Source organism: Impatiens glandulifera, chromosome 4 (assembly GCF_907164915.1).
Source record: "Impatiens glandulifera chromosome 4, dImpGla2.1, whole genome shotgun sequence".
Lineage (NCBI taxonomy): Eukaryota > Viridiplantae > Streptophyta > Magnoliopsida > Ericales > Balsaminaceae > Impatiens > Impatiens glandulifera.
The window spans coordinates 55,701,152-55,773,240 of record NC_061865.1 but is presented as its reverse complement, the minus strand read 5'-3'; the positions used below and the strand labels follow the sequence as shown (position 1 = coordinate 55,773,240).

Sequence of the window (72,089 nt, the reverse complement as noted above, 5' to 3'; positions counted from 1 at the left end):
TAGCCAACTCCACAACTTTATATATAACATATATAACACTTTCTCACGTATCAATTCTTCATGCATCTATCATCCGTAGAAATTATTTTATTAATCATACTCTAACCAAAAATGATTCCTTAATTAAAATGTTGAATTATATAGACTTGGTAGATAATAATTTTACTTTTTTGGGCTGAGCTTCAGCCTGGTACAGTCCTAGATCGTCTCTGCCACAACTTAATGATTTGTAAATCAACCCAACCATTAAAAAAATATATAAATAAAAAAAATGTGGCCACAAGGGGTTAAGCATATAATCCGCATCCTAACCCAACCGCTAACCCAACTATTAGTCTCTTACATATGATTAATGAACCCATATGCATTCCTTCTCAATTATATAATTTTGACACCATTCAATAAGGAGAAATTTATTGGATAATACCAAATCGTTGATACATTTCCTAAGAAAAAATAATTACAGTATTAAGTATGTACATTTTCAGGAAAACAATCAATGTACAACTCACAACAATAATTACATAATTTTGACCTTTCTGATTTTTGTTATAATAAATTTGAGTATAATTAAGGGGAAAACTTAAAATTTTTAAAAATCCATAAGGTATTGTCCTCTTTTACAACGTGAAAAAGACTAGACTTGTTAGTAGTGAATCTTGTTTTCCTTCTTGACCCTAAATAGACATATTTGTACAGATCATGAGGAGATAAAGAATCTCCCAAACAAGAATTTTATGAGAAAATGGGAAGAATTATAAGAGATATTTAGAATTAGTTTGCTTCTCTTAATGGATGATAGTTGGTCTCCCATGCATCCTTGCATCATGATTCATGTCCTAGATAGGTTACGTATTAAAATGTATAGTCAAATCCTTTTAATTTGTATTTAGTTTGGAAACAAATAAACAATAATTGATGTCATCTTAAAATGTTACCATTATTTATTTTATTTTTATGTTATTATAATATCTCAACTAAATCATTTTAATAACCACATTTTTATATCAAATGAAAAGTTTTTTAAATTGAAGAGTATAGTCTTGACCTTTTGATTTTTATGTGTTTTTTCACTTTATTTTAACCTTTAACATTTAATTTCTTAAACACCGATTCTTGTCATTTGAACTAACTAGTGAGTTATGAATTACATTATATTAAAATTGACATTTTCTTATAGGATTTTATATATTTCCTTAAAAAATATAAAGTTTTCTCTTCATGATTAACGATGATTAACTCTAAGACAATCTATATTGTTCAGCCTCAAAGTATACTCCAACAAATGGGTGAATTTGTAACAACTAATTATGGCATTTCTACAATTTGTTCGCTAATATGATTCCATATTATTTTTGTTGGGATAAACTTTGGGAATCAAAGATCACCGAAGATCTCATTTTTTAATAAATTAAAACATTATTCACGGTGGAATTCTTACGAATGATATATGAATGAAAAATGTTGGATTATGCTAAGTTGTTATCGTATGTGTCACAAGTGAGTTGAATTGGTAATTCACTTACTTTTGTATTATCGGTGGGTGACTATTATCTAAAGTTTTTTGTGCAGTATTAATGAGATTCAATAGGTGATGTCCGAGTTATTTTTTATAGTTGTTATGAAATTTGGATTGATACGATTAATATGATAAATATATATTTAGGTTATCATCATACTTATTTTCTAGTAAACTATCTGGTTGTAGAGAAATCATCGAACCTTCGATGATCGTATTGCCCGATACGTATCTTTTATAATGATATTATTATGACGTTTTCTGATAATCATTTCAGTAAAAGGGTAAAGTCGGTGAGGGAGTAATAATTTTTCACGAGTACCTACAAGCTTAATAACATATTGGGTAACGTGGTTGTATTCTAATTATTTAAACGATTTATTTTAATATACATATACAATTTTCAACCAAAAAAACATTAGATTTTTTAATTGTCAAATTCATTATCATAAGTCTTGAATTGATAAGATCAACATGTTAATGAGACTTTTGACAGCTAAGCCCACACTACAAACTTGATGATATTTTTTTCTTACACAAATAGCTTAGATTTAGTATTAATTCAATCCCTAATTGATATTATTAATAATATCCATTCAATTATTGATCAATTGTTAAGTTCCCATTGGGTAAAATTACTAACAAAGGTCAACTCATTTTCTTATTGTTTCTGGTTTATATGTTAATTAATATAAATACTCTTTAGTCAATTAAAGCAAATGGACGGTTGTATTATTTATACCTAACCCTTCTATACATTCATAAAACGTTGATTTGGTATATGTTGGCTCATGAGTATACAATTGAAGGGACACTTTTAAGGGACATTGTTATTTGCAAAGGTATAGATAAATGTACCTGAGATCCTCTGCTATCGAATCTCCCTGCTCCCCTTTACAGTAGAGGGGTAAAATCGTAAAAAGATTTTACCCCTTCCCTGTGAGAGAACATAGGAAACAGAGAGAAAACAGAAAACAGTAGTAGAAAACAGTAGTAGACGGTCTGCTCTCAGATAAACGAGATGTTTGATCATACTTGTGGGAGTTCCGGTCCAAGATTGGTAAATTAATAGTGAGTCATTGTTGCTTAATCATCTATAACACTGACTTGACGACAAGACCGTGACGACTGACGACCAATATTAACGACTCGATGATATAGAATAATCATGCTAGGTTTTAGTGTCGAATAGTGTTATAAGACATTAAAAACATAGTTGTGAAACCCGGTCCGGTCATTAACTTGGTGAAGGGACTGGTTCATTAGATCAGTTTGTTCAATCAGTGTGTTTCATATAATAATAAAATAATATAAAAATAACAAAAATTTATCAAATTGTTTATACAATAATAGTTAAAGTAGATATCAAAATTCAAAATATTGTTTCGCAATTACAATTTGTTCATTGTCTCTTTTAGGGACAACACAATTAAAATAAACACAAACTCTTAAACCATAGATTAACACAATTAAAATAAATATCAACTACTAATTATTCAAATCAAACTACAACCTCCGATTTTTTGATAACTATGTTTTTATCGGGAGAAGAAACTAGGTTTAAGTTATGACTTACAATGTCATCTTAAATCATTTTTTAGTATGAAGAAAGCGGAATCAGATGGTTTAGGTAGGAGGTGGAGATTGAGGTGAATAAAAAAGTATGTCATTCTTAGTGTCTAGAACTAGAAATTGGTAATCTACCCACATGGAACTATAAATATGTAAGCTTAATGGCAACCAAAAAACGGGGAAAGGAAAACTAAGAGAGTGATAAGTGAAAAAGAAAATAAGTGATTTTTTTAATAAAAAATAGGATAAACTCGCTTGGTTAATCCAGGCTGTCGGATTTCCGGTCCAACCGAGGGTTGGCCGGATTTAACTAGGTTGATTGCACTTCTAATTTTTTCATCAACCCAACACGGTTTGACGACCGGTTCACTGGCTTTGCCGGGGCCGGACCGAGTTTCAAAACTATGATTGAAAATAAAAACTTAGCTGTAGCAAAAAGAATTTGAAAAATAAATCATTATACTATAACAGATTACTAAATGCATACTACTAACATATTTGATATTGGACAAGATAAATGTTGTATTATGATTAGTTGAATGTGTTTTATGTATGTTAAATTAGCGTCTCACCTTATTTTGTCGTGGAGTAATATGTATCTGGAGTCTTTTTTGAAGCATGATTATAATTTAGTTGGTGATGACTGAGTCTCTTGGAGTTGTTGGGAGGTTTGAATCGTGTTAGCATATATGATGAGATTGAATAGTTGAGTTACTTCTAATCTGATTATTATTTTTGGTGAACTATTAAACTTTTGGTAAAGTATTTAACTGAAAATGAATCATCGAATTTTCAATATTCGACTAATGCATATAATTTATAACATCATTGTTATGGCACTAACTCATATTCGTTATGGAGAGCTTGTGGAGTCGGTTGAAGAACTCATTATCATTTTTTGAACCTTAATTATTTTTCATTAATTTTAATTTTTCTAATGTCATATTTTATTTCTCTGGGTTTAAATGATTATCATTTTTTAATATATTATTTAACTTTTATAAATGTGTTAGATAAATTTAATTTGAGTTGAAAGTTTTAACCATTGACTCATCCTAAATGCCATGATCTTGAATGTCTTTTTTATTGGTTTCTGAAAAACTTGGTTTGATTTGTATGAAATCTATGTGCTTGACAATATTATATAAATGAATCCCAATATTGATCGCCAATTGTAGGATTGTTTGACTCGAAAAAAATCGATGATATATTTGGTAACAAAAGACATCCAGAGGAAGATACTTCATATATGTTTTCATGATTATAGGTTTGTAATTGCACATTGCAGTCCTCTGTTGTTTACAAAGTAAATCTCTTTGATGATCTTTTAGAAAGACTATATCCTTCCCATTTTTTTATTGCCAAGTGATGAGTTGTTAAGGGAAATGATTTCAGATTGTCATTGCTCATTGGAAATCTTGAGTATCAATTTCTTAATGTTGTATTGGTTTTCTTTTACTTTTATTTTTAGTATTTAATATTTATTAATGAGACTAATCATTATTTTGAGGAGATAATTTTTAAAAAAAAAATTTGTTTTTTTTAAATATTTTATTTTATGTTATCATAATATCATTATTGTTTCTCAAATTTGGTTGTGTTTTGAGTTTGTTTGGTGACACTTTAAATTACACAGTTTTGTTATGTTTTTATCGATAAATTTAAACGACTCTCATTTATATTATATTACATTAATAATAAAATTATTATTATTATTTTGAACTATATTCTATAAAATTTAGATAGAAATGAGAAGGGGTTTGGGGAGATATTAACCCTTATATAAATAAAATCTTATCACAAATAATACCTTGAAAATAGATTTGAAGAGTCAAGTTTATGTTCTACGCGTGGGTCTGATCCGGATTGATAGGCTGCCTTTAATTCCATATAAATAAATGTTAAAAAATTGGTTTTTCAAACTCTCAACTATTTTAGTCATGAGAAGATAAAGTTTCAATATAAAACTCTAAACACTACATATAAAATAATGGGACTTAACTCTTATCGTTTTTTAATTGTTCTTCGTTTAGTTTGTTTTACTCCGATTTTCCTTTGAACTCAGGTAACTCTTTTGTCTTTTCGTGGCTTTTTATTTAATTGACACTACGCGTCTTTCACAAAAAAAAATGGTACTAAACTAATGAACATTTAATATAAACAAAAATAAATCAATTACATGAGAAGATAAAAAATAAAAATAAACAAACATTACTAAGAGATAACAAGTATTCAACTAGCTAAAACAAATAACTCAAATGAAATTATAAGTAATTTCATGTTTTTAATTAGAGATCGAGGTGTAGGCAATTTCTTTATGCATTTTTTTTAAATACTATATAAGAAAATTATAAGAATCGTTTATTTAAACGATAAAATAATAACACAAAACATTAAAAATAATATAAAATATGCATTTGTTCAATAAGTTATTGAGCTTGTAAATCCTCCAGAATAACGATTAACATAATTACGAAGAAATGACACAAGCAACATAATAATAGTCGTCCAAAATAAAATATGCAAAAATAACAAAATTGGGGCTCCTTATTGGGTCAATCGTAATTTGGAAACTCTTCTTTAGAACCTTACAATTTAGGGCTACTTATTGGTGCCAATTATAATTTTAGACATCTTCTTTCGAACCTCACAATTTAGAATTTTTTATTGGGTCAGTTGCAATTTAGAACTTTTTCTTTTGAACCTCGCAATTTAGGGTATGTGTTGTTAAGTTTGTACAAAATAGGGTTTTACCCTAACGGACATGAACTTCGTCAAAAAATGTATTACGTGTCATTTATAATCAAAAATATTAAGAGTGACACGTAATTTTAAATGCCGCGTATTTTTAATTTTGTTAATAAATTTCAATTCATTAAAAAAAACCTACATCCATTCCAACCCAAATTAAACTTCATCCCCGACTCCCTCCCTTTCACCCTAGTTTGACTCCCTACCCTTCACCTCGCGACGCTCAATTACCCTCACCCTAGTCTGACTCTCCTCCTCTTCACCTCGCGATAAAATGAAGTTGAGTCGGGTTTAGGACATTTAGAATTGCGTGTCAATATTAATTTTTTTTAATTATAAAGGTCACGTAATACATTTTATTTACGGTCGTCGATATCCATTAGGGTAAAACTTCATTTTATACGAACCTGACATTGTAAAACTTCAAATTTTGAGGTTAAAAAAAATAAGTACCAAATTGCAATTGCCCCGATAAAGAGTACTAAATTGTAAAAGTTCGAAACAAGAGATCCCAAATTACTATTGACACGTTGTTATTTCGGCTAAATAAAATAGGTAACTAACATTAACTTATTAATAGTCATCCAAAATAAAATATGTAACACCCATTAACTATCCTAAATGGTTGAGATCTAATTAATTGACTACACCAAATATATATATAAAGAGAGAGGAAGGCAGAATGCCCCCATCTCGGTCTAGACTCTAAACAAAAACAGGAGATCTTTCAAGTTTCAATCATGCCCAGCAATAACAGAGTCGCCGACAGCGGTGGAGGGTTGTTTAATGTATCAATGTGTGGTACGGCGGAGGAGATGGAACGAATGTCAAGAGATGGAAGTCATTTCTCATTCTCCACCGGAATCTTACCTTCTCTTGGTGCAAGAAGCAACCGCACCGTCAAGCTTCGACCTTTCATCATCTCTCCTTATGACCATCGTTACAGGTTCTCGATTCTCTTTTCCTGGATTTTTTTCATCATTGTTTTCATCATAAATTGGTCGTTTTGACAGGGTATGGAGGACATTCTTAGTAATTTTAGTACTTTACTCTGCTTGGGTCTCGCCTTTTGAATTCGGTTTCATGGAAAAAACTCATGGGCCTTTGACGATTGCTGACAACGTTGTAAATGGGTTCTTCGCAATTGATATTGTTCTTACTTTCTTTGTGGCCTATCTGGATCGAACATCGTATCTATTCGTTGATGATCGTGGGAGAATCGCTTGGAGATACACTAGATCATGGCTTGCACTTGATATCATCTCCACCATTCCTGCTGAACTCATGAGGAAGATAACCCCTCGATCTGTTCAATCTTACGGTGTCTTTAATATGCTCCGTTTATGGCGTCTTCGAAGAGTCAGCGCCATGTTTGCCAGGTTAACTCTTCTCTAAAAAAACACTAAATATTTACCTTTTAAACATTACCGACGGTTTACATCAACCGTCGTATGTTTAGCGGCAGTGTGTCCGTCGCTATTGTTATAATGTAAGATAAAGGCGATAATAAAATCGTCGTTAATTTTCATCGTTATTGGCTTCTTTAAACAAAAATTAAGTGTTTTATTGGAATTATTATAATCTTTTCATTCATTTCTAATCAGTTGGGAGAAAAACCGGCATTTCAACTATTATTGGGTTAGGTGCACAAAGCTTTGTTTTGTAAGTATTTACACAAATATTAGTCGTCTTTACGTGTTCTTGAATTTGGTTTGAACTATAATAATTATTGCATCGATCATTTCAAATAGGTTACCATTTTCGCGGTTCATTGTGCGGCCTGTTTTAATTATTTACTCGCGGCTCGGTATCCTGATCCGTTAAAAACTTGGATTGGTGCGGCCATGGGTGATTTTAAACATCAGAGCATATGGATTCGCTATGTGACGTCCATTTATTGGTCCATCACCACCCTTACAACTGTAGGATACGGTGACTTACATGCTGTGAACATTGGAGAAATGATTTTCAACATTTTCTACATGCTCTTCAACCTTGGTTTGATATCGTACTTGATCGGAAACATGACCAATTTAGTTGTCCACGGGACTAGCAAGACAAGGGAATTTAGGAACACAATTCGTGCAGCCTCAAACTTTGCAAAGAGGAACCGACTTCCAGATCGGCTTCAAGATCAAATGCTCGCGCACTTGTCGCTAAAGTTTATGACCAACTCGAAAGGGTTAGAACAAAGGGATACGATTGATTCCCTCCCTAAAGCTATTAGGTCGGGAATCTCAAATTTTCTCTTTTACTCCCTTATAGACAATGTCTACTTGTTTAGTGGGGTCTCCAACGACTTGCTATTTCAAATGGTAATCAAAATCTATATTGTCTTAGTTTTCCTGCCCTGTATAATTTTTACTCTAACTCTTATGCGAATATTTTGAAGGTATCTCATATGAAACCAGAGTATTTTCCACCGGAAGAAGACGTAATCTTACAGAACGAAGCTTCTACTGATTTTTACATACTCATCAAGGGTTCGGTGGTAATTATCTATTAAACTTTATTCTCAACGCTACTTATAGTTTTTTTTTCTAAAACAACTTGATTTGGTTAATTAATTTGCAGGATATTGTATTCACAAAAGACCACGAGGAGAAGGCAAGTATTTTCTTTTATCCTCCTTTCCTCTTATTATTATTTTTATATAATATATACTCTATCTAATACAAAATGATGTAATGTTTGTATTAGCGACGGGAAAGCGTCGCTATTTGTATTGATTCCGTCGCCATATGTAAACCGTAGCTAATTTCCAAACTATTGACCTGGTGGTTGTTTCATAAAAGGCTTTTTGAATGAAATGAACTTAATTTGTTAAGGTGGTTGGGGAGGCAAATGCGGGCGAAATCTGCGGTGAGATCGGTGTTCTATGTGAAAGACCACAAGTCTACACTATTCGAACCAAACGACTAAGTCAGCTTCTGCGAATGAACCGAACCGATTACAAGACCCTAATACAAGCCAACAGTTCAGATGAAACCGTAATCATGGACAACCTTCGACAATACCTTGAAGGACGTAAGGACATGCCAATGATGAACGAGGTTTTGTTGGAAATTGAGGCGAAGATGGCTGGGGGCCAGATGAAACTTCCTTACACCCTTTGCTTTGCAGCCCAAAAAAATGATTCTGACCTACTAGAACAGATGCTAAAAAGAGGGCATGATCCTAATGAAGCTGACAATAATGGAAGAACAGCTTTGGTTTGCATTTCTTATTCAAAACTTTGGTTTATTTCAATTTACTTAAGAAATTTACTAATTATTTTCTTCTTTCTTTACATTAAATCAGCACATTGCAGCATCAAATGGGTATGAAAATTGTGTGCTTCATTTGCTAGACTTTCAAGCTGATCCCAACAGTAGAGGTATCATCTTTTATTATACTCCTCACATACTTAATTATGTAAAAGAAAATTCAAATAGTACATTAAAACATCACCCATATTCATAATTAAGAATTTATTGAGAAATTAACATAAATTATGTGCATACATGTTAGTAGGAATAAAAAAATGTGCAAACATGTTTAGTGATTATGCAATTAATAATTTAGTGTTTAATATTCATACATAATATACTATATTTATATACAATAAAGTCAGGGGTTAATAAACTAATGAAGATTGTGTGACCTTTGTCTGCTAATGGCGTGTTTGGATGTCCACTTATCACACCCATTTGCATTGACTTGGTAAAGTCAACGCAATAAATTTATATTTTATAGCTCAATTATTGGAGTTTTTTTATTTGTGTTGAAGTTTTGTTAGTCATGCTCCATACTCTCAGCAACACATCACCCCAAATATTTCTTGAAATTTGACTTTTTTATTCTTAGAACATTTATTAATAATTTGATAATATTGTATAAACATTGCCATGTTTAGGGTTATCTTAAATAATTATTGTTCACATCCTTGTCCATGAGTCAAAGAATTGCAAAAATATAAAATAATAATAATAATTGAGTAAAAAATATATATTTTATTATGTGTATACCCTAATCCTAATCCTAATCTTAATTCTAATTCTAATGTCTTCTTACTCAAATAATTCATTTATTTTATAACTTTAAGCAAATAAAGTTATTAAGAAATAAATGTAAAATATTAATCATAAAAACAAGCCCTTAGTAAGCATATGACCAATCGATCACAATAATATTAGCACAACAGATAGATCCCTTTTACGGATTCTCTCGGCGATGGGCAAAACGGTTATGTATAATAAAATTATTAACCGTTTTGTCCCTCTCGAAAAAATCTCTTAATAGGGATCCTTTCGTACAATTATAAGGGTGAGAGTCATGTTGACTCTTCTATCCCTTAACTACATTAGTTAAAACAATATTGTTTAGGATCATCATATATAACTTTTAAATTAAGTTATTTTTTTAACAAATATGATTGATTTTGATTTTTGACATGATAAATTTTTATTTTGTGCAACAAAAAAGCTCAATTGTTTGATATGACTTTAATTATGAGATATAAAAGTATAAAATGAAATGGTACATGCATGTATATTTGTTTATGTTTATATTAAGAATAATATGATCAATGATTCAATAGTAACATGACTTAATAAATGAATATTTGTTTAAACTGTGCTTAATTTGTTCAGATTTAGAAGGTAACGTTCCATTATGGGATGCAATATTAGCCAACAAAGAGGCCATGGTTGAACTCCTATTGAAAAAAGGAGCAAACTTGACAAACGGAGACGTAGGACAGTATGCATGCTTTGCTGCCGAACAAAAGGACCTAGGATTACTCGAAAAAATCGTCCGACTTGGAGGAAACATCAAGCTTGCCAACAAGAATGGCACGACCGCTCTCCATGTTGCGGTTTCCGAAGATAATCTTGAAATGGTTAAATTCCTTTTGGACAAAGGAGCCGACATGGAAATCCCAGATAACCACGGATGGACTCCAAGGGGACTAGCCGACCAACAAGGACACGAAGAGATTAAACTTCAATTCCAATCAATTCGAGATTTAAAGAATAATATCAAGTCGGACTCTCTCGGGTCACGATCAAGGCGAAGTGCGCACTTCCAGATTGGAAGGTATAACAGCGAGTCAAACATGATCATACCCGTACCTATGGAGAATGTGCCAGCGATTATGGATGGAAAGCCTAGGCCGAAGAGGAAGCCAAACAACTTCTACGGTTCTTTGTTTAGGTTTATGTCGGATGACCAAGTAGGAGACAACGAGTTTCTTAAGCCGCAGCCTTCAAGACAAGAGACAAACGTGAATTATGGAAGCCAAGTGTATCCGTCTAGAGTAACCATTAGTTGCCCGGAGTTAGGGAATGTAGACGGGGGGAAGAAGGTGGTGTTACTCCCGAAAAGCTTACCCGAGCTACTCGAGCTCGGGTTGAAGACTTATGGGTTGTTGGCTGGTAGTGTTTTGGACAAGAATGGAGGTGAAATTGACGAGGTTGAGCTAATCAGAGATGGTGATGTTCTTGTTATTGTAAGCGAGGGTTATGAACTAAAAGAGCTTGATCATGATCACCAAAAGCATGTGTCTTTCAAATGATGAAATTTGTGATGTACTACTTTTTATTTGTTATAATCCTAATTGTGTAAGATTCAATGTTTTGGTTATTGTTTAATCCATTTGCAGATTTCTCAAAATGGTTAACTATAACTCAGTTAACTTCACATTTTAGCTCTTGATGTTGTAAATAAAAAGTACTAGTTAATTAGTATGGATTATATAAAATGTAGTAATGAGAAAACAAAGGTTAAGATATTGTGCTTAAAGGTCATTCTTCATTTATTACATGGACCATTTTAAATGAGAAAAGATTTTTTTCTTACAAATAACCAATTATAGTTTAGGATCTCTAAGAATGAGATTAATTAGTTTAAGATCCAAATTTGAATCTTGTTTTACACACTTATATTCGGTTGGTCTAAATCGCAAACTGTCAGTTTCGGTTTATGAATCGGTTCGATTTGATCGATTTGATAATCGGTTCGATTTGATCGATTTGATAATCGGTTTGGTAGGTTTATTCGATTCGGTAGATTTTAAAAAATAAAAACTTAGAATAGTAAAAGAGCTCATCTTTGGTCAAAAACTGTTTATCAACCATTGTGACTAAATTCTACTATTCAGGAACCATACTAAATTATTGATTACCAACTTCAACCAGTCAACAAAAAAATCATACCAAGTTACAAACTTCAAGTTTTCAACAATTTGAACAAAGATCTAGCTAAATAAACAACATTAAACTAAAAAAATGAAATATTAAATGTAGAAAATATCATATCATATTTCATTATCAGAAAATATTTGCATAAAAATAAAGAAATTAAATATGTTAACTTTAATTATACAAAATGAAATATGATAAACTTGTTAAAACTAGAAGATATCAAAGAAATCAAACTATGTAAACTTCAAACAAGATAAACAACTTTGAAGACTTTCTATTGCATTTGCATTTTCCGAAAGCAACATGAAGATATTGATTCGAAGTCTCTGTCGAAATCGATTTCGTGGATCTCTACCTATCTATTAAATAGTCACATTCATGAAATTGATTGAATATGACTATTTAATAGATTGGTAGTAGTTGCACACGATGTACGAAAGGAGTCGAAGAGCCTATGCACTAATTCTCACTCATTCACCAGACAAAAAATCAACTCAAAACTCAGAAAATAACATGTCGGACAGGCTTCGATTCAAACTATTTCACACCGTCAGTTGACTTGTTCGGCTAGTTTTCGGTCCTGTTCCAGGCGGTTTGCTTACAGGCCTACACGAAACCACCATTTCCCTATAAAGTACTCCTTTTTTCAGTTAGCTTAAGAATTTGTTGGATAGTAATCAATAGTTTAAAATTTGATTTTTTTGCATCATTAATTTGATATACAAATTTTATTTTAGCATAATCTATTTTAGTTTCTAAACCAATTCATATATTGTTTTGGGTTGTGAGGATGGAAAGATGCAAAAACAGAGCTAGATGATTAGCTTTAACATGTTCTTAGTACAAAGGTTTAATATAAATAATCCCTTATCCCATTCTAATCAAATCAATTAAAATAGAAATGATATATTAATCATTTAACTGAAATAGCTATAAATATTTCATCAAACAAGACTATTTTCAAATAATCCAAATTATTTTCAAATAACCTTATATATATCAAACAATCTCTTAATATACCCATGTTCCATTGAAGATTTGACAAGTATATTGCAATACAACAAATATTTGTATAATAACAATGTGAAACAACATCAGCTTCTTCAACCTTACCTTCCGATTTGATCCCTCTTCTCTTCTCCTCGCTACAATAGCTTCAGCTTCTTCAATCGTTCTTCATTAGCCGTGTCTAGCTTCGGTAGCATGTAAGAGCCATGCAAATCCTCTACTACATACTCCTAAAAACATCAATTTCAAAGAAAAAATGAATGTGTAGTTTGTGTCACAGAAGAATTGGGATTATAATCTAACATTACATGAATATTTTAGAAAATGGTAAAATTTGACAGTGATTTTGCCAGATTTTGGATTTTGCTTACCTTAGTGAGTTCCCTCTTGGCAAGAATATGGTAGTGCCTTTGCCAAACCCTTTGAATGGCCATAGATGCTGCAAAGAAACTATAAGCAATGCCTAAAATAGCAAAGACCACACCGAAAATGATAACCAACCCAATGCAAGCTTCCATAGAAACCGGAGAGCAATCCATTAAAGCCCATCCAAAGTAACAGTCTTGGCAGCCACCCATTCGTCCTTCATTAGTTAGCGCAGAGCAGTGTATTATGAGTCCAATGAAGCCAAGAAGGGCCAGAAAGAGCAGAAATCCTGTAAGACAGAGGAAAAGAATTTCGAGAGATATTCATCTACTCTGATTTTCAGTTATTCTTTAAAATAGAAAAATGAATGACAAAATACAGCTGAAAACAAGTTTGAATAAACATACCCATACAGTAGTAAAATGGTATGGGATGCTTCGATAGTATTCTATCCCAACTATCATTGAATGAATCTCTGAAGCCACCATCTTTGTCTAAAAGATACACAAATCCACCTATTGCAGCAATGACCTAACATATAAAGAAGGCGCACTAGACAGATCAAAATTAAAGTACAGAACTTGTCATGCAAAATGAAATATGTTTAATAAGTAGGGGTGAGATGCCCAACTGCCTAACCCCACCCAAAAAGTATATGATTTGTCAGATATAGAGTCTTGATAAAGTGAAAACCGGCATATTATGATACAGTCTAGAGTATAAATTGAACAAACCTAGTTTGTGCTCACACTACTCAGATTAATTGAGTTCAAAATATATTAAGGATGGATGAATGGATAATTTTTTGCAGATAAATAAACCAACTTGAAACTATTGAAGCATGTAACATCTGTTCAATTATGTTCTAGCTAATATTTATTCAGATTTAACATGTTAAATATTGACTTACTATTTCTATCTTTCAGATATGAAAATAAGCATGCCGATGAATAAAAAGATCATTAGGCTTGCTATTCTTCCCTACTTATTGAGGGTTGCTTCAATTGTTCATCACTTGGACTGTCTTTGTTCAATTATTAGATTTATCTATCTTCAGTTATTGTTTATCTATTACTACATTTATTCAATTAAAAAACATTATCTATTATATTTGAAGTATATTTGTACTTTATTTCGTATAAATAATTGCTTTGATATTAGTTTTTTCTTTTTAAACCAGAGTATAGCCAGCACGACCCACAAGTCATAGCTGACACCATACCTAACCTAAGACCAAAGGTGCCAAGAATCTTTCCACTTGAGCTACACTGTGAGTTCTTAGATTATAAAGTCGGATATCCTACAAATTGTCCAATCAACCCTATGTCGAATAAAGAGTCTTGATAGAGTATAAACGGATCTATTATAGCCAAACTAATTAGCCAAATAACTGAACCAACTCAATCAAAGATCACCCATTAAACAAAAATGAAAATATGAAAAGCTTTAATGACTGACCGTTTGCACAGCCAGAAAGATGAGGAAAACATCCCTGGTGACAAAAAGTCTGAACTTCAATTTACGCCAGGAGCTGTCTTCCAATATTGTCACTCTAAGATGAAATTGAGCTTTACATGTTGTACAATGTGAAAAGGCAAACCCTTCCTGCAATTTGAAAGATAATCAATTGATGAAGAAAAAGAAAACATTTTTCATACAGCAACAAGTACTACAACTACATGCCTTAACAGATCTCCAGTGATCAAGGCATGAACGATGAACAAACTGTTGAGTGCCTTTACACATACATGGAGAAATCAATCCATCATCTACAATCAGTGAATAAAATATGAAACTTCAAGCAGAAAAACAAAAGGGTATTGAAAATAATCAGAAACATTGACAAAACTATTTCAGAACAAAACGTTTACCGTCTTCACCATCACATTCGAGACAAATCCTACAATAAACTAAGGAACCAGCTTCAAGGTCGTCTTCAACGTCGCCGTCTTTTACCTCGATTGAACTCGGAGATGAATGATCACCGAGAAGAGGATCGGAATCGTTAGGGTTTTCTTCAATCGTTGGTTGAAGCTGCAATTCACCCGTCATTGGATTTGACTTTGACTTTGACGAAATTGATTATAAACTGGGATTGGAAGTCTGAAAATATTGAGTATTAATCCTTCAATTGCATCTTGAAATCGTGAAATATTCAGATCTCTCTGCCAACAATTTGTACAAGTAAAGATGATAATGGGACCTCAAAGATGATCATCATCATTGCTTTTTCTAATTTTGGAATTTGTTGATATGTAATAGGAAATAAGTTTATTGTTGCCCTTCAAATTTATCTATTAATGCAAAATTTTATCTTTATTTATTGGTGTGGATTATATGGACCTTATTTATCAACATCAAGACAAATTGAGAAAATTACCCCAAACTAATTGGAACTATTATTATTCCTATAGCTAGAAGCTATATTTTAAACAAATATTATTTTTTTTTTAAAAATTATATTTAAAAACTTAACACGACCTTAAAAGTCTTCTCATATACACTACTTTCAAAATAGTTGATTCCCTATACAATTTGTTTTTCATTTGAATTATTTTAAATGGTCAAATAGAGACTTTTGAATCCGAGCCAAATAGAATTTAAGATTTTTATCGTTAAAGTTATACAAAATTGAAGTTTTATCGTAATAATTTTAAATGTTGTTAATATATTATTTGTGTGACATTTATAAGTAATAATCAATCGATAACTAATATTTGATAAAATTCATTAGTGACATAAATATTTTATTTATATATAAATGTTACGTAGATAATAAGTTAACCACATAAATATTTTATTTATATATAAATGTTAAGTATATAATAAGTTAAATGCGTTTAAAAATATTAGGACAGAAACTCGTTTTATATAACTTTAACGCTAAGGGTACCTAATTCCTAAAAGGATATACTAAGAGTCCCTAAACTAGGAGTTTTGGAAAAAAGATATCCCAAATTTCAATCTATCTCAATAAAAAAAACTCCAAATTTCACAATTCAATTGTATAACACTTCAATTTTTCAGTACTTCAAAAAAAAACACAATAGCATTAATATTTGTGCCCAATAATAATTTTGTTCATCCATCACAATCTCCAATTCATATATGTTTGCTTCATCCTTTCAATCACAATTAGTATTACATTAGAAACAAAAACAAAATTAATAAATATAATGTGTAATAATAGTTCATATAGGGTTTCCCTAAAGAAAGTAAAAATAGACTTTTTCATCAAAGTTAGGTAAGTAGTACATAGGTTTATACCAAAATTTCATCAATAATTCCAAATGCAAGGAAGTAGGGTTGGGAGTATCCTTATTTGGTTATCATTATGGGTTATTATTAAATAATTTACTCAGTATGATGAGTTATTTAAAATTGTTTGAATAACCCTTAATTGGGAGAGAAAGTATTTTAAAAAAACTTAGAATTAATAATTTAATAGGAAATTAATCCCAAATTACTAAAATTTATCAAGGCCTAACATCACAAAGGTATAAGGTGCAACAAAATAGGATAAATTTATTTTAAACTTAATGTAAGGAATATTTTTATAAAAAAAAAAAGTTGAAGAAGAATATTATCATATAAAATGAATAATAATTTTTGGTTTGGACTGATCTTAAATTTGGGTATAGTATCTATAAAAATCCGTCCTGATTAGGATTTATAGAATAAAATTTTAATTTGTATGGTAGGTATATATATATATATATAATATATTTCCTATGGAATGGATATATGTCACATGTGAAATGTGTAAATGTTTCATAAGTAACTCTAATAGGTATAAATATATAAATTTAAACTATCAAATTTAGATTCCTTATTAGATTTAATTTAGATTTCGGACCTTTTATTTTAAATTTTATTATAGGCAGGTGGTTAAAGTTATACAAAAACAATGTTTTATCTTAACGGTTTCAAACGTAATAAATTTATTATTTACGTATTAGTGAATTGACGGTTTTGACTATCGAATTTTAGAAAATCGGTAGTCAAAATATATAATTCGTTAAAATTCAAAGTTAGCGACATTAATATTTTATTTATAAATTCCACATAAATAATAAAATTAACGTAATTTACAAAATCTATTTTATATAATTTTAATAATAAGATTAACAAATTTTTAGAGTTGAAAAAGTATATAGAACCCAAATTTGACTGCCAAAGTTTATTTGCATTTGTAAAGTTGAGTTTCTATTTATTTATTTATTTTATATTTTGTTTTTTTACCAACCAATTGTGATTTATAATGAATTGTTTGTAAATACTAAATAGTAACAAACTAAGCACAAAAAAAAAAGTTTTACTAGAGATAAGGAGTAACTTAAGATGAAACAAAAGGGCAATTTCGTCATTAGACTTACCAAGGAAACCTCTTTCTTTCGTATATTTCACGATCCCTTCCCCGTCTCGTTTTCCTTCCTTTATATATTATATATATATATATATCTTAGCTAGATTAGATAGCTGCATTCCCAAGATTGCTTCTCTTCAATTTCGATAGAAACGATTCCCAAATCCATTACCGAGAAAGGGAAAATGTCGGGAAAAGGAGCAAAGGGTCTCATCACCGGCAAGACCACCGCCAACAAGGACAAAGATAAAGACAAGAAGAAACCCACTTCTCGTTCCTCGCGCGCTGGTCTCCAGGTTCTCTTTCTCAACTTTATTTGACTTCTTTTGCTTCCGATTTGATTGTGAGCTCATGATTCGAGATTCTCCGCTCAATCTACTAGTACAATTATGAGAATTGACTGTAAAGATAAGTCTTTTGGGGTTTTAAATTATCTCTTTGTTCAAATTGAGAGTGTATTCATCTGATTTTATTGCATTGCCAACTGGGTTACGAATTATAAAGGAATGGGTTGTTTGTTACCAATGTTTTCAGTGTCTGATTGATCTTTTGCTTGAGGCCTGAGAACTAGTATGATTAAGTAAGGCAACAAGCAATCGAGAGTTTTGAATCAAAAGTTTAGTATGACAGTCTAGGAAACTTTTGATATACACAAATGATATGGTTAAGGTTCGAAGAAGAAGCTTGAGAATGCTGATTTAGTATCATTATGCCTTAGTTACACTTCTCTTTTCCTTGTTTGTTTATTATGGGTATACTTGTATGTATTTTCTTGTTGGTAGACTTTAATGGTCTTGATTGGATTCCAGTTATGGTTAGAATCTTATGGATTTTGGTTGAGAAAATGTTTTTTTTTGTTGTTGTTGTTGGAATCGATCTCAAAACCAAACAAGCATATGTTGTTGTGGAAGTTGTTTCAACAGCAGCCTTTCTTTGAAAATTAACTTCTAGTCTAAAATCTGTTTTGTAAGGACAATTTTCTTTTAAGAAGCTTTTGATTAGAAAAACATTTTTAGTAAAACCCACAAGAGTAGCTCAATTGGAAAGAGTTTTGTCTCATGTTTGATTCCCACTATGAACGCCCTAAGTAGTAGTAGATTAAGAAGGAAAAAACAGCTTCTACATTAAATTTCACGGTAACCTAAAAGCATGTAAATTTACCTTCTTCTGCTTCAAACTCAACTATAAGAACAAAACAAGTAAATTTACATGCTTCTAAATAGGTTAATAGTTGTTCAACTGGCTTCATGTTTCATAAGTACTCAAATTAGCAGATTGAATATTTCTTGTTTGGAATGTATAGATGAATTCATCTATGTAGTATCCATAATGGGCAAGAGAGGAGATAAACCTAGTGAATGAAGTTGGAGACTGATCACCATTTAGAGTTTGTTTGATGTAAAAAGTGGTTTATTTGAATGATTTGAAAATATGACTAAAATATCCTTGATATTTAATATTTTAAAATGTTTATAGAACAAAGTAAGGATAATTTGATCTTTTGGTTGATGGGATGATGGTTTATTTGTAAATAATCTCAAATAATCATATTACCTTTTTAGAATGTTTGGAAGCAAGTAAATTTGCAGGATCATGATGTTGTTTTTGAGTTTGAAATAGAAATATTTTGCTTATTAGTTGCTAATAAATCCAATTGGTATTCATAATTGATTTATTTTCATTGAGAAGTAACATCTATTTAATTTGTTTCCCTTTTTGCCTCTTGCCATAAAGAAATTAATACATATACTTTTAAATCAAAATCATCGTAGAAGGCAAGAAACAAGTCCTTGTGCTTTAAACATTTTCAAAAAAAAAAAGAAAAAGTTGCTGTTGAAAGTTGAAACAGCTAATTATGATCATTCTTTTAATTGGTTTATCATCATTGGCCCTATTTAAGATCACATTTGAAAACATAACTTAATCAACATATTCAGAAACTGATGGGCGGTTTATGATCTGGATTCAGATTCAGATCTATACATGAAGGTTTCAACATAGGTATATAATGTTTTATTTTGATATGATTGTACAATATTTGTTGCAGTTCCCTGTGGGTAGGGTTCATCGCCTGCTAAAAGCGAGGACCACATCGGGTGGTAGAGTAGGTGCCACATCAGCTGTCTACACAGCTGCTATACTTGAATACCTTACAGCTGAAGTGCTTGAGCTAGCAGGAAATGCCAGCAAAGATTTAAAGGTGAAACGTATAACTCCAAGGCATCTGCAGCTTGCAATTCGAGGAGATGAAGAGCTCGATACTCTCATCAAAGGAACCATAGCGGGTGGAGGCGTGATACCTCACATTCACAAGTCTCTCATTAACAAATCGTCTAAGGAATGATGGGGCAGTTGGGTAAAGAAAGAAAATGAGTGTGATCTTCATTTGGATATCGTCTATTTTATGAAACTTGTAGGACTGACTTTGTTTCTGTAACTATTATTCTTCTTTTTATCTTTTTTTGTGGACTGTTTAGTATCTGTTGGGGATTTTGCACCTTTGGATTTGGTGTTTGTTCTCATAAGTTGCATTTGTAGACCAAAAATGCTAGTGGTTTTTCTTTTATAATTTGGGTTAAAGAGAATATTAGTCCTTAACTTTGATAATTGTTTGGATATATCCCCAAACTATTTAGAGTACGATGTATTATATTAAGAGCAATTTGAAGTATTTATTTGTTTTATATTTAAATAGTGTAACTCAATTTGGTTTAAAATGTTCTTTCATGTATGCTGATCAATTGTGACTATACTAAGGTGGAAAATTTTAACAGTTCAAACCAAATTGAATAGAATTTCAATCCTCTTAATTGACATTTAACACACCCTTGTTTCTTGGGAGCATCCCGTATATACCCAACAAGACGGATTTGGGTAGTCCAATTCGGAGATAGGGTCGAAAACGAAGGGTGGAATTGGAATCTCCGTCGGCTCGTGAATGGGTAGTTGTCTAAATTCGGCCACAAAATTTGCTTAAAATTACTAAATCTGGATTTATTTACATTTTTGTTGATTTAGTTTGTAATTGTATACTTTTAGAAATTACATTTATATTTTGATAGTTGAGAGTTTGTTTAATCTTGGGTTTATTGAATTTTATCTGGGTTTTAGATAAATTTTTTGTTTAATTTATTTTTTGTAAAATTAATTTTTAAAGTTTAATGACAATTTTATCCTCTATAGAGATAAAATATTAAATAAAAAGTATATTTTTATTTTAGTGGATAAAAAGATTGAAAGGATCAATTAAATATATATTTTTAAAAAAAGATTGAAGGGATAAATGAAGTGAAATGAATGGAAATATTAAGTTTTAAGTAAAATTTTAAAAAAAATCTAAAATCAAACAAGCTTAGTTGATATTCCCTGACATTTTGATTTAAATAGTAGTAAAAAATAAATATATTATAATAAGTTTTGTTTAAATATTTCTACTATTGGTCAGACAGCCTCTCAAAGTAAATACACACTATTATATAATAATATATTTTTTTAAATAAAAAGTAGTTACATTTATTTAATAAATTAGTTCACTAATTATATTATACTAATTTTATTTATAACTCTTAAATTTTATTTTAAATACTCCCCGTAATATTACGTTTCATTTTAAACTACGTTTCAATTTAAAGCATTTTAAGTAAAAATCAAATATAAAAAGTTGTATATTAAAAAATAATAAAAATAGTTAAAATTGAGTTTGAATTTATATAATTTAGGGCTGAAGGATAATTTTTTCTTTTTTTAAGGATTTTAGGTAAAAATTATCACTTGAAAAAAAAAAAAAAAAACGTTTTAAAATATTATATAATTTAAATATATATCAAATAAGATAACTTAGAAAATATATATATATATATATTATAATTTTCGGTAAAATTAAGATCCTGATCCAAACTACATCATAGTACTTCGGTATTTCCTATATAGATTAGAATGTTAAAATAATTAAAACCGATTTAACCGATATAAAAAAACCGATTGTACTAAATAGAAAATATAAATCTTGATTTTTTTTTCATTCATTCTGAATAATCTTGCTTGAATTACCCAATTCAATTGACCAAATTTCAAAGCGTGTAAATTTTGTAAGAGATCTGAATCTACAAAAGCTCTCTTCTTTCTCTCATATCACATAAACCCTATCAAAAGATCTTAAGATCTCCTCTCTACAGATTTCATAATCCATTCACATTAATGGATTTTCCAGTTAGGTGACTTCTACCCATCAATCTTTGCATTATTCATTTGGTAGGGTTTCTTATCTTCAAGACGCAGTTAGATCGGTCAAGAAAAACCCAGATATATGTCGGTGATCAGGTCATTTACTATAGTTACAGTCTCAATTCATTATCTTGTAATGTGGGTTAATCAAGTCTCAGTTTGAGATTCATTAATATCTTCAATCGATTTGTATACAATATGGCTTCGATTCGATTGAACTCATCGAAACAGTATTATGCGACGAGCAGTCTTGTTTTAGGTTATGCTCTCTGTTCTAGCTTACTTGCTGTGATAAACAAGTACGCTATTACTAAATTCAATTACCCTGGTCTCCTTACTGCTTTACAGTATCTTACATCAGCTTTAGGTGTATGGGTTTTCGGCCGTTTAGGGTTTTTGCATCATGATGCATTCTCACTTGAAACTGCTAAGAAATTCCTCCCTGCTGCAACTGTTTTCTACTTGGCAATCTTCACAAACACGAATCTTCTTCGTCATGCAAATGTGGATACTTTCATCGTTTTTCGATCATTGACTCCCCTTTTGGTTGCTATCGCTGATACAATGTTTAGAAAACAACCATGTCCTTCCAAGCTTACGTTTTTGTCACTTGTAGTCATTTTGAGTGGTGCAGTTGGATATGTTGCTACTGATTCGGCTTTTACCTTGACTGCTTATTCATGGGCATTGGCTTATTTGATTACCATTACTACTGAGATGGTTTACATCAAACATATGGTTACTAATCTTGGTTTGAATACTTGGGGTTTCGTTCTGTACAACAATCTGCTTTCCCTCATGATAGCTCCGTTCTTTTCGATTATCACTGGCGAATACTCAGATGTGTTCAAAGCTTTGTCTTCTTCGAGCGATGGAAATTGGTTTGATATGAGTGCGTTTATTGCAGTTTCGCTATCTTGTGTGTTTGGATTGCTTATAAGTTTCTTTGGATTTGCTGCCAGGAAAGCGATTACTGCCACTGCGTTTACAGTTACTGGGGTTGTGAATAAATTTCTTACGGTTGTGATTAATGTGATGATTTGGGATAAGCATGCGACTCCGTTTGGATTGGTTTGTCTTCTTTTAACGATTGCAGGTGGAGTTCTTTATCAGCAGTCTGTTACTAGTTCTAGCAATGGTACTCCCAAACAGGGTGATCCTGCAGCATCGAAGCTGATGGGTAATGAAAAGGTGAGCGATAGTAATGAAGATGACACAGATGAAGAAAATGATGGATCTGGTAAAGGTTATGGAGTATGATTAGTAGAGATTGAGTTTTGAATAATAATGTTACTTGGATGCATTATTATATATAGATAGTAAGAAGTACTCGATTTAGAACTCTTTTAAACCATTCCTTCAAGATTATTTTCGAAGTTTAATGACACATATGGTTCACGATTTATATGCATCTTCTATGAGATATGTCTATTGTATTCCTAATAGTTGTAATGATATTTGCCTTTTGCCATGTTTAATGACACATGTTAGAAATTTGAAGGCCTACATCCTATTTAAGGCTCAAATTTGGGTCGTTTTCATTCATTCTAGGATCGCAATATCGTAATTTTTGTCAATTTTAGGTTTTGCCACAAACGGATCAGGCTCCGTCCCCTCACTCACATGCACATACCACTCAAGTTTTAGTGACGACGGAAGAAGTATAACACAACACGTTTCTTTCACTATTTTATTGTTGCTGCTAGAACTCACTCTGTCGATATTTAAAACTTGAATGCTATGTATGGTTGGTCGTCGTTCTTTAGAACTTGAATGGTATGTACGTGTATAGCACGATTGACGAAAATAGGTAGAGTGGGCTGGGTTGGAGGAGTCAGATCGCCTCAAAGTAGAAACTATTTTTCTTCTTTTTTTATCATATAAATATCATTTCATTTACGGACATTACAAATTAATTATTAAAAGAAATGGCACGTCAAAATAAGATCCATTATGATAGTTTGAGCTTGATTCATATATCTTCCATGTATCTCAATTGGTCACATTTTTCACACAATTCATAACAATCTAAAAATTTATTGGCAGTTTATGATCAAAATACTCTTTTCCTTGCTTGAGTAGAAGAAAATATATTCTTGAAATATTGCATCAATTACTATTTAATGTACACAAATTTCTATATGAGATATTTCCCCTAGTCAAGAATTCAAGTATTATAGGAAACACAAAGTTATTATATAGGAAATACAAAGCTATTATATAGGAAATTAATTGCTCCAAATATTTTCCCAACATCACATCTGTATATGTTGACTAGCAAATTTAGTCACATTCAATTCAATTAATATGTTATTACTTCCAAATTCCAATACACAAATCCGAATAAGCTCATGCAATTATTCAACATTTTAAAGGTATATGAGCATAAAAAAGAATGCAACAATTCAAATCTTGCTGTCATAAATAACTAGTGGCATGATTTTACATATCTTGGAGTGGAAGAAATTAAAATTGAAGCCATGAAAAGATGAAGATTTCAAACTTTGAGTTCCTCAGCTTCTGAACCAAACGGCTCAAACACTGCATCAACTTCATCTGAGTGGACTTCGTCGAGACTCTGGTGGGTTCCACTTAGGGTTCTGAAAAAACATCCACAAAAACACACACCAATTCCATCTAACACATGTTTGTTCAAGCCTAGGCTAGATATTAAGAAGGCAACCTATAAACAAAACCACTAACAAAAGAAATATCTTGTGGAATAACCTTGGGTTATCTAATCATATGCGAAGAATGCATCAAAATATTTTCTTTTTCGGGGAATGTACAATTACCATGTTAATAAAATAAATTCCCAACAATGTAAGACAGACCAGTTCTAAACCGATCCCTTAATCAAACTACCAACTACTTATTGTTTGTTAATCTGGCATAAAAGGAAAATAACAACTCAAAGTACTAAATATGCTAATATCTAATTAACAGGAAAAGGACACAACAAGACATCAATCATATATTCTTTTGGATGTAATCTGTTGATGAATTAAGACTTGTCTTACATAGTAAAAAAACACTATCTCATATTGTGGGTAAAATTATAGCGTTACATTTCATGCAAATAAATACTGCCAAAGGAAAATAGCTAAACATCAACTCAACAATAAACATGTGCTGCAAAGAAACACAAGTTATTGGAACAAGCAGCAAAAACCTTTTGTACTAAAAGAGTAGATTTTTCCTTGCGAATCTCAGCAAGAAACCCCTTTACATCCATTCCTGCATTGTCAAGAATGGTTACCCTTCATAGATTACTGATACCCCATCAAGAGTAACAACCCCACAAAAATAGGAGAAGTGAATAAAACATGGTTAAATCATGGAATAGATAGTCCTGGGATCAGATAGTGGACATAATCGAGGAACTGAAGGCTAGATAACAATATTTATTTCATTCTTTCTATTTTTATGTTATGATTAAATCCTGGTTTATGTCTAGGAATGTTTCCTTGCATATCAGGTCATATTAAGTAGCTTGGGAGATTTTTTAATTGTTAGTGTTAATAAAATTGTCCAAATGGATTTTTCTCTAAAAAGTTAAAAAGATTGTCCTGGGACCAAAAGAACAGCAATTGATGATATAGAAGAAACTTATTAAGAATCTTTTCTCACCCGCTGCAAAAGCTCGAGAGGAGCTGCTTTCAACTAGAACGCATTTCACCTTTGGGTCTGCTTCCCATTCTGTATTTGAAAACGCAAATTGTTTAGTTATACTACAACTGACATATCAATCATAACAAACAAAATACACTGGGAAATTATAAATTCTTATCAGACATGGCTATCTGGTTCAGAAATTGGCATATTTTGTTGGCTTATACTATTTCTCATATATACACTTTGATATTTTAACTAATTAACTCAGTAACTTTCTTACCTTCCTTCACTACTCAAACCATGTGTAACTTCTATAACTATGATCTCTATACATTTGACATTGCATTGGTAAATGCAGAGTTGTGTGGTTTTCTTTTGGATCGCCTAATAACTAGCCATCATGGAGCAAACGTACCATCTAGTTCGATTGCAAAAAGATTTAACAAGAATCCAAATTTAGTTCCTTTTGTTTTACAGATTTTAGTATTGATAATAAAAATCATGGATGAAATTAAGTCTCCTTATTTCGTATTTGCACATACTGTCAATCATGTATGTGCTAGATTTAAGTTGCCAACAATTCTTGATTTCCATCTGATTGATAACTCATAAATGCAAAATACATATCATAACAATGGCTGATCATTTATTCACACTTTTGGGAAGAAAAAATACTGACTTTATGCACGATGTTCACAATCTTCTTATTGTTGCTTGGACTAAAAGTCCATTTGATATTGAAAACCATGAAACCTAAGAGAATAACAGAAGGATTCCACAAAAGAATTGCTTCAAACCATATGAATAATATTAGAAACTTCAGACATAGGAATCCCTCCCCTGCCTTTGAATGCAGTTTGGGCAGGTCCTAACTCCTACCCATTGTGCATTTCGATAACATGGTAGTTTCTGGATTTTCAGTTGTCTAGGTCCGATAGAATTTGGCTTTTGGTTTCTTGCATTCTTTGAGGTTATGTCAGCTTGGTTTTTGACCTGTTTACAGAAAATGTACAGGTTTTAGCCTTTTAGGGCTTCATGCACTCTAGATACCTTTATTATCAAGAAGAATCTCTAACAAGTTATACATTAATGCACCCATATAATAAAAGTAGTTAAATTTCTAAAATTTACACCCATATACTGAAAGAAAAGCCTTTGAGATTCTATCATCTCAAGCTCAACTGTGGTATAAAAACATATTCATCCTTAGAAGTTAGAACTTCTTTTCAATAGCTCAATTTATAACAAAATAATAATAATAATAAATCCAATTAATAATTGAATTATTATTAATATATTAAGTCCTTAAACAAAAGTCAGGATGGCCGAGTGGTCTAAGGCGCCAGACTCAAGTTCTGGTCCACTAACGTGGGCGTGGGTTCAAACCCCACTTCTGACAAAATATTTTTTTATTTTTTTTCTCAAAAATTATAGAAAGTTTGATTTTATGTAGTTTAATCAAAATAAATCAATATTGAATCATATCATAAAATGTTATTTATGTTAAGCATGGTAAAAAAAACTCAATGAAATATCATTTGTCTATTAAATTAATCTGTTTTTTTCATTGATAAGATCATTCATGTCATGTTTTATTTCAGAGATTTCATTGCTAAAACTATTTTAACCATATATTTAGTATCTTTGTTATATAAAATAATATTGAACTAATTTGGGTTCCTCAACATACAAATTATACTCATTTGGTATTTTGGTGTATTGAACTTTAGAAAAATCTCCAATTAATTGATATGTATTTTAAAAAGAAAACGAAATAGCTAAGAATTGAGATTAATGCATTGCAAATGTTGTGTATAAATATATTTTAAAAACTGAAGGGAGATAAAAATAAACTGACAACAAAAAATAAAATGGTCTAGGATCCAAGGTTCTAATGAAGTCAAATTTTCAATAAATTTCACCACATTCAATTTAACTAATATTTTGTTACTTCCAAATACACAAAAATCCGAATAAGCATGTGTGGAGTGCAAAACGACCAAACCAAAACTAGCTCTACCACCACTTTTATTACTGGCTAGAGCCTAGAGGTAATTATTCGACATTTTCAAGGTCTATGTTCATGTGTTGCTGCCATTAATGACTAGTGGCACGAGTTTACATATCTTATAAGGTGGAAGAAATTACGATAGAAGCCATAGCAAGATAAGATGGAAATACAACTATCTCAAACTTTGAGTTCCTCGGCTTCTGAACCCAATGGCTCAAAGACTGCATCAACTTCAGCTGCTTGGACTTCATCTAGGTTTGGTGGATTCCACTTGGGGTTCTGAAAAAAGCAGCCACAAAAACACACCAATTTCATTTAACAAATGTCTATTTAAGTCTAGACTAAATATTTAGAATCCGCAATGGGAAAATTTAACTTCCTGATTTTTATCCAACCAGAACAAACACATACAACAATGAAATGTAATAATTTATATTTGGGCTAATTATTTATTAAAATAACTAACTATCTATACCAAGAGGCAGAAAAATTGACCAGAAACATACTTTACCTAGTACATGACCACTAACCATGAGAGTGCAACTATAAACATTAGTCCAGATATGATTAACATATCAATATGTTATTCTAGACTAGAAGATATGTTCCTAACCATCTGCAGTAATATCTAAAAGATGACTTACTCTTAGAAGGGGGAGAAAATGACAAGAAGCTAACCTGATCCTTGTCCACCAACACAGCCCTAACACCTTCAGAAAAATCACTTCGAAGAGATGACTTTACTGCGATCCGGTACTCTGTTTTCATGACACCCCTTAACTGGAAAAAAGTCTTGAGTTTTAGCCATCAAAAGGAAAGAATAGTATACTGCAGAAAGATTCATCACAAAATCTCCCACTTACACTTGATAGCTCATTTTCATTCTTTCCATGAGCAGATGCGACTTTAGAGAAATGTTTCTGTGTCAGGGAAAGAGAAAATGGAGCCGCTTTGGAAAGACCACTAAGAGCGTCCTTTGCAAATTCTGAGACTGTTTATAATCAAAAGTTAACTATAAACTAAAAAAAAGGACTTAGGTCTTGTTTGATGTGGGTTATTCGAGATTAATTTTGAATAACTAACTCATTACCCAATCATCAATCTACTCATAAATCACATCATTCAAATCATCAACCAAAATTCCATTTAAAAATATTATTATTAGGCCTGGTTTGATGTGGGTTATTTGAGATTAATTTCAAATAACTCATTATCCAATCATTAATCTACTCATAAATCACATCATTCAAATTAACAATCAAGATACCCTCTTTTAAAAAATTTAATATTATTTTTTCACTATATATTTATACCACAAATGACTTTTCACCCAAATAACCTCAAACAAAATTATTTTGAAATAACCTCTTGGTTATTCAAATAACCCAAGATCAAACAAGGCCTTAATACATGCACAATAGTAGGCATATGAATTCCTTTGACAAAGGGCGAAACTAGATAACTTACTTGCGGTATCACCACTTTGCTGATGTCTCTTCAGATCTTCTACAATCTCATTAACAGATCTATTTCCAGCAAAGGATGAGGTTATCTGAGGTAAAAGTGCCTTCAATTGGGTCTCTGAATCAGGGTCATTGCTATACTTGGTCAAAATGGCTGCGACATCCTGATGGGGATCTTCGGAACTAATCCAAGGAAGATTGAATAAAAATAGTCAGCATAATGCACAAGTTGTACAGAAACAAATAATTCAGCTTTAAATGATAATCAAATTCCAAACAAAAAGCATATTGGTGCATGACATAGCATTCAGTGATGTATATATTATATAACATAGAAGTGTGAAAAAATCTAACAAAAAGAAGAGTATTATTATACTTGCAAAATAACATTTTTTCCCTAAGATATCATGAATCATTGAAACAAGATTTAAGGAAATGCAAGAGTTGTGCAAGAAAGTTCTACTACAAGAACAAAAGTTTTGAAGGCCGAATCTATGAAAATTATCAAAGGAAATGTTTGGAGATATACAATGTAGCTGCCAGGAGAGACTCCTTCACTGATGCCAAATTCCCAGACGGTATATAATGTGTGCCAAGACCCACATATAGGGCATCAGCAGGTGTAGAAATTCGTCTCCCAGTCAACCCAAGATAAGCACCTGGAACAACAACAGAAAAAATGCATACCCACATTATTAAAACGAAAAGACCAATCAAATCAAGGAATGAAAAGAGAGTGATCAGAAGAAAGAAGGTTAGGTGGGAGTTCCAAAACAGGGAGGACTCCAGTAAGACTGTTCGTACTGCAGTTCACAAAAGCAATAAATGGCTTAATTTGATTATTGATAAGGATGACAAAGGGACTCGTATACTATTAATCGAGCAGAAGCTTCTAGAAGGAAGAAATAGCTAACCTAGAACAGATATTTTCAAATTAGACCATGGGAAATGGCAAACATACCAATAGATCCATCCCCTGGAGTTTTTGCTGCTATGTAAGCAAAGCCAACATCTGGAAACAAGCCAATCCCGTTTTCTGGCATTGCAAGGACAGTCCTCTGAAATAAAAAGAATCATGTTTAGAAAATAAACACGCAATACTGCGCCACTTGATAAATCTAACTTTATATCGATATGGAAAGGCAATTAGACCTCAGTTATTAGCCGGTACCGACCATGACCAGATAGCCCAATTCCGAAGCCCATTGTTATTCCATCCATGAAGCTTATATATGGCTTTTTGTACTCAGAGATTTTACATATTAAAGAGTATTCTGCTGTGAAAACCTGCCAAAATTTTATGTGACATGTGTCTGAGAATTCAGCTAAAGAAATAGATTTACAGATAGGAGAAGATAATTACATTATATGGAAGAAAAAATTGTTAAAATAACAACAATGTTTGTAAGCATTTGCTCTCAGATGTAAAACTTAAACTTATTTTGGATGGGTAACACCAACTTCCCCATTAATATCGCAGCCCTCCACATTTTAAGACCAACATAATAACGGAAAGAAAATGAATGGGTAATATTGCACCAGTTAACGTAGTTGGTGAGTATATTTGTACTCTTAATAGTTCATGTTACAAAATGACTTGGGGTGCCATAAGAGAAAAAGTATATTTTATTGAATGGATCACACAAATTACTTACTAACCATGTACTCAAGAGCAGAAACAAAGATAGCATGACAGCATCAGTGTGAACAAAACTAGTATAGCAAGCACTCTTGAATGGGTAATCCTGGTTAGATAGTCTCACTCAAGAAATAAGGTAAAAAGCTTCATTTCATCCAGGACAAACCACGTATTTTAGCATGTTCTTTTTCCCCACATATGACAATTCAATCAATTTCTAACCTGATGAAGCACATAAATTTATTCCATGGATTTATTCAATAGGGATAACACTAATCAGAGGCTAAAGATGAAACAGAACTGTGCAGGAGAGACGACTCAGTTCCTTGGAACCCAGTCCCTAAATCAAATAACCCACTACTTTAGAGTGTTGTTGTCATCTGGCATAAACTGAAAATAACAACTTCAAGTACTACATCCTGCTAATGTGCAGTTAAAAGTGAGGGAAAAACAGTACCTCAATCATCTACAGTAAAGGTTTTTTTGGATGTTATCTGTGTCACATCACCAGCACAATCTCATATTTGTGGGTAAAACCGTAAAATTATGATGCTACCTATCATGCAAATAAACAACTACCATACCATAGGATGGACATAAAAATATACCACAAGAGAAGGAAAATAGTTAACTAACAGTAAACATGTATTGCAAAGAAATACAAATTATTGAAACAAGCCCCAAAAACCTTCTGCACTAGAGGAGTTGACTTGTCCTTCTTAATCTCAGCAGCAACCCCTTTTATATCCATCCCTGCATTGGCCAAGAATGGTTGTTATCCTTCATAGATTACTGATACCCCATACAAATATCTTAGGACTTTCTTCTCACCTGCTGAAAAAGCTCGAGGAGAGCTGCTTTCAACTAGAACACATTTCACCTTTGGGTCTGCTTCCCATTCATCAAGAAAACTCTTATACTTGATGTCCATATCTGTATTTTTGCAACACAAATTGTTTAGTTATACTACAACTGAAATATCAATCATGATGGAATTCCTATCAGACATATGGTTATCTCACTAAATCTGATTTCCTTTTTTCATGAAAATATGTAACTGACCACTACAGGCAAGATAAAGCAGTCACTTGCAGACAATCAAATAAAATCAACCAGGAAAAAAAGAAAGGTTTTTGGGAACAGGGATATATATATACCGATGTTCATTGCGTTGAGAGCCTTAGGACGATCGAGAGTAATAACGGCGACACCATTGGGCAGGACAGCTCCCTTGACGAATTCTTCAGTACCAGCCATTGTTGCAAAGGTCCGAAGAGAAGGAAGATCACGGGAGCTTATTCCAAGGGGGAAATTAGGGCAGTAAACAAAATTTGTAGAGGGAAATCTCAATCTGGTGAACAAAAATGAAGATCGGCTGAGAAGTGGAGAAATACCCAGAAGAACTCGCATGCTCTTCTTCAGCAAAATGGAGTGTCGTGTGATCACTTATCAAAGATTGTAAGGGTCAAGATGTGTCCTGTTCTTTAGTGGTTATTTTTAATTAATAATTTGTATAGTTATGATTATTATATACAAATCATTTCATAAAAGAAAATTCATTTAGACAAGAAAGGGCCTGCCACATTTTTTTTTTATAGAAAAAAAACATATCTAAAAAAATAATAATAATAAATTAAAAAATTGGTAATATTCGAGAGAAAATGACCATGTTTGGGAAAGTGGCTATGTTCGAGAATTTTTGCCTCGAACATGGTGATGTCCGATACATTTTTGTGACCTTGCTTTTGTTTCCGAACATGGTTATTTCTCGAACATTATCTTGATATGTATTTTTTTAATTTCGAAAGTTGACATCTCAAATCGATATTTATTTTTTGGAATTTAGAAATTTAACTCTGCATATCAACTATCAAGCTTCAAAGAATATCCTTAAAAGGAGAATCCGTATCCAATTGATAAGAAAGCGAGTAAGCCAACAGCGTTCCTACATGATTGCTTGCTTTTATGTGAGCGAGTTTAAGTTGGAGTTGCTCTACTTTTGCCTGCCTTATTAAAAATTTTAATTGAATTAAAAGAATCCATGATAAAGAAAAGTGGATTTACCATAAATTTTTTCTTTGAACTTATTCATAAAATATCTGTCTTCTTAACGATGGATGAAACCTAAAAAAATAAAATTTCATTACACTTAAATTACTATAATAAATTTTGTCAAATAGTAAAAATAATATATGTTTAAATTATTTTTTATTATATATTATTTTTAAATATAAAATATAAAATAAATTATAATTTTATAATTTTCTAAACCTATAAGTTAAAATATAATTTAATAGAATTGCAATTAGAATTTATTTTCTAATTCCGATTTTACCAACTCTATTAAAATTCTAGATCTACCCAACCAATTAGAATTCCAATTACAGTGTTTATTTAATATAATTAAGATTTTTAAATTATAAGAGTATAAAAAATTTGATTTTTTTTTAAAACAATAGGTTGCTAAATATAAAAAAAACTGTAAAAGGATTACTATGTAAAGAAATATATTATAAAGTTTTGTGGCACATATTGTGTCGACATTATATAAGCGTCGGTAAAATATTTATAGTTGAACCTTTTCCGACGCATATTTAGCGCCGCTATATTTGCAATAATCAAACAAGTAACGTTACAATGTCGTTATAACAAACTAGTCCAACACAATAAAGGTGATTTAGAACAATAATAAGAACTTATCAATATGTGTGCACTTATTATTTTCTTGGAAATATAAGATACACTACATTTTATTAATTGTAAATTTTCCATCATATAGTTGTTTAAGAAACAAAAGAAAAAGTGTGGCATGTTGTGTGCTAGCTATTGTTTTTAGGCAAAATTTATGGGATACTTAATTTGTTGGTCTGGAGTAAACAAACCCCAAAACTTCTCATACTCAGGGGATTTCTGATTCTCATCAAACATGGCAAAGATGTAAGTCTCTATTAACTTTCCAGGTTTCTTGGGTGTTCCAAGACCACTCTTGACATGATCAATAAGTTTAAGAATATAATTCTTTTGATTCTCAAGGCTTGCCCCATCCCCTCCGCTCGTAGGCCACCCTGTCTCCGACACAACGATCTCCACAGACCCAGCCCCGGCCTTCTCCAACGCCCAATAAAAAGCGTCGATCATAGCATCTAACAAGTTCTGGTACCCTAAATCATTGTCAGTTACCACAATTCCGGGTGAATTGAAGAGCGCATAATCAAGCGCAACATTTCCTTGGGATCCGGTATAGGCGAAGTAAGGGTATACATTGAGAAAAAGGGGACAACCGTATATAGCAAGAAATTTCGCTATTGGGGTGATGAACTCATTTACATCGGCACTGAACACGCCGTTCGATGGTGGGTAGGATTCTCCTAGGATACCACTGTGGACGGCTGTGGTGACCCGAATTTGGTTTAGACCGGCATCAGAAACCGCGATGAGCAAGTTTTGCATGGCTGATAGAACGAATTGTAACTGGAATTCGTTTCCAACCACAATGTACTTAAATTTAACACTGGGGTAGTTTTTGATATTGTTTTGGACCCAAGTGTTGGCTTCGTCCTGGCTTGATGCTAGCCTTTCAATATCTGCGTTGAGTACACCAACGCTAACCTCAATGTCGGATCCCCCGAGAGCTTGGAGTGCTTCTGGATTTGGATCGTAAAGTCTCAATCTCTGGATACCATTTTGTTTGTATAGGGCGATAACATCAGGTTTAGTGGGTAAATTATCGCCCATCATTCCGTAGGCAACTCCTACTTGTGCAACTGCATTATATACACAAAAGGTCAATTAAACAAAGATAATATCATTTTTGAAATGAGCACTTGATTATATTTTACGTCAAGAAAAACAAAATAAGTTATAGGTCAAGTTGCGACAAGAGTTTGCTACCTAGGTAACATATTTAAAACATAGTTTTCCAAAAATTTGATATTAAAAGTAGGGTTGGAAGGGGTGAGATGGTTTACCTATAGGTTCCAAACTTTGGATAAAGATTAATGCTATTTGCAACAAAATAACAAACATGTTGGATGGTGAATTCTTCATGATAATAGCCATGAAGAGAAGGAAAATTAGTTGATGTGAAATGCATGGCATCTCTGTGTATTTATATGCACATCATGATACAAATAATCTTGAAAAAAGGAACATACAAAAACAAACAAAATAAATAAACTTATTAAGATTATAACATTTATTTAATATAATTCAAACTTGGAACAAAATATATCAATTTATTAGGATTATAACTTGGATAGTTGGTTGAAACGTAACGACAAAATCATAAAAACGGTAGATTATACTCAACTAGTGTATGAGGAGATCTTCTTAAAATGTTCCAAATAAAGAACCTCATATATTATCAAGATTATAACATGGTAAAATGCACGGATCTTTGTAGGGGCTCGAGTGGTTGAAGCTCACCACGAAAAAGAAATTATTATTTTCTTTTACGGTAAAAATGTAACATTACCCTTAATTTTTAAAAGATTTAAAATATAATTCACTGTTTATTTATATAATTATTAAAAAAATAATAAAATTTAATTTTAATTACTCGTTTTAACCAAAATTTTATCGTTATTTTTTAAGCCTACCCTAACTCTAAATTATGGATCTACCCAATTATAAAGATTTCGTAACAAACAAGTGAGGTTGATGAATGTTCAACAATTATTTTTCAACCAAATTATCCACAAGAAAATAACAAACACATTCCAAAAGAAGATTACAAATACACTTACAATAAGTATGATATAAAATAATTTTTTTATATTACACAATAATATGTTTCTACTTCAATTATCATTTTAATTAGATAATAAATAAAATAAGAAAAACAAATGTAAAAAATAACAATATATATACTCCTAGTTAAACCTTTTTTTTTATAAACAATTATGATATTAATAAATTAATATGATAGTATGTTATAAAACTAATTATAAGTATTATTATTTATTTATTTGGTAATGAGTTAATCATTTGATTGAAAACCTAAAATATGGGATGTATGTGTCCATATTTTCATCTTTAACACTATAGTATTATTTTAATTATTTAATATAATATTTTTTTTTGTCTGTTAGAAATTATTTATAGATTGATTGTAATAATTTTAAAATATTTTATAATATAATCAAATACACTTATCTACAAAATCAACTAACTTACACTAATATTAATATGGGTAAATTATATATGGCTCTGACCCGCATTGCATCTCATTGAAATTGAATTTTGTGATAATTTTTAATTTATGTTACATAAATTTATTTATTTTTTGAAAAAGTAAAACTTTTTTTTCATTAAGTCAAATATTCATTATATCACATTTAACCGTGGACAATATCGATCTTAGACCATTAAAATCCAAATTATGACAAAAACAAAAGTCACAAAAACACATTAGGGTTGCTTAAGTATGAATGTATTACCTCGTAAACAAAAAGTCTATATTTGATTCTCACTTCAAAGACCTATCAATTAAAAAATGTCATAATTATGATTATGATGTCATGAACCCGATATATAGCAATTCATCTTTTCTAATATCAATATTAATCATAGTCCTTTTAGTGCACATATTTCACTTATTTTAGTGCGAGAATAGTTTTAACACCACAATAATTTTATTTTCTTGGCAAAGTGAAAAGATTGAGACAAAGAACAAGCTTGATTCTATCTTTAAAAAGAAATATTATTGTCACATTTATCGTCGTAATAACGGTTATATTTAAAATGACTATTATAAAAATTGAAAATAACTTATATAGTATTTAATAAATTCAATCAATTTTATTTTTTGAAAAAGTGATTTATTATCAAATTTGTACATCATGATAAAAACAATTTAATTAGATGACAAAGTTTATAAATAGATCTCAAACTGGTTTTAACTACCAAAATAATTTTAAACATTATATAGATATGAACTTTTTTATTTCTTTTAAAATTCAAAGAACCGTTTTATGCCAAGTTCTTTTATATTCTATATATGGATAAGATGTCAATAATTTATAGTTACAAAATCCTACTAATTAATTATATGGACCCTTACAAATTGGTACTAGTTATATTCCCTAGCTATCTGAATGTACCAAATTACGAATTTGATATAACTGTCTTATTTGCAATAATTTATTTTTCAACCGAAATCTAATTTTTTTTTTTATATAAAAATCTCTAATTTATATAGATATATTTTTTAAAATAAATAGATTAATATAACTTTTTTGGGGAAAAAGATTAATATAAATTTAACTGCATTAGAATTTTATATTTTATTTTATTATTATTTTTTTTAAAATTGATTATGAAAATATTTGTTTAGAAATTTGAATATACTTAATTTGTCTTATATTTTAAAAAGTATTAGTAGAATATTAAGCATAAAATGCCCTATTTTCAGTTTTAGGCAAGATGGGGACGGACCCAGAATTTCGAACTGGGGTGGGCTTGAAAAAAATTTAGAGTGGGCATAAAATAATAACGAGAAAATTTTGAAAAAGACAAATTATATAAAAGTAAAATTTTACCATTTTTTTAATAATTAAATAAAAAAACAATGTCATATTTCTACCGTAATTTTTTTTTTCGGGGTGGGTTCAGCCCACCCGAACCCTACATAGATTCGTCCCTGGTTCAAACTATTTTGCTTAGGTTTTCAATTTAAAAAAAAAAATTTAATGTATCATTTAGATATTAATTACTAATATCTAATTGATAATATCATATTAGTAACTTAAATATTTCAAATATCTAACCGTATATGATGTAATTATATATTCGTTCCGATTTAATGTTTTTGTAAATAATTTGAACAAGAAATTTAATATTTATTTTGTATTTAGATGTGATATAATCTTATAATTAACAATGGCTCTAGCATCAATATGGATTGAAACAAATTATTAACTTCATGTATGCATGAATGATATAAGATTGTGTTTTTATTCTTTTATAATAACAAACTATTTAGATACACCATTTGGTTTACGCCTTCTTTGCAGGGATTAAAATTAGATGTAGGTAGGAACAGGGACGGACTCAGGATTTCGAATTGGGGTGGACTTGAAAAAAATTTAGGGTGAGCGTAAAATATTAACGAGAAAATTTTGAAAAAAACAAGTATATAAAAGTAAAATTTTACCATTTTTTAATAATTAAATAAAAAAACAATGAATTATATTAAATTTTTTTAAGGAATCAAGGGTAATGTCATATTTTTACCGTAATTTTTTTTTTCTTTTTTTCGGGGTGGACTTCAGCCCACCCGGCCTCTACATAGATTCGTCCCTGGTAGGAATCGTTGTCTAGTCAACTAATATAATTGTTATTATTTTAAAAAAGTTGAAATATGTAGATATGTATACGTAATTAACGATATTATTTTAATATCAATTATTTAAAAAATAGTTATTTATTGAAAAATATTATTTAAGTATAAAGAAAATAAAAATAATAACTTGTGAGATGAAAAATACCCAAAAATTATAAAAACACTCAAATAAATATATCAAACAAACCTTAAAAAAAATTATTTACACAAGGTACAACCTATTTTTTTCATCCAAAATAATCTTATAATCAAAAAAACCCTCTCTCTCAATATATATATACTTTTATTTTGTTGGGTTAACTCATTTGGCAGTTGAGCCTAACAAATTAATAAAGCCCATTAGGGCATATTTAATTAAGGAAAAAAAAAACACAGTAGTTTTTGGGTGGTTTTTTTTCTCTCTCTTCCAGCAGTTCTTCCTCCATTGAAACAGCAATTCCTCCATTGCAGTAGCAGGTTCTTCTTCTGATTTCATTTATCTCTTCTCCATTTGGTTAGCCATCTTTAGTGATGATGATAATGTATGTGAATGACAAGTTATGATGAGGTCAATTGATAAATTCTGTTCTAGGCTTGTATTGAACTACATTGTATACCCATTTGATATAGTGGATGATTTAAGTGGCCGAAGTGTCCCGTGGTTTTTACCTAATTTGGGTTTTCCACGTAAAATCTTGGTGTCTTGCTCTCTGTTTCTCTGATTGTTGGATTGTTTGATGCTCAATTGTTTTGGCTGCCTATTTGATTACACAAAAGGGAAAAAGAATTGTTAGGCCTTGTTGTAGCTTGTTTATTTATGAATTGCTAAACAGGTGCTATTATTCGATTTCTCCAACAAGTGGTATCAGAGCTGAGGTCGTTTGGTGGTGATTCTTGTATAATTCAAATGGAAGAATCATTGAGTAGTAATGGAATAATAATCAAACTCACAACTACCAATTACACAATCTGGAAGTCACGGATGTAGGACTTATTGTGTAATTATGATTATGAAGACACTATTTTGGTGATAAAGGAAAACCAGAGGCAATGACAGATGCAGATTGGAAGAAGCTGAACAGAAAGGCAGTTGGTAAAATCAGGCAATGAGTTGACAACAGTGTGTATCAGCATGTGGCTACTGAAGTTAATGCTTATAAGGTGTGAACTATTTTGAGTGAATTGTATGAGAAGAACAACACTCAAAACAGAGCATTTCTATTTAGGAAGCTTTGCTCGTTGAAATATCAAGATGGGTCTTCTATGTCTGAGCATCTAAATGCTTTTCAGGGGATTCTAAATGAGTTGGCTGCGATAGGAATGAAATTTGATGATGAACTTCATGCTATGTGTTTGATTAATTCTCTACCTGATAGTTGGGAAACACTTGTGGTTTCAATTACCAATTCTGTTCCACAAGGTAAGCTCACTTTGAAAATGATGAAAGAGAGCGTGCTGAATGAAGAGGCTAGAAGAAAAGAACAAGGCTTCTCAACTCCAAGTCAGGTGTTCGTGACTGAGAAAAGGGGTAGAAGTAAAAGTAAAACTCCAAAGAATCACAGTGTCAGTTCAGACAGGTCACGGGGAATATCTAGCTCGAGAAAAGAGATTACATGTTATCATTGTGGCAAGCCAGGACACAAGAAGTATCAGTGCAGATCTTTGAAGCGGGAACAAAAGGAGAATAAGCAAGATGGAAGTAGTAAGGTTGTAGATGTGGGTGGTAACGACATCGATATTGTTTACGACAATGATAGTATCAACCTTGTTTCTCAAGATACACAATGGGTGGTAGACTCAGGTGCTTCTTATCATGTCACCAATCGTTGTGATATATTTTCTTCTTACACTAGTGGACAGTTTGGTTCAGTGACGTTGGGAAACCATGTTACGTGTAAGATTGTTGGAAAAGGAGATGTCTATTTGGATACTAACACTTCGTGCAAGCTACTTTTGAAGAATGTTCGACATGTTCCTAATATTCAGATGAATTTGATCTCTACTGGTATTCTTGATTATGAGGGCTATCATAGTTACTTTGGTGAAGGAAAATGGAAACTCACTAAGGGGTCTTTGGTGATAGCTAAAGGAAAGAAGGTCGGTTCTCTTTATGTGACAGAGATTAAGTCTTACGGGGGAGAAGCAAATACAATTAATGATTGTTCAACACAGCTTTGGCATAAGAGACTTGGTCACTTAAGTCAGAATGACATGCAAGTTCTCTCCAAGACAATCGATCTCCAGGGCTTAAAGTCCACAAATTTGAAGACATGCACAGATTGCTTAGTTGGTAAGCAACATAGAGTTTCCTTCAAAAGTTTCTCTCCATCTAGGAAGCCCAATATCCTAGATATGGTTCACACAGACATATGTTTTATGGATTCCTTGACTTTAGGTGGTGCTCATTATTACATCACTTTTATCGATGATTGCTCAAGGAATGTGTGGGCATATTGCTTGAAGACTAAGGATCAAGCGTTGGATTACTTCAAGTTGTTTCATGCTGAAGTGGAGAGAGAAACTGGGAAGAAGTTGAAATGTGTTCGTCGGACAATGGTGGCGAATACAGAAGACCATTTGTGGAATACTATAAAAGTCATGGGATCAAGCTTTTGAAGACTGTGCCAAAAACACCTCAACAGAATGGAGTTGCAGAGAGGATGAACATGTCTATCAATGAGAGAATTTTGTGTATGTTGTCTCATGCTAAGTTGCCAAAATCCTTTTGGGGAGAGGCAATGACTACATCGGTTGATCTGATAAACCTTTCACCCTCAACTCCTTTAGATGGCGACATTCCAGAAAGAGTTTGGAGAGGTAAAGACGTCTCTTATGATCACTTGAGAGTTTTTGGTTGTAAAGTGTTTGTTCATGTTCCTCGAAATGAGAGAGCTAAGCTTGATAGCAAGACGAGACAATGTATCTTTATTGGGTATGGTCACAGAGAATTTGGGTACCGATGTTGGGATCCGGTTAACAAGAAACTCATTAGAAGCAGAGATGTGATATTTTTTGAAGATCAGACCATTGAAGACTTTGAGAAAAAAGAAAAGTTGAAGTCTACGGAGAAGGAATTGCATGATAATGGTAGGATTCGAACACCACAATCACAACCCAATGATGTGGAAAATGCCCAAGTTGAGGTTGATGAGACTCCTCTAGTTGATGCTGAGCCAACAGAGGAAGCTGAACAAGATGATGATAGTTCTCTAGAGCCACCTAATGATCAGCATATTAGAAGATCTAGTAGGCAGAGACAATCTTCTAGTAGGTATACTCCTAATGAGTATGTGATGTTGACTGACGGGGGAGAACCAGAAACCTATCAAGAAGTATTGTCTCATGAAAACAAGAACAAGTGGTCGGTGGCAATGCAAGAAGAGATAAATTCCTTGCAAGAGAACGAGACTAATGACTTGGTGAAACTTCCAAAAGGAAAGAAGACTTTGAAGAACATTGGTTGACTGTTAAGTGAATTCTTAGATATCTTCGAGGCTCTACGAAAGCACGTTTATGCTTCGGAAGTGATACTCCTATTTTGGAAGGTTTTACAGATTCTGATATGGCGGGTGATATTGATTCAAGAAAATCTGTATCAGGTTTTTTGGTTACCTTTGCAGGCGGTGTTGTTTCGTGGCAGTCAAGGTTACAAAAGTGTGTTGCTTTGTCTACTACAAAAGCTGAGTATATTGCAGCTATTGAGGCATGTAAAGAGGTGTTATGGATGAAGAAGTTCCTACAAGAGTTGGGTCAAAAGCAAGACAAGTTTACTTTGTTTTGCGACAGTCAAAGTGCCATTCATCTCTCAGAGAATTCAGCTTTTCATTCGAGATCCAAACACATCGACGTGAGATATCATTGGATACGTGATGTGCTTGAGGCAAAAGAGCTGAACTTGGAGAAGATTCATACAAGTGAGAATGGTGCCGATATGTTTACGAAATCCTTGCCTAAGGACAAGTTTGAAGATTGTCGGGAGAGAGCGGGTTTATTGGAGCTCGCGAAGTTGCGCTGACGGGGGAGATTTATTGGGTCAGCTCATTTGGCAGCTGGGCCTAACAAATTAATAAAGCCCATTAGGGCATATTTAATTAAGGAAAAAAAAATACAGCAGTTTTTGGGTGGTTTTTTTTCTCTCTCTCTTCCAGCAGTTCTTCCTCCATTGAAACAGCAATTCCTCCATTGCAGTAGCAGGTTCTTCTTCTGATTTCCTTTATCTCTTCTCCATTTGGTTAGCCATCTTTAGTGATGATGATAATGTATGTGAATGACAAGTTAGGATGAGTTCAATTGATAAATTCTGTTAGATTACCTCTAGGCTTGTATTGAACTACATTGTATACCCATATAATATAGTGGATGATTTAAGTGGCCGAAGTGTCCCGTGTTTTTTACCTAATTTGGGTTTTCCACGTAAAATTTTGGTGTCCTTCTCTCTGTTTCATTGATTGTTTGATGCTCAATTGTTTTGGCTGCCTATTTGATTACACAAAAAGAAAAAAAGAATTGTTAGGCCTTGTTGTAGCTTGTTTATTTCTGAATTGCTAAACAGGTGCTATTATTCGATTTCTCCAACATATTTCTATGCTCTTTCTCATCTCTAATGTCCAACCGATCTATATATGTCTCTGTATATTAAAAAACATTGCATATGTTATGTTAATCATTAACTTTAAAATTTTTAAAAGTAGGGTGGGCTTAAATATCTTGTTGTGTATGTAACATGTGAATTCAAGTGCCTACAAGCTAAAAAGGTAATACATATGTTATGTTACTAGGTTAACTTTAAAATCTTTAAAATTAAAATAAAGAATCAGAATCAACACATCTAAATCATTTTTTTGTATCTCATTTTTACCAACATCTATACTTTTATCCCTATTTATAACCTTTAATAATTTTTGTATAACATACATTTAGTTAAAGATACAAATAACAACAACATAACAAATTATTCATCGATTATATTAATACAAATATTTATAAGTTATTTAAAAAATAGAATTTTTATAAATTTATTTAAAAATATTAGAATAATAACTTTTTAATTTTTTTTTTGTTTTATTATATAAAGATAAACAATTGTTAAATTTATGAATTTAGTTAAAATGTGAATTTTAAATAATAAAAATTTAAAATTATTATTTCTTTTATATATATAGTGTTCATCAAACTCACGTTAGAATCTGTCGTGATAGAAAGATGAAAAAATTATAGTTATCTCAAGAAAAATATATTGGGAAAGGTTACAAAGATTCAATATGCAGGATGCTAAAAGTGTTGGCACACCATTAACGGTTCATTTTAAATTAAACTCCGAATTAATCCTTCATACGATGCTTAAAATGAATATAGGAATAATGTTCCTTATAGTTCTACGGTTGTTAATCTTATGTATGTTATGATTAACACAAGACCAAATATAGCTTATGATGTTGGTACAATGAGCAAATTCTTTTCAAATTCAGGAAAAGAACATTGTGAAGCGATGAAGTAGATATTGTATTGTGGTATCTCTGAGGCACCTCGAGTAAGAGACATTGTCTTGAAAATGAGAGTCCGAATTTAGTTGGTTATACTCAAATATGACAGGTGATGTTGACTCAAGAAAATCTACTTCGGATTACTTGATAACTACTTGATAACTTTTGGAGGGGGAGTTATTTCTTGGTAATCTAAGACTAAAAATATGTGTTGTGTTGTCAACCGTAGAGACTAAACTTATTGCAACAACAAAACTTGTAAGGCGCTAATTTGGGTTAAGAAATTGCTATTTAAACCTGGTATTGTTCAAGGGAAATACATGCTTCTCTGTGATTATCAAAACGATATTTATCTAGCGAAAAAATCAACGTTACATTCTAGATTTAAACACATTGATGTAAGATATCATTGAATACGAGATGTGTTAGATGAAAAAAATATTGATTTTAGAGAAGGTGCATAATGGTGCTGATATGATGACTAAGACACTACCACAAAACAAATTCAAGTTTTTTTGTTCAACCGTCGGGTTGACAACATCAAGAGTTTTCCCAAAGTAGCCTCATTTGAAACTCAACTACTTAAACTAGCCTCATTTGTTTAATATTTCCCAAACCAGTCTCTTTCACTATTCAAACTCTTAACTCGGAATATATATATTATTATTTTTTATTTTTTTTTATTAATATAATAACTTATTATTAAATATATATATTATATATTTAATTATTTAAATTATTATTTTTTTTATAATATAATAAATATTATCATCACCTTTATAAATAATTAATATATAATTATTTTAATTATTTCAATATAACAATTTTTTTTATAAATATTTATGCAAATTATAAAAAAAAGTCATTTAAGATAATGATAAAACAATATAAAATGAGTGAAACAAATAAAACAACTTAATAATTAATAAAACATATTACAACTATTTTATTTTAAAACTATTGACGATTTTACAGAGAACATCGTTTACTACGTACGTTTTGTATGACCTTCATTGATCACACATTCCACAAATTATGGTTCTTCGTGAATTGTCCATTTCAATTCGAATTCGTTGACTTTGACCTCATTTATTTTTTTCCTTTCACAAATTTTTATCGGGAATGAGATTATCATATTTTTCCTAATCATGTGCTAATGGGAACGTCCAATGCTTCATTAGGCATGAGATGAAACTCATACAACCACATATTAGAAAGTGCTGTCAAATTGTGATATGACTCAATGTATTGAGTCCAATCAAGTTTGCATACTAAACAACCAACATCTATATGCGAACATGGAGAGTGATACCGATACTATTTTCCACAAGAACAAAATCCTCTACGTAGGTCGATGATATGGTTGTTGTCAGCTTTCCAAAAACCTTTATTTGTTTTGTAACGTGAAGTAGTCACTTCAATAATCTTAACTTGCTGATTGTATGGAACAATTTTATGTGCTGATGTCTTACTTTCAATCTTTTCAAATAAATCTCTTGACAACTTGCAATAAGTACGGCCATGTTGAAGACCATTAAAAGTTTCAACCATATTAGTTGTTACTTGACCATGAAGGTGATGATAATATTTATTATATTATAAAAAAATAATAATTTAAATAATTAAATATATAATACATATTTAATAATAAGTTATTATATTCATAAAAAAAATTAAAAACTTAAAAATATATATATAACGAATTAAGAATTTGAATAATGAAAAAAATCAGTTTGAGAAAAAAAAGAACAAATGAGAATAAGAACTTATCAATATGTGTACTTATTATTTGTTTGGAAATATAAGATACACTACATTTTATTAATTGTAAATTTGCCATCATATAGTTGTTTAAGAAACAAAAGAAAAAGTGTGGCATGTTGTCTGCTATTGTTTTTAGGCAAAATTAATTGGATACTTGATTTGTTTGTCTGGAGTAAACAAACCCCAAAACTTCTCATACTCGGGAGTTTTCTGATTCTCATCGAACATGGCAAAGATGTAAGTCTGTATTAACTTTCCAGGCTTCTTGGGTGTTCCACGACCACTCTTGACATGATCAATAAGTTTAAGAATATAACTCTTTTGATTCTCAAGGCTTGCTCCAGTCCCTCCACTCGTAGGCCACCCTGTCTCCGACACAACGATCTCCACAGACCCAGCCCCGGCCTTCTCCAACGCCCAATAAAAAGCATCGATCATAGCATCTAACAAGTTCTGGTACCCTAAAGCATTGTCATTTACCACAATTCCTGGTGAATTGAAGAGCGCATAATCAAGCGCCACATTTCCATTGGACCCGGAATAGGCGAAGTAAGGGTAAACATTGAGAAACAGGGGAGAACCGAATAAAGCGAGAAATTTCGCTATTGGGGTAATGAACTCGTTTGCATCGGCACTGAACACGCCTTTCGATGGTGGGTAGGACTCTCCTAGGAGACCACTGTGGACGGCTGTGGTCACCCGAATTTGGTTTATTAGACCGGCATCAGAAACCGCGGTTAGCAAGTTTTGCATGGCTGATAGAATAAATTGTAACTGGAATTCGTTTCCAACCACGATATACTTAAATTTAACACTGGGGTAGTTTTTGATATTGTTTTGGACCCAAGTGTTGGCTTCGTCCTGGCTTGATGCTAGCTTTTCAATATCTGCGTTGAGTACACCAACGCTAACCTCAATGTCGGATCCCCCGAGAGCTTGGAGTGCTTCGGGATTTGGATCGTAAAGTCTCAATCTCTGGATACCATTTTGTTTGTATAGGGCGATAACATCAGGCTTAGTGGGTAAATTATTGCCCATCATTCCGTAGGAAACTCCTACTTGTGCAACTGCGTTAAATACACAAAAGGTCAATTAAACAAAGATAATATCATTTTTGAAATGAGCATTTAATTATATTTTACGTCGGTTAGACAAAATAAGTTATAAGTCAAGTTGCGACAAGTTTGCTACATAGATAGCATATTTAAAACATAGTCTTCCAAACATTTGATATTAAAAGTAGGGTTGGAAGGGATGAGATGGTTTACCTAAAGGTTCCAAACTTAGGATAAAGATTAATGCTATTTGCAACACAATAACCAACATGTTGGATGGTGAATTCTTCATGATAATAGCTATGAATAGTCTAGGAGAATTAGTTGATGTGAAATGCATAGCATATCTATGTTTATATGCACATCATGATTCAGATAATTTTGAAAAAAGAAACATACAAAAAGAAACAAAATAAATCAATTTATGAGCACCGGACTTATAAAAAATGTATTTAACAAAAGACCTTAGAGTGTGAACCTATTACGTGTTATTAAACAATATATTTGGTATAATATATATATATATATATATATATATATATATATATTATATTACACAATAATACATTTCTACTTCAAAATATCATTTTAATTAGATAATAAATAAAATGAGAAAAACAAATGTAAAAAAAATAACAATATATATACTCCTAATTAAACAATTATGATATTAATAAATTAATATGATAGTAGGTTATAAAACTAATTATAATTACTATTTTTTTTTAAACATTTGGTTTTAATTCTCATTTAGAATGCGACTAATTTCCGCGGGTTAAGCAAATAACCTGCAAATTTACTCAACCAATTTAACCAGACGATCGAAACTTGTTGTTTGACGGGATCGAATCCAAGACCTCGGAGAGGCTAGGGACCTGAGGTATTATTATTATTATTTATTTAGTTGGTAGTGAGTTAATCTAGTCCTATCAAAAATATATTAGATGACAAATCATAACTCTTCTTTAATACGGCCGTGTTTTATAACTTGACTTATCACTTAATTAAATATATTAAAGATTTATTTAAAATATGTATGTTTAAAAACACATATTTATAATCACGTAGTGTTATAGACATAAGTAAAAAAATATTAAAAATAATAACTAAAATATGAAACTTATTTAAAAAATGAAAATAAAGTTAAACGCGCCACTTTAAACAAAAATCATCAAAATTAAAATTACTACTATAATCCCCTCTTCTAGCCTAGTGGTATTAAAATGTGGATATTAATCCTATGTTCCTGAGTTCGAACCTGTCAGGCGACATGTTCTGTGCCTAGTTAAGTGTGTGCCTGATTAAGTATGTTTGCGGGCTACATACTTAATCCGTTGTCCCACATTTATCTCCTCTTCTAGCCTAGCAACAACACGAGGTGGATATTAACTCTAAGATCCTGAGTTTGAGACGTCAGACGACAAATGTTATGCGCCTGATTAAATAATTAAGTGTATTTGCGGGCTACATACTTAATCCGTTGTCACATTTTTTTAAAATTACTATTATACATAAAATCGTATTATTTTTCTATTTTTTTTAGTTTACAAGTATATAACAAACCTTTTATTTTATTTTCTTTAATTATAATTTCTTTAATTATTTTTATGAGATTATTTTCAAATATCATAAAATAAAAATATAATCTAAATTAATTATAAAATAAAAAATAATATATATATATATATATTATTATCTCATATTTAATGAGATATATAAAATCGTATGTTTTTTTTCATATTATAATATAAGTATAATAAAACAAACTTCTTCTTTTCTTTTATCATAAAAACATGTTTATATCTAAATTAATTATAAAATAAAAAATAAGAACAATATATATATATTTCTTATATTTACTTTTATATATAAATATAAATTCGTATTATTTTTAAAAAAAATTCGTATTATTTTTAAAAAAAATTCGTATTATTTTTAAAAAAAATTCACATTATAAATAAACAAACTTTCTTATTATTTTTCTTATTATAATTTATTTAATTATTTTTATAATATTATTTAAAAACTTCATAAAATAAAATATAACTATATCTAAACTAAGTATAGAATATATATATATATATATATATATATATATATATATATATATAATTACAAAATTAAAATTTAATATATTAGTTAGCAAAATATAATATTTATTTTAATTATTTTTTTATTTAATATATTAAATTATATATTTTAATGTATGAAGTTTATTAACTAATATAAATAATATATAAGTGTATAATAGTCTTGATGTATTTGTTCAGAAATTAATTTTAATATTATATCAATTGAAATATTGAATAATTAAATTTCATGTGAGTTTTATCCGAAAAACTATTTCTAAGTGAGTTAACTTCTAAATACTTCTAAATGAGTTTGTTTTTGATATTTAAATCATTAAATATTTAGAAATTAATATTAAGATCTTAATTTTAATAAAACATGCATAATATTGTTTTACACTCCATAGTAATATTTTACTTATTTAATATAATATTTTTAAATTTTTTTTTTGTCTGATTGATTGTAATATATATTATGGATAACATTGGGTAAATTATATGTCTTTGACCCGCATTGCATCTCATTGGAATTCACCTAATTTTTTTTTATAGAATTGTCACTTTACTCTCATATAAACAAAATCAGTATAGGAATGAAGAATCATAAATTGACTCACATTTTTGTATGAACTTTTGATTTTATAATATAAAAAGTCAAAAGAAAATTATTTGTGATCTGCATAATTTTCAGAAAATTGTAATTTTTATTACCATAATCCAAACAATGTCAACTAGAGAAATTTAGAAAATGACTTAAATTGGTATTTTTTGTCCAACTTATTTTAGAAGTTTTTATGTGTAAAAACAAATTAATATTCTATTTTTAAAAGTCCATGAAATATAATATAAGTTAAAGTTGTTTAAAAATATATTTTAATCATTATTATATATTTATAATTTATTAAATTATAACATGAAAAATGACATTGTTTGTATTAGATATAAAAAATACAATTAAATTGAATTAAAATATTTTTAAAGTGAATAGTTATTGAAAAAAATAAATTTTGTGATAATTTTTAATTTATGTTACATAAATTTATTTATTTTTTAAAAAAGTAAAACTTATTTTCATTAAGTCACATATATACTCATTACTTCACATTTAACTGTGGACAATATCGTAGACCATTATAACTAAATTATGACAATAATAAAAGACACAAATATATTAGGGTTGATCAAGTAACAATATGTACTAAAAACCTCATATTCAATTCTCACTTAAACGACTCACTTAAACGACTTGATAAAAAAGAGTGATGACTATGATGGCATGCTAACACCCGGATTAGATTATGGCACATATTTCACTTACAATATGAATTTTTTGTATTTCTCCTTGGAGTTTGTTATATATAATTTATTAACAATAATTATTTGTCAAATAAATTTTATTTTCTTTGCAAAGTGAAAATATTGAGACAAAAACAAGCTTGATACTATCTTTAAAAAGAAATATTATTGTCACATTTATCGTCTTAATAACGATTATATTTAAAATGGCTACTATAATTAATTTGGGTTCAAATTTAAATAATATGGGATTTACAATAATCAAATTACAATTTGATTTTTTTAAAATTCGTTGTTTAAATTAATTAAAAATAATTAATATAAAAATTATTTAATTGAAAACAGAGTCGCTAATTAATTTTTAAAAATCAATAAACTGACATATCTACACAAACATATTTTAACTAGAGTTTTTTTAAGTTCGTAGTGATACTCGGGAAAGGGCTTTCACGATTCATCCTCCATACCTGTTTTGAAAACGGTCTCTACTTATAAATTTACTTTTAAAAATCGATCATATAACGTTTTATTTAACCGATTATTCTTCCGGTCCTAAACATGTGTAAGTTTGTGCATATTTAAAGAATTGTAATAACACTTAGGGTGTGTTTGATGAGGAGGAATTGGAATTGGAATTGGCATTGGAATTCTAATTCCAATTCCATGAGAATTGGCATTGAATTACAATTCAATTCCTATGTTTGGAAAAATTATAGAATTGTAATTCAATTCCAATTCCTATGTTTGGGAAAATAATAGAATTGTAATTCAATTCTAATTCCTATGTTTGTAAAATAAAATATCGGTTCAAAATATTAACTTTTTAAATATGTTTTCACGTTTTTGGCACGTTTAATACGTTTTTGACATGTTTAACACGTTTTTGACATGTTTAACACATTTTTACACGTTTTTGACATGTTTAACACATTTTCACACTTAAAACACATTTTCACACTTAAAACACATTTTCACACGTTTAACATGTTTTTCAGTTTTTGGTATGCTTAACACGTTTTTGACATTTTTAATACGTTTAACATGTTTTTCACACGTTTTAACAAGTTTAACACGTTTTTGGCACGTTTTTAACATGTTTAATACGTTTTTCACACGTTTAACATGTTTTTCACGTTTAACACGTTTTTGACATGTCTAACACGTTTTACACATTTTTGACACGTTTAACACGTTTTTTCACGTTTTGGCATATTTAACACGTTTTTCACACATCTATCATATGTTTTCACGTTTAACACGTTTTTCAAACGATAAACATGTTATTCACGTTTACACACGTTTTCACACGTTTTTCATGTTTTTCACACGTTTTAACACATTTTTCACGTTTTTCACACACTTTCACACGTTTTAACACGTTTTAACACGTTTTCACACGTTTTTCACGTTTTTCACACGTTTTAACATGTTTAACATGTTTTTCACGTTTTTTTTACATATTTTCACATGTTTTAACAAGTTTAACATGTTTTTCACGTTTTCACACGTTTTTTACGTTTTTACACACTTTAACAAGTTTAACACGTTTTGGCACGTTTTTAACATGTTTAATACGTTTTTCACACGTTTAACATGTTTTTCACACGTTAACACGTTTTGGCATGTCTAACATGTTTTACACATTTTTGACACGTTTAACACGTTTTTTCACGTTTTGGCACGTTTAACACATTTTTCACACGTGTAACACGTTAAACACGTTTTCACATGTTTTTCACATTTAACACATTTTTCACATTTAACACATTTTCACACGTTTAACATGTCTTTCACGTTTTTGACACGTTAAACACATTTTTGGCATGTCTAGCACGTTTTTCACACGTTTTACACATTTTTGACATATTTAACATATTTTTCACGTTTTGGCAAGTTTAACACGTTCTCACACGTTTTAATACGTTTTTCACGTTTTTCACGCGTTTTTCACGTTTTCACGCGTTTTTCACGTTTTCACACTTTTTCACACATCCATCACGTTATTAACACATTTTTCAAGTTTTTGGCACATTTAACACGTTTTTGACATTTTTAATACATTAAACATGTTTTCACACGTTTTGATAGGTTTAAAACGTGTTAAACATGTCAAAAACATATAAACATGTTAAATGTATCAAAAATGTGTTTATCGTGCCAAATAAGTGAACAACTTGTTAAAAGTGCCAAAACGTGAAAAACGTGTTAAAAACGTGTTAAATGTGTTAAAAATGTGTCAAACGTTTTAAAAACATAAAAAAACATGTGAAACATGTCAACAACGTGTTAAACGTGTGTAATGTGTTAAAAACGTTTTAAATGTGTTAAAAACATTTTAAACATGTTCAAAAAAATGAAAACGTGTCAAAAATGTGTTAAACGTGTTAAAAACGTGAAAATCATGTTAAACGTGTCAAAACATGTTAAACGTGTCAAGGACGTGAAAAACGTGTTAAACATGTCAAGGGCGTGAAAAATGTGTTAAGTGTGTCAAAAACGTGTTAAACGTGTCAAAAACGTGTAAAACATGCCAAAAACGAGTTAAACGTGTCAAAAACATGTTAAACGTGTTAAAAACGTAAAAATCATATTAAACATATCAAAAATGTGTTAAATGTGTCGAGGACGTGAAAAACGTGTTAAATGTGTCAAAAACGTGTTAAACATGTCAAGGACGTGAAAAACGTGTTAAATATGTCAAAACGTGTTAAATAATGTTAAACGTGCCAAAAACGTGTTAAAATGTGAAAATCATGTTAAACATGTTAAACGTGTCAAGGACGTGTTAAACGTGTTAAGGACGTGAAAAACGTGTTAAACGTGTCAAGGACGTGAAAAACGTGTTAAATGTGTCAAAACGTGTTAAACGTGTCAAAAACGTGTTAAACGTGCCAAAAACGTGTTAAATGTGTCAAAACGTGTTAAACGTGTTAAAAAAGTTATAATCATGTTAAACGTGTCAAAAATGTGTTAAACGTGTAAAGGACGTGTTAAATGTGTCAAGGACGTGTTAAACGTATCAAGGACGTGAAAAACGTGTTAAATGTGTCAAAAACATGTTATACGTGTCAAGAACGTGAAAAACTTGTTAAAAGTATCAAAACGTCCTAAAAACGTGTTAAACGTGTCAAAAACGTGTTAAAAACGTGAAAATCATGTTAAACGTGTCAAGGACGTGCTATACGTGTCAAGGACGTGAAAAACGTGTTAAATGTGTCAAAAACGTGTTAAACGTGTCAAGGACGTGAAAAACGTGTTAAATGTGTCAAAAGGTGTTAAACATGCCAAAAACGTGTTAAACGTGCCAAAAACGTGTTAAACGTGTTAAAAACGTGTTAAAAACGTGAAAATTATGTTAAACGTGTCAAGGACGTGTTAAATGTGTCAAGGATGTGAAAAATGTGTTAAATGTGTCAAAAACGTGTTAAACGTGTCAAAGACGTGAAAAACGTGTTAAATGTGTCAAAACGTGTTAAACGTGTCAAAAACGTGTTAAACGTGCCAAAAACGTGTTAAACGTGCCAAAAACGTGTTAAACGTGTCAAAAACGTGTTAAACGTGTTAAAACCGTGAAAAACATGTTAAACGTGTTAAAAACGTGTTAAACGTGTCAATGACGTAAAAAAACATGTTAAATGTGTCAAAAACGTGTTAAACGTGTCAAAATATGAAAAACGTGTTAATTTAGAATTACAATTCTGACCTAAAAAGATTAGAATTGAGAACTATCAAATTACACTATATTGAATTTCATTGGAATTCTAATTCTAATTCCAATTCTTAATATTAAAGTGTCTAACAAACATAAGAATTGGAATTGGACCCTCCAATTCCAATTCCAATGCCAATTCCAGGATTATCAAACACACCCTTATATAAATAAGGGTACCTACTGACTATGGAGGAAAATACTTGAAAAAAATTAGTATTTAAAAGCATTAGAGTTTAAACATAAATCCTAAATATGCTTTTATCAAAAGATTTTTTTTGGAAAAAATCTCAAAAATATTTTGAAATCATTTTCTAATTTTTCAGAATTTTTAGAAAATAGTTAGAGGTTCCAAAATTACAAAAATAATTTTGGAATTTTAAAATAGAAACCAAACAGGCCTCAGGACCGGTGTTCCAAGTACTGGGTTCATTTTATCAATGGGGGGCTAAAAAGCCCTTGGTTCTGGTCGAGAACCCTCGGTCTGGGTTCAGGATCCTCGGTCGGGGTGCGGGAGTCCCTCGTCGGGGGGCTAGGGCCTCTCGTTCCTTGGCTAGAATTCTTGATTGGGTGTCAGAATTCTCGGTCGGACCTTTCGGTCCTAGGTGAAAGTCATCGATCTTGGGTTTAGGAGTTCTCGGTCGGGTGCGAGATTCCTCGGTCCTAGGTCTAACTTCTTGGTCTTAGATGAAGAATATCGGTCAGACCTCTCGGTCCTGGATGAAAGGCCTTAGTCAGACCTCTTGGTCTTGGCTTAAATTTTTCGGTCGGACACTCGGTCATAATCTAAACTTTTTCGGTCGGACGCTCGGTCCTAATCGAACCTCCTAGTCCTCAAGAACATCAAAATTGCAGGTTTTACAATTTTGATGAAGACTTGGATCATTTGATCCAAGGGCTTGGGTAGCTTCACAAAGCTCGCATGAACATTAAAATCATCATCCCAAGGTATCATTCGACTTGGGTGATGTTCAATTTGTTCAAAATAGTTTATGGCCAAAAATCGAGTTTTTGATTTTAAAGTTTTTTTTGAAGTAAAATGAGCTTTCCAATAGCTTTCTTATACTTCATATACTTGATTAATACCAAAACATGAACACTGACTTTTCATTTGGATCAATTCAAGAACTCAAAATTTTCATTTATTTTGAAAATTTTGATTTTGATTAAACATGATCCAAATAGTTTCCCAACATCATTAGAAACATGTTGTAAAACTTTTTAAGCTGTTGTTCTTGAGGATTAGCTCAAGAACAGAAAACCCGTTTCTCAATTTTTCCAAATTCAAATTTGGGGTTTTCTGTTTAAGACCGATTGATTGATTCTAGCTTTTACAAAAATCTTATAAATGATCCTTAAGATCAATTTATAATCATCAAATTCAAGAACCAAACAACATACAAGCTTATGAAAACTGAAATATAATTTTTTTAATTTCAAACTGAAAAAATGAATTAAAGGAAATTTGGAAAGCCCTAGATCAAGTGAAGTTTCTTCGTCTATTAATTATGTAACAAGTGATAGAACATCACAAACGCTAATGACTTCATTCTAATGTATGTCTTGGTGAATCGATTTTTACACAAATACATGATTTCGGTTCAAATGTTATTTGAGGGGAAATTGGTTAATGATTTTCCATAGGTGAAGTGATCAACCAAATAGATTAAACTTTACAATTCTTTTGCAATAGATAAACTACCTGGAATGTTGCAACCCTAATACTTTCTTAAGATTTTGAATACATGTCTCCATATGGGATACATAAGTGAATTTGCAAAAATGAGACCTATGTAAGCCCATAAACTATATATGATTTTATCCATGTGCTTTTATTAAATATTGAATGCTTATCTATGAATATGATACATTTTGGCCCATAATGAATGATTTGCAATATTAAAACAAGTAGCGTTACAATGTCGTTTATAAATTATAACAAACAAGTGTAACACAATAAAAGTGAATCAGAACAATAATAAGAACTTATCAATATGTGTACTTATTATTTGTTTGGAAATATAAGATACACTACATTTTATTAATTGTAAATTTGCCATCATATAGTTGTTTAAGAAACAAAAGAAAAAGTGTGGCATGTTGTCTGCTATTGTTTGTAGGCAAAATTAATTGGATACTTGATTTGTTTGTCTGGAGTAAACAAACCCCAAAACTTCTCATACTCGGGAGTTTTCTGATTCTCATCGAACATGGCAAAGATGTAAGTCTCTATTAACTTTCCAGGCTTCTTGGGTGTTCCGCGACCACTCTTGACATGATCAATAAGTTTAAGAATATAACTCTTTTGATTCTCAAGGCTTGCTCCATTCCCTCCGCTCGTAGGCCACCCTGTCTCCGACACAACGATCTCCAAAGACCCAGCCCCGACCTTCTCCAACGCCCAATAAAATGCGTCGATCATAGCATCTAACAAGTTCTGGTACCCCAAAGCATTGTCAGTTACCACAACTCCTGGTGAATTGAAGAGCGCATAATCAAGCGACACATTTCCTTGGGCCCCGGTATAGGCGAAGTAAGGGTATACATTGAGAAACAGGGGACAACCGTTTAAAGCGAGAAATTTCGCTATTGGAGTGATGAACACGTTTGCATCGGCTCTGAACACGCCTTTCGATGGCGGGTAGGACTCTCCTAGGTTACCACTATGGACGGCTGTGGTGACCCGAATTTGGTTTATTAGACCGGCAGCAGTAACCGCGTTGAGCAAGTTTTGCATGGCTGATAGAACAAATTGTAACTGGACTTCGTTTCCAACCACGATATACTTAAATTGAACACTGGGGTAGTTTTTTTATATTGGTTTGGACCCAAGTGTTGGCTTCTTCCTGGCTTGATGCTAGCTTTTGAATATCTTCGTTGCGTACACCAACGCTAACCTCAATGTTGGATCTCCCGAGAGCTTGGAGTGCTTCTGGATTTGGATCGTAAAGTCTCAATCTCTGGATACTATTTTGTTTGTATAGGGCGATAACATCAGGTTTAGTGGGTAAATTATCGCCCATCATTCCGTAGGAAACTCCTACTTGTGCAACTGCGTTAAATACACAAAAGGTCGATTAAACAAAGATAATATCATTTTTGAAATGAGCACTTGATAATATTTTACGCCGGTTAAACAAAATAAGTTATAAGTCAAGTTGCGACAAGAGTTTGCTACATAGATAACATATTTAAAACATAGTCTTCCAAACATTTGATATTAAAAGTAGGGTTGGAAGGGATGAGATGGTTTACCTATAGGTTCCAAACTTAGGATAAAGATTAATGCTATTTGCAACAAAATAACAAACATGTTGGATGGTGAATTCTTCATGATAATAGCCATGAAGAGAAGGAGAATTAGTTGATGTGAAATGCATGGCATCACTATGCATTTATATACACATCTTGATTCAGATAATCTTGAAAAAAGAAACATACAAAAAGAAACAAAAATAATTCAATTTATGTGCACCGAACTTATCAAAAAAATTATTTGACAGAAGACCTTACTAGTATGAACCTATTACATTGGACAATTCAAACTACTTTTTCTTCTTTTTTTATAATTATTTTTCTAAGAAATGGATAGTTTGTTGAAACTTGAAATGAAACGACAAAATCATAAAAATAGAGGATAGAACTCAAACTAATGTTAGAGGAGATCTCTCAAAAGGGGCAAAAGAAAGAACCTCGTATATAATATTAAGATTGTAGCATTGTAAAGGTTTGGCAACAAACAATTTTGGTTGATAAATGTTCGATAGTTGTTTTTCAACCAAATTATCCATAAGAAAATAATAAATACATCAATATTTTTCAGCATAACCTAATGGATAACAAACATGTTCCAAAGAAGATTACAAATACATATAACACCCTTACAATATGTATGGTATAAAATAATTTTTTATATTACTAAATAATATATTTCTTTTTCAAATTATCATTTTAGTTAGATAATAAATAAAATGAGAAAAACAAATGTAAAAAATAACAATACATATACTACTAATTAAACTTTTTTTTAAACACTTATGATATTAATAAAACTAATTTGATAGTTATGTTATAAAACTAATTATAAATATTATTTTTTGTTTTGAGAATGTTGTTTCTATTTTTTCTTCGAAATGCGACTAATCAACGCAAGTTAAACATATAACTCGCAAATTTACTCAACTAATTTATACAAATGATCAGAACTTTCCGTCTGACGGTCTTGAATCTAAGACCTTAAAGAGGCTGAAGACCTGGGGTATTATTATATTTATTTATTTTTTAACACCACTATGTTTGATAATTTGACTTATCACTTAATTTTGAATATATTAATTAAAGAGTTATTTAAAATAAGTATGTTTGATAATATATATTTATAATCACTTTATTTTCATAGACTTAAATGAAAACATGTTAAAATAATAAACTAAAATATGAATTTTATTTTAAAAGAGGAAAAAAAGTGAAACAATACTACTCTAAAAAAATTATTAAAATATTGCTTTATCTTTTTAAATTTAATAAAATTAATGTTATATATGAAGTCTTATTATTTTTTTCATTCTTTTCTATTGTAAGTTACTAGTATACTTAACCTTTTTTTCTTTGATCATAATTATCTAATTATTTTTATGAGATTATTTTTAAATATTATAAAATAAAAATATAATTATATATAAACTAATTATAAAGTATAAAATAATATATATATATTATTATTATTATCTCATAATTAATGTTATATATAAAATCGAATTATTTATTTTTCATATTATAATACAAGTACAACACACTTCTTCTTCTATGAATTCATTTAATTATTTTTTACGTTATTATTTCAAACATTTTCAAATAAAATTATGATTATATCTAAAATAATTATAAAGTAAAAAATAAGATATATTTATCTCTCATATTTACTATTATAAATAAATATAAAGTCTTATTATTTTTCCAATTTTTCTCATTAGAAGTAATCAAACTTCTTTCATTTTTTTTTATTATATTCATCTAATTATTTTAATTATAATATTATTTTCAAATATCATAAAATAAAAATATAATTATATCTAAACTACTTAAAATAGAAAAATAGAGAAATATTTATATTTTTTATTATCTCTTATTTATATATATATATATATATATATATATATTATATTATATATATATATATTATATTATATTATATATATATATATATATATTATATTACGTTAAAAAATTAAAATTTAATATAATAGTTAATAAAATATAATATTTATTTTTAATATTTTAAATTATATATACTTTAAAATATTAAATTTATTATAAGTATGTTTGGTTAGAGGTATAGTGGGTACTACACTATTGGTATAGTATAACTATACCAATAGTGTTTTAATATAGTGTTCTTTTACATTTTTACTGTTGGTATAAATTAGACTGAGTATAACCTATTAATTTAAACTAATTTAAACTAGTCCCCTAGATACAACACTATTCTTGTATAATTTAATTTTTAATTTCTTATTATATTTTTTTTATTAATATTATATATAACCTATTATTGTATAATATATTAAATATTTTATTTAGTTTTAATATTATTATTATATATAATTATTTTTAATATATATTTTTTAAAATAGTCAATATTTTAATTAAAAAATATTTATTTATTTTTATAACGATAATTTTATTAATTATTATTTTCTATATTTACTTATATTATAAATAATATTTTTATTTTAGTTTATTTTATTAAAATTATTAATAATATTAAAATTAAATAAACATAATTTATCGTTTATATTATAGTTAATTATTTATATTTTAAATTAAATTACATTAATTATTAAATAATAACAAAACAATAATTTATAATAATAAACAATATTATTTATAATATAAATAAATAAAATAATAATATTAATAATAATTTTAAATTAATATTTATTATTTATACAACTTATACTAAATTCTTATACCAAACACAAAATTATAAATCATATACAACTTATACCATTTTTATAATTTATATCAAACATCAATAACCTATACAACTTATACTACCCTATATTATTTATACCTCGTTACAATTTATACCTCTATATAATTTATACCCTATATAATTTGTACCACTTACTAAATGGTATAATAGTCTTGATGTATTTGATCAGAAATTAATTTTAATATTATACCAATTAAAATATTGAATACTTCCAGTTTGTTAATTAAATTTAGTATATCGTATTCAGATCTTAATTTTTAATTTTTTAAATATTATTTACACTTTATTATTATTTTAAGTATTTAAAATAATTTTTGTTTGGTCTGTTAGAAATTATTTATAGATTGATTGTAATATATATATGATGGATAACATTAATAATTTTAAAATATAATCAAATTAAGAAACACTTATCTACAAAATTAACTTACACATATCAATATGGGTAGATTATATATGTCTCTGACCCGCATTGCATCTCATTGGAATTCACCTAATTTTTATAAAATTGTCACTTTACTCCCATTCAAACAAAATAAGTATAAGAATTAATAAATTGACTCACATTTTTGTATGAACCTTTGATTTTATAATATTAAAAAGTCAAAACAAAATTATTTGTGATCTACATAATTTTCATAAAATTGTAATTTTTATTATTATAATCCAAACAATGTCAAGTATAGAAATTTAGAAAATGACTTAAATTGGTATTTTTGGTCTAACTTATTTTAGAAATTGTTATTGTGTAAAAACAAAATAGTATTCTATTTATAAAATTCCATGAAATATAAAATAAGTGAAAATTGTGTAAAATAATTATTTTAATCATTATTATATTTAAAATTTATTAAATTATAACATGGAAAATGACATTGTTTGTATTATATTTAAAAATTACAATTAAATTGAATTACAATATTTTTAAAGTGAATAGTGATTGAAAAAAAAAAAATTTAATTTTGTGATAATTTTTAATTTATGTTACATAAATTTATTTATTTTTGAAAAAGTAAAACTTATTTTTATTAAGTTATATACTCATTATTTCATATATGTACGGTTAAAAACAAAATAACAAAATTATCATAATAATACTTCTCCTACTAACTCACTTTCATCGATCAATATATTATTTATTACCCCACTATCACCTTTTTATCGATCATTATCAACTTACTTCAGTTAACCAACAATCTTATTGTCACATGCTTACTAACTTACTTCCTTCAACCATCATATAATTCCTTATTACTCAACCATCTCTTCTTTACCAACCTTTATCAACTCACTTCAGCAAACCAACATATTCTTTATTACCCAACTATCTCCTCTTTACCGATCTTTATTAACTAACTTCTGTCAAACAATAATTTTATTCTCACTCACTTACCGACTTCCGTCAGCTAACATATTCTTTATTCCCTCTTTAAAATTATTATAAATTTGCACAATGTGATATTCAAACTCTTTATCTTTATTATGCATAATAAACACTTAACAATTGAGTTAACAATTGAGTGGCACTTTTTAAGATTGTTGATTTTTTTTATAATTCTATATGTGTGAATATATAATTGATATGAATATATATATATATATATATATTAAATTATATAAATGAATTAAAAATATTATTAGTTTAGATATTTAAAATGTTGAAGTTATATTGTTAAAAATGTCATATGTTTATCTTAAAATTGAATTTAAAATATTAAACTTATACGGTGAGGTTACAACTTTGAAACTTATGTATATCACATTTTTAATTTAATTTTTCAAGTTTATGGGGGAGGGTCAACTCATGACGACTCATGTATCTATTACTCTTACATACATATCCAAATTAACCACCGCTCTCAACCCGATAATCTAAACATTGAAATTAAACATTATTATTATATATATATATACTAGTATTGAAGCACACACTTTTATAAGAGTGATGAAATTGTAATGTTTTTTGGCACATATTGTGTCGAATATTAAACAAGCGTCGGTAAAATATTTATGAACATTTTTGGACGCATATTTAGCGCCGCTATATTTGTAATAATGAAATAAGTAGTGTTATAGTGTCGTTATAACAAACGAGTTCAACACCATAAAAGTCAATCAAAACATTAACAATAACTTATGAATATGGGGACTTATTGTTTTTTTTTTGCAAATATAAGATACACAACATTTTATTTATTGTAAGTTAAAATCATTTAGTTATTAAAAAATATAAAAGACAAAGTTTGGCATGTTGGGTGCTATTATTTTTATGCAGTTTTAAAAAAAAAAATAAAACCATGCAATGATATTATGAAATTGATAGTAGTTTACGCACAACGACAAAAATATACTGTAGGAAAATTAAATAAATATATATTAAAAATTAATGTGTGAAAATCTTCTAAAATAGCAATGAAATATCCGACTGAATATATTGTCAATATGATAACATTATTAAGGATTCTCAATGGTCGTCTTCACCTCCTTGAGACACAAACAATATCGACTAACTAAGATTAAACATTTGCGCATACATCTATTATCGGTTAAAATCACACAGTGGATCGCACCCCACCCAAAAAATAGATCTTAGTGGGAACTCTAGATTTTCATGATTTTTTCAGCACAACTCAGTTAAAATAACTCTATCAAAAAGAGAATAACAACATCACACATGACACTATCATTATCCCTCCTCCATTGCATCGCATTTTGGTTCTTTGAAGACATCCGTTTGTTGGTCACTAATGAAAATAATCTAATATTATAATTTTTTTCTAGAAAAACTATAAGAGCGATGGTTGTACATGTCCTTGAATGTGACATCTCTACAAATAACAATAATGGCAAGTATCGGGAAGACAATCGCAAAACGCTTAATATTCCTTTTAAAACACTTGAAAGTATTTATAGAGATGACACAGTCAAGGGAATGTACGACCATCACTCTGAAGGTTGGATACTTAATTTATTTGTTTGGAGTTAACAAACCCCAAAACTTCTCAAACTTCCTCTAACACCCTTCCACATGATTTATAAATTTAAGAATTTAACTATTTTGATTCTGGAGGCTTGCTCTATTCCCTCCGCTCGTAGGACACCGTGTCTTCGACATGACGATCTCTATAGACCCAGCCAAGACCTTCTCCAATGCCTAATAAAAAGCGTCGATCATAGAATCTAACAAGTTTTGGTACCCTAAAGCATTGTCATTAACCACAAATCCGGGTGAACTGAAGAGTGCATAATCCAGCGCCACATTTCCTTGGACCCCCGAGAGCTTGGAATATGGGTTTGGATTCTAATGTTTCATTCTCTAGATATCATTTTGTTTGTATATGGTGATAACATCACGTTTAGTGGGTAAATTGTTGCTCAACATTCCGTAACAAATTCCTACTTCTGCCATTGCATTAAATACACGAAGAGACAATGAAACAAAGATAATATTACTCTAAAAAGTGAAAAAAAAGCTAAACGCTCTACTCTAAAAACATCATCAAAAAGAGCATTTTATTCTTTTACATTTAATAAAATTACTACTATATATAAGGTCGTGTTATTTTTTCATTCTTTTAATTTATATAATTATTTTTACTAGATTATTGATTATATCTAAACTAATTATAAAATAGAAAATAATATATATATATATATATATATATATATATATTATTATCTCATATTTAATGCTATATAAAATCGTATTATTTATGAGATTATTTTTAAACATTATCAAATAAAAATATAATTATATCTAAACTAATTAAAATAAAAAATAGAAAAATATATATTTTTATTATCTCTTATATATATATAAATAAATATATATTATGTTAAAAAATTATAATTTAATATAATGGTTAACAAAATATAATATTTATTTTAATTATTTTTTATTTAATATATTAAATTATATATTTTAATATATTAAGTTTATTAACTAATATCCTCAATATATAAGGGTATAATAATCTTGATATTTATTCAGAAATTAATTTTAATATTATTAAAACAATTAAAATATTGAATACTTAAATATTAGAATATTGAATACTTAATTTTCAATTATCTTCATTGTTAATTCAATTTTTTTTATCTCTTATTATTTAAGTAATTAAGTACATAAAATTCAGTATTCAGATCTTAATTTTAGTTCGATCAAATACATAAGATTATTTTACACTCTATATTATTATTTTAATTATTTAATATAATATTTATTTTTTTTCTGTTTGAAAATATTTATAGATTGATTGTAATATATATTATAGATAACATTAATAATTTTAAAATATTTTATAATATAATCAAAGAAACCCTTATCTACAAAATTAAGTAACTTACACTAGTATTAATATAGGTAAATTATAAAAATGTTATTAGTCTAATTGATTAAAATTTATACTTATTTAAAAAAATATATATATATAGATAGATTATATATGTCTTTGACCCACATTGCATCTCATTAGAATTCACCTATTTTTTTAAAAATTGTCACTTTACCCTCATTCAAATAAAATCAGTATAAGAATTAAGAATTATAAATTGACTCACCTTTTTGTATGAAGTTTTGATTTTATAATATTAAAAAGTCAAATCAAAATTATTTGTGATCTACATAATTTTCAGAAAATCCTAATTTTTATTACTATAATCCAAACAATGTAATGTCTAGAAATTTAGAAAATGACTTAAATTGGTATTTTTGATCTAACTTATTTTAGAAATTGTTATTGTGTAAAAACAAATTAATGTATTCTACTTTTAAAAGTCCATGAAATATAATATAAGTGAAAATTGTTTATTATTTTAATCATTATTATATTTAAAATTTATTAAATTATAACATGAAAAATAACAATTGTTCGTATTAATATAAAAATACAATTAAATTGAATTAAAATCTTTTTAAATTGAATAGTGATTGAAACAAAATTGAATTATGTGATAATTTTTAATTTTTTACATAAATTTATTTATTTTTTTTAAAAAAAGTAACTTTTTCATTAAGTCAAATATTCATTACTTCATATTTAACCGGGAACAATATCGTAGACCATTAAAAACAAAATTATGACAAAAATAAAACACAAAACACCTTGTGTCATTATGTGCGTAGTCACTATTTCATTGCACTTTAATTCTCCATTTTCATTTGTTATTTGTAATTTTCCATTTTTTATTATTGTCATTTATTTTGTTTGTTTTATTCTGATTTCCTTTGAACTCATGTAATTTTTTTTGTCCTTTTATTCATTTTTTATTTATTTGATGCTACATCATCTTTAAAAAAAAAATACACAAAACATATTAAGTTGATCAAGTAACAATATGTATTACCTTGTAGACCAAAAGTCTCGTATTTAATTTTCACTTTGTCTGCAACCAATTTTAAAAAAAAAATCAATTGTTTCGAACTTTCTATTTTCTTTTTTTAACTATGATGATGTGGTAACACGTAATTAGATTATGCCAAGTCATTATATTTTAGTCATAATCCTTTTAGTGCACATATTTCACTTACTTCATTGCGAGAATAATATTTAACACCACAATATGAAATTTTTTTGTATTTCTCCTTCAAGTTGATTATATATAATTTATTAACAATAATTATTTATCAAATAAATTTTATTTTCTTGGCAAAGTAAAAATATTGAGACAAAGAACAAGCTTGATTTTATCTCTAAAAAGAAATATTATTGTCACATTTATTGTCGTAATAACAATTATATTTAAAATGGCTACTATAAAAATTGAAAATAACTTATATAATATTTAGTATGCCAAATGAGATTATATAGATAAAACAAATTACTTATAAATTCAAATAATTTTATTTTTTTGAAAAAAAGTGATTTATTATCAAATTTGTACATCATGATAAACAATTTAATTAGATGACAGAGTTTATAAATAGATCTCAAATTGGTTTTAACTACCAAAATAATTTTAAACATTATATAGATATGAACTTTTTTTTTAATTTCTTTTAAAATTCAAAAGAACCGTTTTATGCCTAGTTCTTTTATATTCTATGGATAAGATGTCAATAATTTTATAGTTACAAAAACATACTAATTAATTATATGTACCCTTAAAAATTGGTACTAATTATATTCCCTAGCTACCTGGAATATTGGGGTCAGGCCTGAAAAAATTTAAGGCTCAATATAAATTTGAATTTTTGGCACCTAAAATAGTAATTTTTTTAATTTTAATAATATAAAATGAAATATAATTATTAATATATTATAATAAATAAGAGATTAAAAAAGAGATAAAATAGTTATAAATATATATTTAATATTAAAGGAAAAAAGAGGGAGAAAAATAAGATTAATAATATAATATTATTAAATATTAAAAAATGAGCCCTTATAAAGGTGAGGGTCTATGTAACTGCATAAGTTGTCTTACCCAATACAACCTATGTTGCAACCCTAATATTTTTTTAAGAAGATTTTGAATATAGGTCTCCATATGGGATACATAAGTGAATTTGCAAAAATGAGACCTATGTAAGCCCATAAACTATATATGATTTTATCCATGTGCTTTTATTAAATATTGAATGTTATCCTATGAATATGATACATTTTTGCCCGTAATGAATGATTTGCAATATTAAAACAAGTAGCGTTACGATGTCGTTTATAACAAACAAGTGTAACACAATTAAAGTGAATCAGAACAATAATAAGAACTTAACAATATGTGTACTTCTTATTTTTTTTGGAAATATAAGATACACAACATTTTATTAATTGTAAATTTGCCATCATATAGTTATTTAAGAAACAAAAGAAAAAGTGTGGCATGTTGTCTGCTATTGTTTTTAGGCAAAATTTATTGGATACTTGATTTGTTTGTCTGGAGTAAACAAACCCCAAAACTTCTCATACTCGGGAGTTTTCTGATTCTCATCGAACATGGCAAAGATGTAAGTCTGTATTAACTTTCCAGGCTTCTTGGGTGTTCCACGACCACTCTTGACATGATCAATAAGTTTAAGAATATAACTCTTTTGATTCTCAAGGCTTGCTCCATTCCCTCCGCTCGTAGGCCACCCTGTCTCCGACACAACGATCTCCACAGACCCAGCCCCGGCCTTCTCCAACGCCCAATAAAAAGCGTCGATCATAGCATCTAACAAGTTCTGGTACCCCAAAGCATTGTCAGTTACCACAACTCCTGGTGAATTGAAGAGCGCATAATCAAGTGACACATTTCCTTGGGCCCCGGTATAGGCGAAGTAAGGGTATACATTGAGAAACAGGGGACAACCGTTTAAAGCGAGAAATTTCGCTATTGGAGTGATGAACACGTTTGCATCGGCTCTGAACACGCCTTTCGATGGCGGGTAGGACTCTCCTAGGTTACCACTATGGACGGCTGTGGTGACCCGAATTTGGTTTATTAGACCGGCAGCAGTAACCGCGTTGAGCAAGTTTTGCATGGCTGATAGAACAAATTGTAACTGGACTTCGTTTCCAACCACGATATACTTAAATTGAACACTGGGGTAGTTTTTTATATTGGTTTGGACCCAAGTGTTGGCTTCTTCCTGGCTTGATGCTAGCTTTTGAATATCTTCGTTGCGTACACCAACGCTAACCTCAATGTTGGATCTCCCGAGAGCTTGGAGTGCTTCTGGATTTGGATCGTAAAGTCTCAATCTCTGGATACTATTTTGTTTGTATAGGGTGATAACATCAGGTTTAGTGGGTAAATTATCGCCCATCATTCCGTAGGAAACTCCTACTTGTGCAACTGCGTTAAATACACAAAAGGTCAATTAAACAAAGATAATATCATTTTTGAAATGAGCACTTGATAATATTTTACGTCGGTTAAACAAAATAAGTTATAAGTCAAGTTGCGACAAGAGTTTGCTATATAACATATTTAAAACATAGTCTTCCAAACATTTGATATTAAAAGTAGGGTTGGAAGGGATGAGATGGTTTAATTACCTATAGGTTCCAAACTTAGGATAAAGACTAATGCTATTTGCAACACAATAACAAACATGTTGGATGGTGAATTCTTCATGATAATAGCCATGAAGAGAAGGAGAATTAGTTGATGTGAAATGCATGGCATCACTATGCATTTATATACACATCTTGATTCAGATAATCTTGAAAAAAGAAACATACAAAAAGAAACAAAATTAATTCAATTTATGTGCACGAACTTATCAAAAAAATTATTTAACAGAAGACCTTACTAGTATGAACTTATTACATTGGACAATTCAAACTACTTTTTCTTCTTTTTTTATAATTATTTTTTCTAAGAAATGGATAGTTTGTTGAAATGAAACGACAAAATCATAAAAATAGTGGATAGAACTCAAACTAATGTTAGAGGAGATCTCTCAAAAGGGGCAAAAGAAAGAAACTAATCTTAAGATTGTAGCATTGTAAAGGTTTGGCAACAAACAATTTTGGTTGATAAATGTTCGACAATTGTTTTTCAACCAAATTATCCATAAAAAAATAATAAATACATCAAAATAATATTTTGCAGCATAACCTAATGGATAATAAACATGCTCCAAAGAAGATTACAAATACATATAACACCCTAACAATATGTATGGTATAAAATAGTTTTTTATATTACTAAATAATATATTTCTTTTTCAAATTATCATTTTAGTTAGATAATAAATAAAATGAGAAAAACAAATGTAAAAAATAACAATATATATACTACTAATTAAACTTTTTTTTAAACACTTATGATATTAATAAAACTAATTTGATAGTTATGTTATAAAACTAATTATAAATATTATTTTTTTTTTTGTTTTGAGAATGTTGTTTCTGTTTTTTCTTCGAAATGCGACTAATCCACGCAGGTTAAACACATAACCCGCAAATTTACCAAACTAATTTATTCAAACGATAAGAACTTTCTGTCTGACAGTCTTGAATCTAAGACCTTAAAGAGGTTGAGGACCTAGGGTATTATTATATTTATTTATTTTTTACCACCACTATGTTTGATAATTTGACTTATCACTTAATTTTGAATATATTAATTAAAGACTTATTTAAAATAAGTATGTTTGATAATATATATTTATAATCACTTTATTTCTATAGACTTAAATGAAAACATGTTAAAACAATAAACTAAAATATGAATTTTATTTTAAAAAAGGAAAAAAAGCGAAACAATATTACTCTAATTTTTTATTTATCAAAATATCTCTTTATCCTTTAAATTTAATAAAATTACTGTTATATATGAAGTCGTATTATTTTTTCATTCTTTCCTATGTATACTTAACTTTTTTTTTCTTTGATCATAATTATCTAATTATTTTTATGAGATTATTTTCAAATATTATAAAATAAAAATATATTTATATCTAAACTAATTATAAAATATAAAACAATATATATATATTATTATTATTATTATTATTATTATTATTATTATTATTATTATTATCTCATAATTAATGCTATATATAAAATCGAATTATTTATTTTTCATATTATAATACAAGTACAACAAACTTCTTCTTCTACAATAACAATTCATTTAATTATTTTTTACTTGATTATTTCAAACATTATCAAATAAAATTATAATTATATCTAAACTAATTATAAAATAAAAAATAAAATATATTTATCTCTTATATTTACTATTATAAATATATATAAAGTCTTATTATTTTTCCAATTTTTTTCATTAGGAGTAATCAAATTTCTTTCATTTTTTTTATTATATTCATATAATTATTTTTATTATAATATTATTTTCAAATATCATAAAATAAAAATATAATTATATCTAAACTACTTAAAATTGAAAAATTGAGAAATATTTATATTTTTTTATTATCTCTTATATCTATGTGTTGTGTTATATATATATATATATATATATATATATATATATATATATATATATATTATATTACGTTAAAAAAATAGAATTTAATATAATAGTTAATAAAATATAATATTTATTTTAATATTTATTTTTAATATTTTAAATTATATAATTCAAAATATGAAGTTTATTATAAGTATGTTTGGTTAGAGATATAGAGGGGTACTACACTATTGGTATAGTATAAACTATACGTTTTAATATGGTGTTACATTTTTACTGTTGGTATAAATTAGACTGAGTATCTGATATAAAATAACAACTAGTCCCCTAGGTACAACACTATCCTTGTATAATTTAATTTTTAATTTTTTATTATATTTTTTATTAATATTATATATAACCTATTATTGTATAATATATTAAATATTTTATTTAGTTTTAATATTATTATTATATATAATCATTTTTAATATATATATTTTTTAAATAGTCAATATTTTAATTAAAAAATATTTATTTATTTTTATAACGATAATTTTATTAATTATTATTTTCTATATTTACTTATATTATAAATAATATTTTAATTTTAATTTATTTTATTAAAATTATTAATAATATTAAAATTAAATAAACATAATTTATCGTTTATATTATAGTTAATTATTTATATTTTAAATTAAATTACATTAATTATTAAATAATAACAAAACAATAATTTATAATAATAAACAATATTATTTATAATATAAATAAATAAAATAATTATAATAATAATAATTTTAAATTAATATTTATTATTTATACAACTTATACTACATTCTTATACCAAACACAAAATTATAAATCATATACAACTTATACCATTTTTATACTTTTTACCAAACATCAATAACTTATACAACTTATACTACCCTACCCTATATTATTTATACCTTGTTACAATTTATACCTCTATACAATTTATACCCAATATAATTTGTACCACTTACCAAACACTACCTAAGGGTATAATAGTCTAGATGTATTTGATCAGAAATTAATTTTAATATTATACTAATTAAAATATTGAATACTTCCAGTTTGTTAATTAAATTTAGTATATCTTATTCAGATCTTAAGATAATTTTTTTTTTGTCTGTTAGAAATTATTTATAGATTGATTGTAATATATATATATATATGATGGATAACATTAATAATTTTAAAATATAATCAAATTAAGAAACACTTATCTACAAAATTAACTTACACAAATATCAATATGGGTAGATTATATATGTCTCTGACCCGCATTGCATCTCATTGGAATTCACCTAATTTTTATAAAATTGTCACTTTACTCCCATTCAAACAAAATCAGTATAAGAATTAATAAATTGACTCACATTTTTGTATGAACTTTTGATTTTATAATATTAAAAAGTCAAAACAAAATTATTTGTGATCTACATAATTTTCATAAAATTGTAATTTTTATTATTATAATCCAAACAATGTCAAGTATAGAAATTTAGAAAATGACTTAAATTGGTATTTTTGGTCTAACTTATTTTAGAAATTGTTATTGTGTAAAAACAAAATAATATTCGATTTATAAAATTCCATGAAATATAAAATAAATGAAAATTGTGTAAAATAATTATTTTAATCATTATTATATTTAAAATTTATTAAATTATAACATGAAAAATGACATTGTTTGTATTATATTTAAAAATTACAATTAAATTGAATAACAATATTTTTAAAGTGAATAGTGATTGAAAAAAAAAATTAATTTTGTGATAATTTTTAAATTATGTTACATAAATTTATTTATTTTTGAAAAAGTAAAACTTATTTTTATTAAGTTATATACTCATTATTTCATATATATGTACGGTTAAAAACAAAATAACAAAATTATCATAATAATACTTCTCCTACTAACTCACTTTCATCAACCAATATATTATTTATTACCCCACTATCTCCTTTTTATCGATCATTATCAATTTACTTTAGTTAACCAACAATCTTATTGTCACATGCTTACCAACTCACTTCCTTCAACCATCATATAATTCCTTATTACTTAACCATCTCCTCTTTACCAACCTTTATCAACTCATTTCAGCAAACCAACATATTCTTTATTACCCAACTATCTCCTCTTTACCAATCTTTATTAACTAACTTCTGCCAAACAATAATTTTATTCTCACCCATTTACCGACTTCCGTCAGCTAACATATTCTTTATTCCCTCTTTAAAATTATTACAAATTTGCACAATGTGATATTCAAACTCTTTATCTTTATTATGCATAATAAACACTTAACAATTGAGTTAACAATTGAGTGGCACTTTTTAAGATTGTTGATTTTTTTTATAATTCTATATGTGTGAATATATAATTGATATGAATATATATATATATATATATATATTAAATTATATAAATGAATTTAAAATATTATTAGTTTAGATATTTAAAATGTTGAAGTTATATTGTTAAAAATGTCATATGTTTATCTTAAAATTGAATTTAAAATATTAAACTTATATTATGAGGTTACAACTTTGAAACTTATGTATATCACATTTTTAATTTAATTTTTCAAGTTTATGGGTGAGGGTCAACCCATAATGATTCATGTATCTATTACTCTTACATACATATCCAAATTAACCACCGCTCTCAACCCGATAATCTAGACACTTTGAAATTAAGCATTATTATATGTATATACTAGTATTGAAGCACACTTATAAGAGTGATGAAATTGTAATGTTTTGTGGCACATATTGTGTCGAATATTAAACAAGCGT

General features: G+C 29.1%; 8 protein-coding genes, 1 non-coding gene and 1 pseudogene across 9 annotated transcripts; 4 read left to right on the top strand and 6 right to left on the bottom strand.

Moving 5' to 3' along the window:
- The first annotated feature begins 6,606 nt into the window (after window positions 1–6,606).
- LOC124936213 (potassium channel AKT1-like) lies at window positions 6,607–11,416 on the top strand. The gene is made up of 9 exons (XM_047476695.1): window positions 6,607–6,788; window positions 6,856–7,221; window positions 7,447–7,504; window positions 7,594–8,157; window positions 8,235–8,333; window positions 8,417–8,449; window positions 8,671–9,054; window positions 9,143–9,218; window positions 10,474–11,416. Exons 1-9 carry the CDS (start codon window positions 6,637–6,639, stop codon window positions 11,394–11,396), a joined length of 2,655 nt encoding a protein of 884 aa, XP_047332651.1. The 5' UTR covers window positions 6,607–6,636; the 3' UTR covers window positions 11,397–11,416.
- Window positions 11,417–13,019: 1,603 nt separating this feature from the next.
- On the bottom strand, window positions 13,020–15,625 carry LOC124934414. Its single transcript, XM_047474941.1, has 6 exons — window positions 15,270–15,625; window positions 15,082–15,167; window positions 14,857–15,003; window positions 13,806–13,929; window positions 13,404–13,687; window positions 13,020–13,262 (listed from the first exon to the last, which is right to left on the bottom strand). Exons 1-6 carry the CDS (start codon window positions 15,448–15,450, stop codon window positions 13,170–13,172), a joined length of 915 nt encoding a protein of 304 aa, XP_047330897.1. The 5' UTR covers window positions 15,451–15,625; the 3' UTR covers window positions 13,020–13,169.
- A 2,231-nt stretch (window positions 15,626–17,856) lies between these two features.
- Window positions 17,857–20,426, top strand: LOC124936939 (probable histone H2A variant 3). The gene is made up of 2 exons (XM_047477468.1): window positions 17,857–18,060; window positions 19,812–20,426. Exons 1-2 carry the CDS (start codon window positions 17,950–17,952, stop codon window positions 20,106–20,108), a joined length of 408 nt encoding a protein of 135 aa, XP_047333424.1. The 5' UTR covers window positions 17,857–17,949; the 3' UTR covers window positions 20,109–20,426.
- Window positions 20,427–21,831: 1,405 nt separating this feature from the next.
- LOC124933956 (GDP-fucose transporter 1-like) lies at window positions 21,832–23,461 on the top strand. The gene has a single exon (XM_047474408.1). The coding sequence runs from the start codon at window positions 22,187–22,189 to the stop codon at window positions 23,246–23,248; it is 1,062 nt and encodes a 353-aa protein (XP_047330364.1). The 5' UTR covers window positions 21,832–22,186; the 3' UTR covers window positions 23,249–23,461.
- Window positions 23,462–26,918: 3,457 nt separating this feature from the next.
- On the top strand, window positions 26,919–27,002 carry TRNAL-CAA. The gene has a single exon. It is a non-coding gene; the product is annotated as a tRNA-Leu (tRNA).
- A 506-nt stretch (window positions 27,003–27,508) lies between these two features.
- On the bottom strand, window positions 27,509–32,166 carry LOC124936540 (3-hydroxyisobutyryl-CoA hydrolase-like protein 3, mitochondrial). Its single transcript, XM_047477047.1, has 10 exons — window positions 31,874–32,166; window positions 31,548–31,649; window positions 31,405–31,469; window positions 30,230–30,364; window positions 30,039–30,135; window positions 29,607–29,736; window positions 29,082–29,260; window positions 28,478–28,605; window positions 28,293–28,394; window positions 27,509–27,893 (listed from the first exon to the last, which is right to left on the bottom strand). The coding sequence occupies exons 1-10, from the start codon at window positions 32,124–32,126 to the stop codon at window positions 27,792–27,794; spliced, it is 1,293 nt and encodes a 430-aa protein (XP_047333003.1). The 5' UTR covers window positions 32,127–32,166; the 3' UTR covers window positions 27,509–27,791.
- Window positions 32,167–33,548: 1,382 nt separating this feature from the next.
- LOC124935456 (glucan endo-1,3-beta-glucosidase, basic isoform-like) lies at window positions 33,549–34,814 on the bottom strand. Its single transcript, XM_047475888.1, has 2 exons — window positions 34,685–34,814; window positions 33,549–34,480 (listed from the first exon to the last, which is right to left on the bottom strand). The coding sequence occupies exons 1-2, from the start codon at window positions 34,812–34,814 to the stop codon at window positions 33,549–33,551; spliced, it is 1,062 nt and encodes a 353-aa protein (XP_047331844.1).
- A 10,602-nt stretch (window positions 34,815–45,416) lies between these two features.
- On the bottom strand, window positions 45,417–47,611 carry LOC124935455 (glucan endo-1,3-beta-glucosidase, basic isoform-like). The gene is made up of 3 exons (XM_047475887.1): window positions 47,598–47,611; window positions 46,553–46,686; window positions 45,417–46,351 (listed from the first exon to the last, which is right to left on the bottom strand). The coding sequence occupies exons 1-3, from the start codon at window positions 47,609–47,611 to the stop codon at window positions 45,417–45,419; spliced, it is 1,083 nt and encodes a 360-aa protein (XP_047331843.1).
- Window positions 47,612–55,520: 7,909 nt separating this feature from the next.
- On the bottom strand, window positions 55,521–56,759 carry LOC124935454 (annotated as a pseudogene).
- A 9,493-nt stretch (window positions 56,760–66,252) lies between these two features.
- Window positions 66,253–67,481, bottom strand: LOC124935453 (glucan endo-1,3-beta-glucosidase, basic isoform-like). Its single transcript, XM_047475886.1, has 2 exons — window positions 67,391–67,481; window positions 66,253–67,187 (listed from the first exon to the last, which is right to left on the bottom strand). Exons 1-2 carry the CDS (start codon window positions 67,479–67,481, stop codon window positions 66,253–66,255), a joined length of 1,026 nt encoding a protein of 341 aa, XP_047331842.1.
- Window positions 67,482–72,089: the final 4,608 nt, after the last annotated feature.

What these genes read in the sequence shown, in the direction of transcription:
- LOC124933956 (XM_047474408.1), top strand. Translation starts at nt 22,187, where the DNA reads ATGGCTTCGATTCGATTGAACTCATCGAAACAGTATTATGCGACGAGC.
- LOC124936540 (XM_047477047.1), bottom strand. Translation starts at nt 32,126, where the DNA reads ATGCGAGTTCTTCTGGGTATTTCTCCACTTCTCAGCCGATCTTCATTT. An exon ending in GCAAAGTGGTGATACCGCAA is followed by an intron (nt 28,606 to 29,081) that starts GTAAGTTATCTA and finishes GATTATAAACAG; the next exon opens with TCTCAGAATTTGCAAAGGAC. An exon ending in TGTTGGTGGACAAGGATCAG is followed by an intron (nt 27,894 to 28,292) that starts GTTAGCTTCTTG and finishes TGCTTTTTTCAG; the next exon opens with AACCCCAAGTGGAATCCACC.
- LOC124935456 (XM_047475888.1), bottom strand. Translation starts at nt 34,814, where the DNA reads ATGCCATGCATTTCACATCAACTAATTTTCCTTCTCTTCATGGCTATT. An exon ending in CCAAAGTTTGGAACCTATAG is followed by an intron (nt 34,481 to 34,684) that starts GTAAACCATCTC and finishes TATATAATGCAG; the next exon opens with TTGCACAAGTAGGAGTTGCC.
- LOC124934414 (XM_047474941.1), bottom strand. Translation starts at nt 15,450, where the DNA reads ATGACGGGTGAATTGCAGCTTCAACCAACGATTGAAGAAAACCCTAAC. An exon ending in ACCATTTTACTACTGTATGG is followed by an intron (nt 13,688 to 13,805) that starts GTATGTTTATTC and finishes TCTGTCTTACAG; the next exon opens with GATTTCTGCTCTTTCTGGCC. An exon ending in CCAAGAGGGAACTCACTAAG is followed by an intron (nt 13,263 to 13,403) that starts GTAAGCAAAATC and finishes TGATGTTTTTAG; the next exon opens with GAGTATGTAGTAGAGGATTT.
- LOC124936939 (XM_047477468.1), top strand. Translation starts at nt 17,950, where the DNA reads ATGTCGGGAAAAGGAGCAAAGGGTCTCATCACCGGCAAGACCACCGCC. An exon ending in CCTCGCGCGCTGGTCTCCAG is followed by an intron (nt 18,061 to 19,811) that starts GTTCTCTTTCTC and finishes TATTTGTTGCAG; the next exon opens with TTCCCTGTGGGTAGGGTTCA.
- LOC124935455 (XM_047475887.1), bottom strand. An exon ending in CCTAAGTTTGGAACCTTTAG is followed by an intron (nt 46,352 to 46,552) that starts GTAAACCATCTC and finishes TATTTAACGCAG; the next exon opens with TTGCACAAGTAGGAGTTTCC.
- LOC124935453 (XM_047475886.1), bottom strand. Translation starts at nt 67,481, where the DNA reads ATGGCTATTATCATGAAGAATTCACCATCCAACATGTTTGTTATTGTG. An exon ending in CCTAAGTTTGGAACCTATAG is followed by an intron (nt 67,188 to 67,390) that starts GTAATTAAACCA and finishes TATTTAACGCAG; the next exon opens with TTGCACAAGTAGGAGTTTCC.
- LOC124936213 (XM_047476695.1), top strand. Translation starts at nt 6,637, where the DNA reads ATGTGTGGTACGGCGGAGGAGATGGAACGAATGTCAAGAGATGGAAGT. An exon ending in GGTGCACAAAGCTTTGTTTT is followed by an intron (nt 7,505 to 7,593) that starts GTAAGTATTTAC and finishes CATTTCAAATAG; the next exon opens with GTTACCATTTTCGCGGTTCA. An exon ending in TACTCATCAAGGGTTCGGTG is followed by an intron (nt 8,334 to 8,416) that starts GTAATTATCTAT and finishes ATTAATTTGCAG; the next exon opens with GATATTGTATTCACAAAAGA.